This window comes from Periplaneta americana, chromosome 1, assembly GCF_040183065.1.
Source record: "Periplaneta americana isolate PAMFEO1 chromosome 1, P.americana_PAMFEO1_priV1, whole genome shotgun sequence".
NCBI classification, from domain to species: Eukaryota; Metazoa; Arthropoda; class Insecta; order Blattodea; family Blattidae; genus Periplaneta; species Periplaneta americana.
The window spans coordinates 22,307,901-22,379,989 of NC_091117.1; the positions used below are offsets into that span (position 1 = coordinate 22,307,901).

Consider the following 72,089-nt stretch of genomic DNA (forward strand, 5'->3'; position numbering starts at 1 on the left):
CTGTAGGTGAACTCATGACATTCAATAACACTTCATGAAATTGGTACTAAAACTTTGTGTTGTACTAGTAGACTATATCGTAAATCTCGTCTATATATATTTCATCTAGACTGTGACTATAAATTAAGATTTCATAATAGCATTAATTTTTTTGACTTGTTCCATATTCTAGCTGTAAGCATGTGTGAATACCATGGAATGTTAATAAATACAATACAATACAATACAAATCAAAACCTCTAATGAGATTACTGTTGATAAATTATTGAAAAAAAGTAGTTTTGTCATTTAAATGTGCAGAAATTTGATCCGAACAAATGTAACGTAAAATGCCTTTGCAAAATTAAAAGTAATAGTTAGCTATACCTGTTTTAAAAATAATTTTAAATTGAAATGCTCTAGTTTTTCAAATAAAGAACTCTTACTAAATTGTCTGCCGATGTTTGCGTGCCTGCGGTAAGAATCATGAGCTCTGTGAGGTAACAAGGTGAATATGTAATTGGCTTGCTGTAGCTACACGGCTGAAGGAAGTCGTAAAATAAGGTCCGCTGGCCAGGACAATCATCACTGTGCTCAGTTTTGGGTTATGTGGCGTCGTGTGTGCCACAAACCTGTTGTTAATGAAAGTGAACACGCTGTTTATAACTTTCTTGCCAGGATCTCCACATGATCCATTACGCATGCGCTCTCACTGTGAAATCGTGCATCACAGCTGCCGGCTGATGTCTTGGTCATCGTACTTAACGACCAGCCTTCAATTAAGACGCTGAATAAACCGAAATGTAGGCCCGATTGCAGTTTATTAACCCACTTCGCACAATTCGAGCACTCCTGTATAGCGACCGTGAGTAATTCATGGATAATTATCGTAATAGCTGCCCACATAAAGAGCTATGTTTCCAGCTCGAAAGCAGCGGGATGTCGTGACTTCAAAGCCTGGGAGACATTCAGAGTGAAAGAAGAAATCATTGACTCGAGAAATAATTTGTAAATAATCAATTGGACCGGTTAATGAATGAGCAGAGAAAACAGTAAGACATGGATATATATGATATGATATATGATATGATATGACATGATATGATATGATATATGTTATGATATATGATATGATATGATATGATATGATATGATATGACATGATATGATATGATATGATATGATATATGTTATGATATGATATGATATGATATATGATATGATATGATATGATATGATATGATATATGTTATGATATGATATATGATACATGATACATGATATGATATTATATGATATGATATGATATGATATGATATGATATATGATATGATATGATATGATATGATATGATATGATATGATATGATATGATATGATATGATATGATATGATATGATATGATATGATATGATATGATATGATATATGATATATGATATATGCAGGGAACGGATTTATATGGACTAAAAATATATGAAATATGTAAATATATATGTAGTTATTTTTACCAAAATATGGAATTAAATATGGATTTTTACCAAAATATGGAATTAAATATGGACTTAAAATTATAAAAAAATGACTATGTACGTTAAATATTGGTACATTTTAATCAAACTAAACAAAAAATATAATGGACGTACCTTATCTTCCAATGTAGTTTCAACAAAACACAATTTTTATTGTCTGTTACCATAACAATAGGTTACAAACATTTCTTTCAAGTGCTGAAAAGTGAATCTTCTTCTATTGTCTCTGAGGATAGATTTATACTGACTAAAAGAGCGTTCGACGTCACAAGAAGTAACTGGTACATAATTCAATTTCACAATGTCTGCTGGGGATAAGTCCAAGTTAATCTTCACTGTTGATTCACCACTCATCACAGCAACAACCTTTTGTAGTTCTTCATATCCAGGGTTTTTTGAAAGTACAGTGTCCACCTTAGCTCTTACTGCATCTGCAACTTTACCTCTACCACGATTCAGTTGTTCCACAGTACTATTTATAATTTCAAAACTTTCAGATAGTGAAAGGTGCCTATTTTGGAGACTTTTGAGCGTTTTTATGATGCATGAAAATGTATGCTGAATGTGAGCTAAGTCATTCTTCACACTTATGTCACAGGTAACTGTTTTCGCAGTATCAATTGAGACTGCATCTTCAGAGTCCAATGCAAGGAGAACATTGTTAATAGAGTCTATATGTTCGGCATAATATTCAACTGCTTCTAGCCATGTACCCCATCTAGTTAAAATTGGCTTTGGTGGCAATGGAATTTCAGGGTACATTTCTTTCAACACGTTAACTCTACTGGGAGCTTTGAGAAATACTTTTTTCACTGATGAAATCAACAAATCTACTTTAGGGAAATTGTCTCTGACCACTTCTGCCACACGATGAAATGCATGCGCCACACAAGTAAAATGAGTCAATTTAGGATATACAACAGATAATGCTTGTCCAGCTTTGACCATATAAGGGGCAGCATCGCTAATAAAGAATAACACATTATCGTACATAATACCCTTTGGCCACAGGATACCCATAGCTTCGTTGAACAGTTTAACTATAGTTTTGTTATTGCACTTTTCTAGAACATCACAATGTAAAAGAATTCGTTCAGAATATTGTTCACTTAACAAACCGATAACTACATTACCAACAAGTCTACCTTCTTTGTCGGGAGTCTCATCAATGGAAACCCAAATTGAACTATCTTTAATTTCATCTCTTATCTTCTGTATTGTCTCATCGTAGATGGATGGAGCATACGTCTTCCTAAGTGTTGACTCATCCGGGATTGTATGTTGAGTATATTTTTCAAGGAATTCCCTGAAGACCTTATTCTTTAGTTTGTAGAGAGGAATATCAGCAGAGATGAGAGAACGGCACAGGTCGATGTTAAACTCAGATCTTACATTCGATGTTGTTGGTTGTGTTAAAAACAATTGTCTCTGCTTGGAATTTAGTTGTTTGTTGGCCTGATGTTTACTAGTTGTAATGTGTTGTTGCACCAGGAACTTTTGTGTAGATGATACTGCACACTGACACAAATTACAAAATAATATTTTATTGTCAGTTGATAAACCATCTTCTTTAAATTCTGAAATGTAACTTGTTAGTTTTGATTTTAAATTGACTGAATGACGTACTTTTGGCATATTTACCGTCTTTATAGTATGATTTACAAAACTGAACCTATGTGTACTCTGACTGGCATTTAACTGTTGAGCTGCACAACTGAAGTCTGTTAAAAATTTTAAATTAAATTAATACAGTTTTGTAACTTACTTTCCCATTGTTGATAGGACTGCTAATTTTCAAATAACTCTGATGTTAAAGGGATTACTGAACATGTGTTTAAATCTCTATTGTTGAAATGTATTTTTAAAAGTTAATGGAATTTTGTTTTGTTTTATTGTTAAACCTAATATAATATGGACTGTTTTATATGAAATATGGAAAATATATGGAAATTAACGAAAATATGTACTAAACTCTAAAATATGGAAAAATATGGAAAATGAAAGTAGGATTTTTCAACCCTACACATTGTGAAACATAAAGATAATGCAAAATATAAATTATATTAGCTTTATAAGTAAATATGTATTTACATATAAATCCTTTCCCTGGATATATGATATATGATATATGATATGATATGATATGATATGATATGATATGATATGATATGATATGATATGATATGATATGATATGATATGATATGATATGATATGATATATGATATGATATGATATATGATATGATATGATATGATATGATATGATATGATATGATATGATATGATATGATATGATATGACATGACATGACATTATATGATATGATATGATATGTGATAGGATATGTGATATGATATGATATATGATAGATATGATATATGATATGATATGATATATGATATGAGATATGATATGATATATGATATATGATATGATATGATATGATATGATATGATATGATATGATATGATATGATATGATATGATATGATATGATATATATGATATGATATATGATGTGATATGATATATGATATGATATATGATATGATATATGATATGATATGATATATGATATATGACATGATATGATATATATTTCATGTCATCAATTACATCCATATAAATTGGACCTCACAATTTAAGAAATAGATATGTAAGCAAGCAAAGGAATTAAATAATAATGAACGTATTAATTAATTAATTAACAAAGAAAAAACAACAACGAATGGTCAAACGAATTAACAAATAAACTAATGAATGAATAAAAAATTAGACTGATGTCAATGTACTGAGAAGAAAACAAAAATGAATTAATTAATAAACAACTAAATAAATAAACGGATTAAACATGTAATAAAAGAAAACAAATTAAATTAAAGTCATGTGGATGAAATCATTACCACGTGGATGAAAACATTAACATATGGATGAAGTCATTAAAATGTTGTCGCGGTCTAAGACATTCTGCCTAGGATTTTCGTTATGAAATGCGCGTTGGTTCGGGTCTTCATGAGAGAACAAATTTTCTCATGAAATTTCGGCCAGTATATGGGACCGGTGCCCACCCAGTATCGTGATGCGCTTGGGGAGCTACGATAGGTAGCGAAATGCGGTTACGAAAGCCAGCTATAACGGCGGGGGGATGATCGTCAACCTCTGCTTCGGCATGTGGACGAGAGGCCAACAGCCGGCTGGTCGATTATGGTCCTTCATGAACTGTCGTGCTTAGGATTTACTTTTTTACACTCGTTAACAGTGTATGAAGTTATTATCTCTTAGATAAAGTTATTAACACGTAGATAAAGTCATTAACATGGTATAAAGTCATTTACAAGTGTATAAAGTCATTAACAAGTGTATAAAGTCATTAAGAAGTGTATAAAGTCATTAAGAAGTGTATAAAGTCATTAAGAAGTGTATAAAGTCATTAAGAAGTGCATAAAGTCATCATGAAGTGGATGAAGTCATCACGTGGATATAGTCATTAACACGAGGAGTCCACACCTGTGGAGTAACGGTCAGCGCGTCTGGCTGCGAAACCAGGTGGCCCGGGTTCGAATCCCGGTCGGGGCAAGTTACCTGGTTGAGGTTTTTCCGGGGTTTTCCCTCAACCTAATACCAGCAAATGCTGTGTAACTTTCGGTGCTGGACCCCGGACTCATTTCACCGGCATTATCACCTTCATTTCATCCAGACGCTAAATAACCTAGATGTTGATACAGCGTCGTAAAATAACCCAATAAAATAAAAAATAAAAAACACGAGGATAAAGTTATTACCACGTAGGCTATATGAACTCGCTTACTTAGTTCATCTTAATTGCCCAATTTCGTTGGCAGTTCCATTAATTTAAACTATGTTTATATATACATATAGCAGTATATACACAGTAAACCCTAAACCGTAAGTAATGTCATTTATTTCAAGGGGTTATTCTTTGAGATACTTCAAACAAAAAAGTTTAGTACAATTTTCAATAATTTTAAAGTGAAGAATTGGCCCGGGGTTTGGTACGGTTCCTGGATAGCTCAGTACTAGAGCGTTGGCGCGCTTAGCCAAAGGTCCCGGATTCGATAACCGGTCCCGAAACAATTTCCCTCCCCCCTTTAAACTTATTCAAGTCAGGTTTCCAGGAAGCTAAACCCGGAAGCCAGATTTGTTCAGTATAAGTTTTCTCGTTTCTGCTTCCTTATCTAGATAAAAATTCATATATATTATTTTAATGTACCGAAGTACATATGATATTTCCATGCAGATATTCTGCGTCATCCGTTCCATTACTCTTTCATCGTATGATGACCCAGAATATCTGCATGGAAATATCATATGTACTTCGGTACATTAAAATAATATATATGATAGGTATGCGTAAATCACTTCGTGATTTAAGACGGCGCTTATTCCGTCGGATCCCGGCCAACTAGTCACTCATATCGAGTGCACCTCAGCACATGTGTGGACTTCGGTCCTGCGTTCATAGACATCTATGACGTAGTGCAGAGGGCGGCCACTAGAGGGAACCCAAGAGTTGGAGCTTAATCTGAGACGATTCTAACCGGCGTCGGAGTTGTATCCGGTGTGGCTTAGTGGATAAAGCATCAGCACGTAGAGCTGAAAACCCGGGTTCAAATCCCGGCGCCGGAGAGAATTTTTCTCCGTTCCATTACTCTTTCATCGTAGATAAAAATTGTTTTACATGAAACAATTCATTAGTACGTGTTTTGGAAAGCCATTGATTTAATTTCCAATATCCTCAGTCAGTTTAAGAGTGCAGTGTATTGCGTTAATATATTATTTAAATAATTTTAATTTTACCCTTTAAATGTGCAGAAATTTGATCTGAACAAACATAAATTATCGTTTTGAAAAGGAATTTTAAAATGTTACATTTGTTCGGATCAAATTTCTGCAGATTTGAAGGACAAAACTAAAATTCTTTCAGTCATTTATTATCGTAATACGCTGCTCTCTTAAATTGATTGAGCATATCGGGAATTAATCAATGGCTTTCCCAAAACACGTAATGAAATGTTTCATAAAAACAGTTTTATCTCGAAAAGGAAACAAAATGAAGCAAAATTGTATTAAAAATTTTGAAATATCTCCAAAAGTAACTCTTTGAAATTAATGACATTACTGTACAAGGTTATTTGTTACATATATACTGGGTGTTCATTTCAAAGTGTGTCATGACGTCACTGTTGTTGGGTCACCGATTTGAAGCGAGTTTCAGCTTAAATGTTAGAGAAGTTGCCTATTATTTAAGGCGTTCTTCAATCTGAACTTGAGAACGTGTACGGTATAACTTGAACGTCGTAGCAACAGATGGCGGTCTGTACGGTCTGTGTGCTACCATAACCTCTTTCGAACTGTGTTTTGCGCCGGCAAGTCGTACGCAGGGTATTTGTTATCATCGGTTGCGTACGGTAACATTCCACAACACAAATCAAATGCTCCGTGTCCATGTTGACCGTCGAAGTTAATGTAAACAAATACGTAAGTAATCGTCTTAACCCTCTCCCCATATCCCGACAGTACGTATTTCCAAACAGTTCACATTCCCAGTTCACATACTGGCGTTACCGTACGTATCGGCACGTACTCTTCAGAATGAACGCCGTACTTGCTAGCCAACTTCTCTGCCTCTTAGATTATACACCTGAGCTGCGGAAGTGTAGGTAGATTGAATTCTCTAGGCTCATCAGCTAGCCACATGAAGGCATGCAGCGAGCCATGACACATTTTGAACTGAACATCCAGTATATATATATATAAGAAAATTATCTTTTTCTTTTCCTAGTATTTGTGTAGTCTTTCTACCTTACCTTACAAAGACAAGTCAAATGCATGACACCTTATGCTGCAGTAGAGACGGATTTGTGTGTTACCTTCCTTCCACATTCCTTCACATGCTCCCCAAGTTTATCGCTGGTTTGCGAAGAAATGCATTGTAACAAATGTATACACGGCAATCGAACTGTTACGATTCACTGTGCTTCATATCCATTTTATGAAGCCAGATCACAATACAAGGCCTTAGAATATTCGCAACGAAAAGTATAAAATCTGATTCTGCTTGTAATAATTAATTTCTCCGAAACGTGGAAGCCTGAGAACATACTTAGCAGGTAATTTCATTTATTTATTTTATTTCTTGCAAGAAATAAATATAAGAGAAATATCTTTCGAGCCCGTTTGAGATAGATCGTTATAAAGTCGTGTCAGTTCTTTTATTAACATTATTATATTTCATGTGAATCTTTAGAGAAAAAAAAATGGCTGTACACAGACAGACACACAGATAGATGGTATGTTAATACGACTTCTTTAAATAATTGATGTTGAAAAGGCGAATTTACCCTACAACTTCAGACTGTACCTATTGTATCTTCTACATAAAAAACATGGGATAGCAAAATCAGGAAGTCCACACCTGTGGAGTAACGGTTAATGCGTCTGATCGCGAAACCAGGTGGCCTGATTTCGAATCCAGGCTGGGGCAAGTTACCTGGTTGAGGTTTTTTCTGTGGTTTTCCCTCAACCCAATACGACAAATGCTGGGTAACTATCGGTGCTGGACTCCGGACTCATTTCACCGGCAATATCACCTTCATGCCATTCAGACGCCAAATAACCTGAGATGTTGATACAGCTTTGTAAAATAATCCACAAACAAAATGTGGAAGGAATCAAATTGGAAAGGAATATTAGGTATAATAATTTTATTATAAAAACAACAATAACATTACGTGTTTCAACGAAAATATGTACATATGATTCCTAAGATGAAAGTAACTATATTACAACAAACTAATGATTTTGTATGATTTTAGTTGCTTCATTGAAGGAACTCTGTTCCCATTTCTCACTTTATACCAATAAGTTTGTTATTTCACGTTTCTTGTAAATGCTCCAACAAATTTGAGTGAGAGTTTCTTACAGTATGCTTGACTTAAGCACTTACATTACACCTTGAAATGTTTTAACTTTCTTACAGCAAAGTAGAGTACTTAATTATAGATTCATGAATTCGACATATGAGGGGGAAGTCAACAGATATTATAATTGTGAAAAGTATGAGAAATTCATCTACTTCTACAGACACTTGCTTAAATATCTCTTGTAACACAACATAAAAATATTAAATTGCATTTTCTTAGATTATTATTGCAGAGTTTGATGTGCTTCGTACAATAGACAATTCTTATTATTTTCACATATTTCTGTTAGCAGTTTATTTTTGTATCAAAGTATGAATATGTTCAAATTTGTCATCTTTAAATATTAGCATGTTGGTATAAAATTATTTCATACCCTTCATCACTCATCTCTTGCAATGTAATAAATACTTTTAGTGCCACTGAGTTACTGTTTTCATACATAATTGTATTTACAATAAGAATACAGACAAGTTGCGAATGTGTTAATATCGTCAGACATTTAAGAACTGATGTAAGGAAAGAGTGTAAGAAAAACTAACAATAATTTTTGTTAAATATAAAAGAAAATGATCACAGGAAATAAGATTAACAATAATTTTTGTTAAATATAAAAGAAAATGATCACAGGAAATAAGATCAGAAGACATCCTAGAGCACGAAATGGAACTCTTCTGAAAATGTTTCAGATTTGATAGTAAACAATGTTTTAATATCTCGCATAGCCTATGAATAGAAATGCTAGATTGTTATCTCATACACATGCTAGATATGACAGAATTTTTGGAACTTATAGAAAATAAAGTATTAGAGACACCAGAGTACAAGTTTTTACGTTATTAGACTGAATTATAGTTGTCCAAATAGTATGAATTAGGAAAGAAAGTTGCGAAATATTTAATAGCAAGACTTTAAGAATGCAAATTCATAGAAATAAATTTCAATAACTGACAAAGAAAAGGGAATATTTTCTGTAGGTATACTGACCTTCAAATATATCTCACCCCTACTAATCGATAGTGATCGATAATTTGTTCATGTAAGTGTGGCTTCTTTAGTTATTACTTCTATGAATAGATGGCGAAGATAATAATCAGTGTCGTCAAGAATACATAAATATACCCGCATTATAAAATTTAAAATTGCATCCCCCTCTAATGATTGTAAAAAATACTGCATTTAGCGGGAAACCACTGTTACTTTAATTATGAGGCTAATTTATACTTAATCTTCATCAACATTTTCCCGAACACTTTTTACCCGTCCGAATGATAGTGTCACCTATTGAGAACTAGAGGAACTATTTCAAAGTTTGCCAATGTGTGTGTTCAATGTCATCTTTGATTCTGACTTATCCCGTAATTAAAAAGTTCGCTTACACGATCACAAAATCATAGGTCAGATGTCTTTGACGACAGTGTACCAGGGTGAAGAAAATACGGATTTATTCGTGTTGTCACAGGTATGAAAAAGTATGAATTAATATTTGTTAAAAACGTTGTTAAAATGCAGACATTTTAGTAGATTGATAAAAGATGACCATAGTATGTGGCAGGGAGATGAGTAGCACAGAGAGAATATGACGATGAATGAAGAGAAACGAAGCAAGAGGAGATATGGAGGAAAAAAGAGACGAGGAAAACATAAAGAAAGGAGAAAAAAGAAAAGAACTTTAGCAAAAAAAAGGACAAGATAAGAAAATGACATGACGAGAAGAAGAGAAAAAGACAGAATGTTACAAGGCAAAGAGGATGGGAAAAAAGAGGAGGAAATGAAAGAAAAGGAAGATAAAATGAGTAAATAAGGGAAACAAGTAAATGATGAGAGAATGTGTATAAGACAAGGAGAAAAGGGAAAGAAGGTATGGAAAAGGACAAAATAACAGAAGGACATGACAAAAACAAAGATAAGATGATGATGAAGAAATGGAGGAGAAAAGAGAGAAAATAGCAAATTGAAGAGAGAGTAAAAGGAGATTAAGAAAAATGGTAGTAAATGAAGAGAAGATGAGAGGAAAAATAAACAAGGAAGAGAAGGAAGGACAAGAGAAGAGATAAAGAAAACGAAAAAGAATATGAGCAAAAAACAAAAAGGAAAGAAAAACATGAGGAGAAAAAAAGTAAGAGAAGTTGAGGGAGAAATTGAGGACAAAAGAAATAAAAGAGTTAAAGGAAGATATGAAGGTAAAGAAGATAAAAGTGAAAAAATAGAAATGAGCAGAAAAGGAAGAAAAGATGAGAAAGAAAGGAAAGTTGAAGAGAAGCAGATTAAAAAATAAGAAAAACAAAATGCAAGATGAGGGAATTAAAAAGGAAGATGAGGAAAAGAGAAAGAGAGAAAGAAAGAAAGAAAGATAGAAAGAAAGAAAGAAAGAAAGAAAGAAAGAAAGAAAGAAAGAAAGAGGTACATGTAGAAGAGAAAGGAAAAGCAAAATGAATATGATGAGAATTTTGGAAGAAAGGAAAGAAGAATAAGACGAAAAGGGGAATGTAATGTGCAGAGGATGAAGCAATGAAGGACAAAAAGAGAAAACTTATTAAACGATTATACAAAAAAAAAATGGATCGCCACAAAGAAGAAACATCAAATAAAATTAAGAAAAATTAATAATGAAAAGGCTGAAAAAAAGAGTAAAAGGAAGTTGAAAGGAGAATAAAGTTAGGAAAAGCACGGAACGACGAAGAGATGAAGATGAGGAACGTAAGAAATAAAATGGAAATGTATAAGGAGGATGATAAGCATGAGAAAAGACATAAAAAGATAGGGAAAGGTAATATATGCCTTTTGCCTATGTATCCAGACTCTATGGCCACTCTGTAGGTTCAATTAACCCTTAAATTGACAATGTATCCTGTAGGATACAACAGGCTAATAGGCTACATGCTATAATTTTAATAGAACAATAGAAAAAAATTGGTAGCAAAATTAAAATTTCACAATACTATAATATTGTACAACATATAATAGTAAAATATGCAACGAGCCTATAATGGTAGTAATTAAGACGCGAGTATGTTTGTTTATGAAACGAGCGCAAGCGACCATATTTCTAACTTGAAATTATTCAGAAGTATTCATGTTATGGTTATGTAAGTGAGGAGTGAACTGACCTGAATTGTGAGATGTGCGCAGACGCGAAAGTATTGATTTTTTCAGAAACACGAATGTCATTGACCTTGATATGATCTAGAGAATAACATGAAGATTAGGCTTGATATAACCTGGAAATTGATTTAGAATTGAAAAACGAGATGACAAATTGAATTTATTTGAATATTATTTACAATTAACGCTAATTATTATAGTAACAGAACATAACCTTCTGCGACAGTATTGGATTTCCAGCCTCCGTGACTTTTCGCTAATTGTCTTTCGATTGCATATCCGAGAATAATCGATACTTGCGGTTTTATAATGGTACAATCAGCACAAAGGTGATTTTTCATTGGCTAAAAAACTGAATTATAATGAATAGGTGTACTTTAATGAGGTGCATTAAAGGGCTACTACCAGGTGTATAATTACTACATTTCGGCATGGTGGAGCATAAAAATATGGACATTGCGATAGTTGTTTTCTTTATGGTCCGACAAGGTTTAATAAACTAGTGTGAGAAATGAAGAACTAGAAAAAGGTTAGAATTTCAAGGAAAATGAATAAATCCCTCTCTATGATTTGTACGAGTACAAGACTTACACAGAATGAACAAATCTTCGCTATACCGGTACGTGTTAGCTTTTCTGTCAGCATAATCATAACAGAAGTAAATGCACCTGCTCTCTGTTCACTTGACGCGCACTAATTTCGTCTGTCTTGGTTGTAACAGCGCTTCGTTTACATTTTACAAGACCGCCAGGTGTTAGCAATGGTGCAGCGTGGCGGTATAGCGAAGCTGTGCTCACTCAATATTCTAATGTCTAGCCCCCTGGATGTAAAATTAACATAATTTATATTAACACTTTGCTCTCTTTCAATGGCGTCGTTCTCAATGTCTTATTTGTACTCTTCTGAGCTATATTCTCTTCATGAACAAATTCGCAACTCTTACAATAATGCAGCATTAGATTTAATTACAGTCAATTGTGATTTGTGTCATAGTACACAATAACATATTTAACTTAATAACGTGGTAATGTTGCCTTCAAGATATCGTAATGTGTAATGTCGCTTACACATGAAATTAAGTCGAAACTTAGTCCTCAGGGTTGCCAATATTACATTTTAAATAATCGTTACATAAATAATGCGATTATTGTATTTCCTTCATAATAGGCCTAACAATAAGTAAAACTAATTTGCATATTTAGACATAAAACCATTGTTTGTAGGAAATAATTGTGAAAATACACGTTATTAACTACGCTAGACGAGAATGCATAGATTTTATTGATTAAAAAACAAAATAAGTTTTGCCATAGCAACCGAAATTAAACAATTGAAAACAATTAATAATGTGATATCAAATCGTATGCTTCTATGTACAAAGTGGTCTTATATTTGTATAATTCTTACTTTTAACAGCGTTTCAGTCATTTAAAATGCGCAGTATTTAGGAGCGGTTAAAACAACACTAAGTGTACTCTAAACTTAATTGAATAATGTTTGCCTCTTTTACAATAAGGAGAAGCTACAACTTGGAAGATTAAACCTGAGACGAACACGCGCACAAAGGAAGGCCGCTACAGAGAAATGACGTCATTATGGTCTATTACGCATACCTATATCTCGCTCAGATCTTACCTTCCTAGCTGTAGTTGACTAAATAGTCCTTATGTCGTATATAGTTTTAAAAGCAAACTAAAATTTCCTTATAATTTTACTTCTTTCCGTCGTATATATGAAAATATATCTATATTATTAGTTTCATCTTTAATGTTTAAGACCGTTTGACCTCTTTCCGAATCATGAAGGGCTTTCATTGTCCAGCAAATTTATCTTGGTCCGCCAAAATTTCTCTCAAATTGAATTGTAGTTCATTAATGTTTTAAGATACAGACTTTAGACTTACAGCTCTAAATTGTTCATTTCCTCTATAATATTTATACAATTTAATTTAAAAAATTCAGCCTTTTTTTCCATTTTGTTTCCATCTGCGTTTTATATTTTGATATTAATTATGCCAAATTCAAGATATGAAATGAGTGAAATTTCTATTTTCTACATTTTTAGCTAGAATTTTTTTGTATACTGTAAATCATTGTTATTATATCGAAGTCCCGAAGTTTCATTAATATCAGTTTAATATTTTTTGAGTTATTAAATTGTTATTTTAAAAAAGATTAAACCTGAGACGAACACGCGCACAAAGGAAGGCCGCTACAGAGAAATGACGTCATTATGGTCTATTACACATACCTATATCTCGCTCAGATCTTACCTTCCTAGCTGTAGTTGACTAAATAGTCTTTATGTCGTATATAGTTTTAAAAGCAAACTAAAATTTCCTTATAATTTTACTTCTTTCCGTCGTATATATGAAAATATATCTATATTATTAGTTTCATCTTTAATGTTTAAGACCGTTTGACCTCTTTCCGAATCATGAAGGGCTTTCATTGTCCAGCAAATTTATCTTGGTCCGCCAAAATTTCTCTCAAATTGAATTGTAGTTCATTAATGTTTTAAGATACAGACTTTAGACTTACAGCTCTAAATTGTTCATTTCCTCTATAATATTTATACAATTTAATTTAAAAAATTCAGCCTTTTTTTCCATTTTGTTTCCATCTGCGTTTTATATTTTGATATTAATTATGCCAAATTCAAGATATGAAATGAGTGAAATTTCTATTTTCTACATTTTTAGCTAGAATTTTTTTGTATACTGTAAATCATTGTTATTAGTATCGAAGTCCCGAAGTTTCATTAATATCATTTTAATATTTTTTGAGTTATTAAATTGTTATTTAAAAAAAAAATTGACTTTTTAAAAATGTATCTACTCCCACGAAATAGCTTAAAAGTTACAGCCCTAAAAAATGTAAAGCATTTTTGACATGCATATAATTTAACAGCAGAGCCATGATTTTAATTTTGAATTTTGAATAGATGAGTGACCTAAAAAATATTAATCCAGTCAGTTTAAAATTTTTAATAATATTATTGTTCCGATAGTATATTTTATTTTTTGATTTTGGAAATATGTATCTTATCCAAACAAAAAGTCTCAGTAGTTTTGTTAACCATACTTTTCATAACATTCAGTAAAAAATTTGAAATTATTTGCATGAAATTTATTGCAGCCTACAGTATTTGAATATGAGTAAATGCAGCAAAAATAAAAGTGTAGAAAAATAAATTTAAAATGTCCATTTTACGTGACGAAAACTTGTTTGTAATTATGAAATATAATTAAAGCATAAATTTTAAAGACGATTGTGTTGATAATTTTTTTTATTATCCAATTTAATAAACCCTCTTTCACCCTGAGGTATATTAGGGTTATAGTTGGCATCAAAATACATATTTTATAACCAATAAACAATAGTAAAATTGTTGATAAAATTTGGCCAACATATAAATTAAAGATCAATGATTTTTTGGCAAAAAAAAAAGTGTTTTTCTTCAAAAAAGTTTCCAAAATTTCACCCATCTTCTCCATTAAATTAGAAATTGAAAATTAATCATGGCTTGTAACACATTTTGAAATGAACTCGCTGGTCAGAGAGGCCCCTTGTTGTATGTGTCAGAAAATCTCGCTTTAAATGACCAGATTTACCTCGAATATCACGTTCAGATGTCTTAAAATATAAAGAAAATTCATTTAATATTAAGATATTTCTCCTGTTGCCTTCGCTGAAATAAAGAAAAGAGTTTCTGATTGTGAGAGATATATATCTGTCTTCTGTGCCAGACGGCTGCTGATTCAAACTCCTCGGTTGGCAACCCTGTCCGATAACGTCGTTAGTCGTGCGAACATTGTCAGTCGCTTCTGCGTCGCCCCCGCGTCTCACAGTCGTCGCCTCAGCCTAGTTGTCCGCCGTTGTACGTCGCGTAGAAGGAGGGGTGGAACTCCGCTATCACGAACTGTTGCGTGCTGTAAGACCGCCGTGGTCTGGACGGCGCTGGTTCCACCGACTTGACGCTGGAACAGAAATATTCAAATGTAACTAATTAGAAAGCTGTGAGGTCGGCAATTTACAGACTATATTACCACAATCTAGTATATGGGCTATTCCATATGAAATCGATCAGTAAAAAACCTCGCATTTTTTGAATACTCTAATTTTTTCCCTATTTATACAAGGTGCTGAGGACAGTGCTATAGAAAGTCAAACGGTTTTCGTACTATTGAGCGACAAATTTAGCGTATTTTATAAAAACAAGCCTCTTTCAGCCCTCAGAACTCTAGAACCATTTACTGCAGAACATTGAACTGGAGCTCATTTTGAAGCTGACATTTGGGAGAAGTAATCCTTATTTTTTATTGTAGGCTATACAGAGAGACAGATAATCTGATTTTACTTACTTTTAGGCTTTTTGCCCATTTGTAAAAATGTGAAAAAATTGAGAAAAAAAAATTTTTTTTAGACCGGCCAGAGGCCGTTTACCAAAGTTATCTTTTATTTTTCTGTTTTCGTTTTTCATTTGTTTCCTTTTTGTTTTACTTACACTAATACAAACACAACATCCATGCCCGAGGCGGGACTCGAACCCACAACCCTTCGGACCAAGCGAAAGAGACATGACGTGCCCCTACCGCTTGAGCCATACGGGCCGTCAAATGGGTGAAAACTTAGTAGCTCGGCAATAAGTTTCGAGGGTATTAAATAAATTATTTTCACACTCCTGGACTTGAACGGCCCAGTACAGAAAGCACTGGCCGAGAGCTGAAGATAAGCGAGCGTTGGGCGTCATTTTACTCCAGTGTTTATGAAAACTTGTGATAAAGCTAGCCCAGCTATGCGCTACTAGACGAAACATTACGTGTTTGTCTCCTGGCCTTGCTTGTTTCGGCTAGCTCCCGCCTCACAGTCAGCTGGTTAGTTCACGCGCGTACAATTTATTTTCTTTATTTGATATTTTCAATATTTTCTTATCAACGGTGCACCAGTAAAAAATATGTGTTTATTTGTACTTTCAATGCGGAATCTAACCATATATTTTTAAAAAATTTTTCGTGGTCAAAGACACCTCAATGAAGAAAAATATAAATTTCTCCATTTCCATAAAAAGTAAGAAAAACTGTTTACATGTCAATATAAACTTTAATTTCTCAGCATCAAAATAAACCATGATTTTGATCATTGGGTGAAATGGTTTCGGAGCTACAACAGTTTAAAGTTGCTAATTTTATGAAAATACGATAAATTTAAATATTTTTAATTTAAACACTATGAAGTTCTGATGCCTCAAACTTTGCACAAAGCATTGCATCACAGTTGTCAACGGACAGAAAAAGTTTCATTGTATTTAAAAATTGCAAGGTCAATTTTCTCTATATTTCGGTCGATTTGAGATGAAACTCAATACGTAGTAAATATGCATCCGTAGATAGTTGCTAACCACTAGGATCGCTAATATCGCCTCATTACAGGCAATGCGAAACAGTACCGGCATAGTCTATTGTTCCTAGCACCCTCACAACTGAAGCTTCGTGACTGTATATACTAGACTGTGATATTACATTGATCAACGGAATTTATATACAACGGAACCATAATTAATGTTATTAATTTCAAAGGGTTATTCTTTGAGATATTTCAAACAAAAGAGTTTAATACAATTTTGCTCGTTTTTTCCAGAGAAAAAAATTGTTTTATATGAAAAATTTATAGCATATTTTGGAAAAGCTATTTATTTAATTGCTAATATAAGACAATTTAAGAGCGCAGTATATTATGATAATATATGATTCAATGCTGGGTAACTTTCGGTGTTGGACCCCGACTCATTTCACCGGCATTATCATATCATTCAGACGCTAAATAACCTGAGATGTTGATACAGCGTCGTAAAATAACCCAATAAAAAAAATATGATTTAAATTATTTAAATTTTTCCTTTAAATGTCCAGAAATTTGATCCGGAAAACTATAACATTTTAAAATTCCTTTGCAGAACGAAATGTTACTTTAGTACAGATCAAATTTCTGCACATTTAAAGGACAAAACTAAAACTCTTTCAATCATTTATTATCATAATGCATTGCCTTCTTAAATTGACTGAGCTTATTGAGAATTAAATCGATGTCTTTCCCAAAACACGTAATGAAATATTTCATATAAGACAATTCTTATCTCGAAAAGGAAGCAAAAACGAGCAAAATTGTAGGCCTATTAAACTTTTTTTGATTGAAATATCTCAAAGAATAACCCCCTGAAATTAATGGTATTACTTACGATTCATTTCGTTTATTATTTTCTGGTACTACTGGGATAAATTGCGTTATCTTTTCCTAAAATGAGTGAGCTGATGCCAAATCTGAAATCAGTTGTCGACTGGCATGTACGGTTTTTGAATTTGACCTAATCAGTAAGTTTCAGTTTTACAATTCAACGCATTAATACAGCTGAAAATAATGATTTCGGCTGTTTCATGTTATTACTGTTAATTTAACTTCAATGTGTGAAGTAGACAGACAGAATTAGAAATGAAGCTGTGTTGGAAAGAGTGGGTGAAGAAAGAATGATGCTGAAACCGATCAGAAAGAGGAAAAGGAATTGTTTGGGTCACTGGCTGAGAAGAAACTGCCTACTGAAAGAATTACTGGAAAGAATGGTGAACGGGAGAAGAGTTCGGGCAGAAGAAGTTATCAGATGATAGATGACATTAATATATCGATGGCCCAGAACCAGACTGTTCCAAGTCCATTTTACTATTTTTTTTCAGAAGAACTATTTTAAGCTCCTGACATTCAAAGCTTCGTGAAACAATTTGGAATAGCTTCATAGCAACCTTATGTACAGGAATATTTACAATTTTGTTCGATTCAAATAGGCAGACAAGAAGTGGAACACAATGAAACATAGATTTCTTTCTTATAAAAAGTTGGACTTAGAACAGTCTGGTTCTCAGCCATCGATATGTGGATTATATGCGAAGACTAGGAGAAAGGCATAAAAGGGAAAGATTGGATAATGCTGGGTTTGCAGTGAAAGACCTGCTCATGGGCAGAACATGTATGTATGTATATATGTATGTATGTATTTATTTACGTATGTATGTATGTAATTAAACAAGAAAAATTTACCTCAATATTTACGGTACTTGGCTACATTAATAGAATGCCCTATGACTTTTGAAATACTTTATTTTAAGTCTACATTTACTTGTTTAGTCAACTATCCGAAGACAGGTCTGAACTCACAAGTGATCCCAACAAGGCACCACCTATGAGGCAACAAGGCCAGGAGATAATGGGTAGGGTAGCCAGTTTCTTTCCCCCTGAATTGCATACATCGACGATTAGCTACATATTACACTAGTCAGACTTCAGATATATAGAAACAATTATTGTTCTTCTTCTGACATCGTGAAGTGAGATGTACTGCTTGATAGGCTAATAGAGGTACAGTAGTGGCAAAAATACCGGACCGACCCTTGTAGCTGATTTCAGAGCCTTGATCACTCCAGAGCACGATAGACTGGTAACTAAGACTTTCGTGGTTCGAATCCTGCCTGGGAAGGAAACTTTTTTTGTTTTATTCAAATTTATTCCCAATACTTTTCGATTGCTGGTAAAATTCATGTTCTGGGAATAATAAGTTAATTAAGTAGTAAAATATCGCTGCAATCGAAAAGTATTGGGAATAAATTTGAATAAGGAACAAAAAAGTTTCCTTCCCAGGCAGGATTCGAACCACGAAGGTCTTAGTTACCAGTCTACAGTGCTCAGCTACAAGGATCGGTCCGGTTTTTTGGTACTACTGTACATACCAGCCAGAACCTGCAGTTTTATAATTGAAAATACAACAGACCTGTACTTTGGATTTAGTCCTAAAGTTATAGAGTTAATTTAAGCCCAGTATTTTCCTTCCGATGTAAAGTTTTCTTTTTCGTAGTTAGCAGGTTTACACTCTATTACTATATTTTCTCCACTACATTTTCAGAACAGATTTTGAACTATATTTACCTTTTCATATTACAGAATGCTCTTTATTTCAGTTCATGAGAATTCCCTAAATTTTTAGGTACTCATTTTGCTTTAATAACATCCTCAAATCTATGTGACATACTCTCAATCACTTTTGTTGTAATAACCTGTCAAGGCAATTCCTTTTTTACCAGTCTCGATTGGGTTCAAATCCGGAGAATTTCCGGGCCAAAGCGAAAGATTCTTTTAACGGTGTGACAAGGTGCCCTGTCATGCATAACTGTCACGTAGACAAGTTCCTGATCCAGGCCCTTAAATTCTGTATGAGCGTCATAAATCCGACTACGCCAAGACTTCATTCCAGTACAGTCATTGGCCCAGTTTCTTTAACCTTTGTTAAATTATAACAGTGTGTTATTCCATTTTAACTGTAAACTTAACAGTTGAAGCATTTCTTCAACTACTGTTAGTACTAACAGGCTGTTAAAACCTATGTTAATTTAACTGCCCAATTTCATGCAGTTAAATCATTTAATTCTCTGTTAGCATAGAAGTATCCAATATGGCTGGTGCGTTAGATGCTGAACTTATATATCTGGATTATTTAGAAAATGATATCCATGAATACATAAACAGAGCGGATGATTTCTGTGATTTGACAGAACAGAAGTTCATACAAAGGTATAGGCTATTTTCTGCCAAGCCTCACTTTTCGCTTTCAACTTAGATCCGTTTGTTTGTTTATTCCCATTAATTGGTTTATACTGCGAAATAACTTCCAGCAGGAGGTTTCTTTCGAACGAAGAGAAATTAGTCACACTATTTCTTTTTATTCCAGTATTTTCCATTTCATAACAGCAATACCAATACGCCGCTCCACGCTATTGTGATACAGATGAGGAAAGAAGCAGAAATCAAACCTGAGAGAATAGAAAGACTTCTATCCTCTCTGAATCAAACAACGGAAACAAGCGAGAATCGCAGTTGTCAGAGTTCAGAAAACAGAAGAAAGCCTATACTTGGTTATAAGTTATGGTTAAACTCTAGAATATCTGATCATAACAGAGAGTTAACAAACAGAATGTTAAAATGTGAAATGTAAAGTTGAAGAAACGCAATATTTTTAACGGCAGTTCATACATTTAACTTGCAGTTAATTAACGCTATGTTAAGTGCATTGTAACAAAGGTTGAAGAAACTGGGTCTATGTATTATTAACTACCGTAGATAGGCGAGAGAAAAAATTAAGGTGAAGTGGAGTGTGTTGTTGGAATGAAAAGGTAAACAGGACTACCCCGAGAAAAGCCTCTGCAACGTTTGCTTTTCCTGTCACAAACTGCATCCCGTTCAGGTCGAGTATCGCATCCAGGCCGACGACACAGTTATCTAAGAAGAGATGTGGCGCCTCAAGAAGAAGAAGAAGAAGTAGTAGTAGTAGTAGTAGTAGTAAATTATCTATGATAAATTGGAAGTAAAATGGGCTACGATCCATCGGCTGCAATATATCTATATATAAAGTAAGGTTATGGCAAGTTGTACCTAGTATTGAACCCAATTAAAACTAGCAGGCGCTGTTAGCCGAGGGCACGGGGAGGGCCCGAGGATTGGGTGTCGTCTTCGTGATCCTTGCGGTCGCTCGAATCACGAAGACGGTTCCATCTGCAAGAAGAATTCAGTATCATCATATTCACAAAAGCACAACGGAAGATGGATTTTGTTCATATTCAGTATCTACGAGTCAATTCATCAGGGAATGATGTACATGAAATACAATAATTTTAGTACTAGTTTGTGTACAGCGATTTCTACTAAACTATTGGACGGATTTTGTTCATATTCAGTACCTTACGAGTCAATTTATCAGGGAATAATGTACATGAAATATAATAATTTTTATGCTCGACCATGCCGAAATGTAGTAATTATACACCTGGTAGCAGTCCTTTAATGCATGTCATTAAAGTTCAGGTTTTCGATTATTCTCGGATATGCAATCGAAAGACAACGAGGGAAACGTCACGGAGGCTGGAAATCCAATACTGTCGCAGAAGGTTATGTTCTGTTACTATAATAATTAATTGTAAATAATATTCAAATAAATTCAATTTGTCGTCTCGGTTTTCATTTCTAAATCAATTTCCAGGTTATATCAAAATTAGTTCATGTTATTCTCTAGATTACATCAAGGTCAATGACATTATTGTTCCTCGGAAAAAATCAATACTTTCGCGTCTGCGCACATTTCACAATTTACGAGCTATCCACAAGGTCACTTCCGATCTTCAGTCAGATACGAATAAAATGAATACTTCTTTTCAAGTTAGAAATATGGTCGAGCATAAAAAGTCGTATGAAACTTGCCTATAATGGTAATTATGAACCTCGTATGAAAATTACGAAACTTGCTTGCGCTCGTTTCATAAACAAACATACTCGCGTCTTAATTACTATCATTATAGGCTCGTTGAATAATGTACTACAGTACCAGTCTGTCTGTGTACAGCGATTTCTACTAAACTATTGGACGGGTTTTGTTCATATTCAGTATCTACGAGTCGATTTATCAAGGAATAATGTACATGAAATATAATAATTTTAGTACTAGTCTGTCTGTGTACAGCGATTTCTATTAAACTATTGGACGAATTTTGTTCACATTCAGTATCTACGAGTCAATTTATCAGGGGATGATGTACATGAAATATAATAATTTTAGTACTGGTTTGTCTATGTACAGCGATTTCTACTAAACTATTGAACGGATTTTCTTCATATTCAGTATCTACGCATCAATTTATCAAGGAATGATGTACATGAAATATAATAATTTCAGTACTAATCTGTCTGTGTACAGCGATTTCTACTAAACTATTGGACGGATTTTGTTCATATTCAGTATCTACGAATCAATTTATCAGGGGATGATGTACATGAAATATAATAATTTCAGTACTAATCTGTCTGTGTACAGCGATTTCTACTAAACTATTGGACGGATTTTGTTCATATTCAGTATCTACAAATCAATTTATCAGAGGATGATGTACATGAAATATAATAATTTTAGTACTAGTTTGTCTGTGTACAGCGATTTCTATTAAACTATTGGACAGATTTTGTTCATATTCAGTATCACGAATCAATTTATCAGGGGATGATGTACATGAAATATAATAATTTCAGTACTAATCTGTCTGTGTACAGCGATTTCTACTAAAGTATTGGACGGATTTTGTTCATATTCAGTATCTACAAATCAATTTATCAGAGGATGATGTACATGAAATATAATAATTTTAGTACTAGTTTGTCTGTGTACAGCGATTTCTATTAAACTATTGGACAGATTTTGTTCATATTCAGTATCACGAATCAATTTATCAGGGGATGATGTACATGAAATATAATAATTTCAGTACTAATCTGTCTGTGTACAGCGATTTCTACTAAACTATTGGACGGATTTTGTTCATATTCAGTATCTACAAATCAATTTATCAGAGGATGATGTACATGAAATATAATAATTTTAGTACTAGTTTGTCTGTGTACAGCGATTTCTATTAAACTATTGGACAGATTTTGTTCATATTCAGTATCACGAATCAATTTATCAGGGGTTGATGTACATGAAATATAATAGTTTTAGTACTAGTCTGTCTGTGTACAGCGATTTCTACTAAACTTTTGGACGAATTTTGTTCATATTCGGTATCTGCTTTCGATCGTTTCTTAAGAACCGAATAATGCACTTAATAAAATAAACCATAAACGGTTAGTAATATGTAGCTAATTTGTTCTGGGTCAAGGTTTCGTTGTAGCCCTTGGCAACTTACGTGAACTTCAGAAATAGTCTATTATAAGCTTCAACCTCCATTTTCTCTCAAACTACACATATCAAACAGTTATTACAAATTGTTTATTTTCATAAATGAGTGTTTGTGGAAAATGGCCTGACGATAAATTTGTCAGAAAGTGGGGGGGGGGGGAACTTTTTGGGCAAACTTTAAATAACCGTGAATGCTTGGCACTTGTATATTTTTCTACAGTATTAGCAACAGTACATAACAAGTTTTCAATCAAAAAATCAAAATAAAACTTCCCTGGCACTTACATTGTTTTCCACAAACACTCCTCAAATTTGAAAGTTATATTGTTGTTCATGACAGTCTAGATCTCCACTTTATTTGAGGACCATGAAATTCATAACCCGAATAACTTAAAAAGCTATTTTGTTATATAGTACTTCATATTCTGAATTTTAATGATATAGTTCCAAAGTTACAGAAAGTATAAAAAGCTTAAGAGTCTAATACAGTGTTGTTTGTGATTTATTCTCACAAACGTAGGTCGAAAATTTATGCCACTATTTTATATTAATTTATTCCATAATTTATATTTTGTTGTCGTATCCTTAGAATAAAAATACTGTATTAATTTAATTAATGTCAGATTTTGAATAGATCGTGGCTTCTCTTGTGATTCCTGTGAAAACCGACGTGTGGCGCTGTATAAACATGAGAACAGCGGATGGAAACGCGAGTTTCATATGAATAACGGTAGAATGCGCGTCGATCATTAGAAAGTCGGCGAACTGTATTACGACTCGCGACATCTATTGTTCGAATTTAGTAACTGATCAATACTTCTCACGAAATGAAGCTCCGAAAGAGTTTTTTTTTTAATTGGTTAATTTACGACACTTCATCAACTGCTGTGGTTATCTAGCGTTTGAGCGAGATGAAGGTGATAGTGCTAGCGAAATGAGTCCAGGGTCCAGTGCCGAAAGTTACCCAGTTAATGGGTTAAGAGTCGAACCCAGGAAAAATCCGAGGTTTTCCCTCAACCTGGGTAACTTTCGGCGCTGAACCCTGGATTCATTTCGCTGGTATTATAACTAGGGTAAGGATTTTTAGGTTGTTAAAATGTAATTTTAAGTGCCTAAAATAGGCTTAAAAGTGCAGCAGGAAATAGTCTCTAAAAATTGAAAATAGGCTCTAACAAAAATAATGTTTTCTTTAAAAACATGTTCCAATCATCAGGAATTCACTTCTAGAATTTAATAATTTTAAATGCTTATACACCGTTACCACCACTACTACTAAAAGCACAAAAAAAATCCAACTACTTAGCCCTATACATAAACTGACTATTAAATGTGAAAAATAAGTTTTAGACATAAATTCAGTACACAAACAAGTCAAATATAATCAATTTTTACAGAGCCTTGTCCGTTGATATTCATAATTAGCTTCTCAATAAATTACTAATATTTTCTAAATTTTCAAGTAAAAAGCAATGCCGTCTATTACTCAACACAAATTTGTATGCTGAAAATGAACGCTCCACATCCACTGAAGTAACAGGAGCGTATTTCAAATTTGACGCTAGTTGGACAGGAATGTTGCTACATTGTAAATCCGTGTTCTTCCCTGCTAGGATAACTGAAGCAGTACGCAGGTCCTTCAGACCTACATTTCTCTGCAGAACTTGCTCCAGTTTATCCCGTACTTTATTTCCAACAGAACCAGGAACACATTTGGAATTTAAAATATAAATGTTTGAAATAAGAATGGGTGTTTTGGCCTGTTAGAGATAAAACATATTTAATAGGCCAAAATAGGCTTTGTCGTCAAAATAGGCATTTTAGGTGCTATTAAAATACCAATTTTAGGCATAGTTTTGTATGAAACGTGTATTTGCAAGTTTTTATGAACTTATCTTTTAAGGATTAAGGGAAGGCATAGGTGAAATTTTGGCAAAAATGTGACAAAAATTATGCGATTCTCAAAGACTCAAGGACACCAGAATAAAATTATATGACACATTTCCTTATTAAGATGAAATAAATGGCAGGAATTTTTTTTCAACGTACTTTTCTTTAATTTTCGACTTGTGGAACCATTTATATATTAATTAATCAAATTGATTAAAATTACAATATCTCCAAAACCATCAAAGCTAGATAAAAGAGATTTTGCACAATGTAACTGACATATAAAAGTAGCATGTGATAAAAATTTCAGCTCAATAGATTTAAAACTGTAAGATTTAGTAATTTCACCTATGCCTTCCCTTAAAATAGGTTTTTACCTAAAATCCGAAGTCTAATTATAACCTTCATCATATTCAGGCGCTAGATAACCTTAGCAGTTGATAAAGCTTCATAAAATAACTAATAAAAACCTCAAGCAAGTAACTTGTCCCAACCAGGATTTGAATTCGGGCTCACTCATTTCACGAAGAGACATGCTGTTACTCTACAGCGGTGGACCCTGAAAGAGTTATTTTCCAGTATCATATTGAGGATTGCTGTAAGGAATACGTCACTCCCAGAGGGACACATTCGTGGATTTTACGTGAATGCATATCAACAGACCTAGATTAGATCTTTTGTTTGACACTAAAATCAGGGCGCTAGCACATCGGAGTCGCGAGATATAGGCCTATTGCTCGAAAATTTTCGCGCACTCCCAAAATGGCCGCCAGTCGCCGCGAGACCACACCAAGATCATGCTCGCATCGTCGTGTTATACCCAGTCGAAGGAGACCCACATTTATTTCAATCATGTTATTAGTCACGAACTTATGGTGTCTCAATGGATCACCCTGCAAACGTTAAATCGTTATATCATACTGAGTGCCTATCCATAAATAAAGTTTATTTAGCTAGTAGGCAAAGCGAGTACAAATTAAAATTATACAACAAAAATATTTCTAGCCACTACCGTAAGAGCCAGGCTCGTGTACGGTGTGGTCTTAGCCAATAATAAAAAAAATTGCAAAGACAGTTTACTAAATCCAGTAATTAACTTAATTTAAATAACTAACACACAAGAGCACAAAAAAGAAGAAAAAGAGAGAAAAAACATATTTAGGCTAATATAAATTGACAGTGGAACTATAAAAATTGGAGACTTATCCTTCGAAGAGGTGGAAAAATGCAAATATCTTGGAGCAACAGTAAGAAATATAAATGACACTCGGGAGGAAATTAAACGCAGAATAAATACGGGAAATGCCTGCTATTATTCGGTTGAGAAGCTTTTGTCATCTAGTCTGCTGTCAAAAAATCTGAAAGAATAATTTATAAAAACGGTTGTTCTGTATGGTTGTGAAACTTGGACTCTCACTTTGAGAGAGGATTACTTATGGCTTACAGAGATTAAGGGTGTTTTTGAATAAGGTTCTTAGGAAAATATTTGAGGCTAAAAGGGCTGAAAGAAAGTTACACAACGCACAACTGCACGCATTGTATTCTTCACCTGACATAATTAGGAACATTAAATCCAGACGTTTGAGATGGGCGGGGCATGTAGCACGTATGGGCAAATGCAGAAATGCATATAGAGTGTTAGTTGGGAGGCCGGAGGGAATAAGACCTTTGGGAAGGCCGAGACGTAGATGGGAGGACAATATTAAAATGGATTTGAGGGAGGTGGGATATGATGGTAGAGACTGGATTAATCTTGCTCAGGATAGGGACCGATGGCGGGCTTATGTGAGGGCGGCAATGAACCTCAGGGTTCCTTAAAAGCCATAAGTAAGTAAGTAATATAAATTGACAATCAGACAGACTTCAGTAACATTCAATAAAAACATGAATATAGTCGACAGAAATAAAAGGTAAAAAATACATTTGTTAATATTATGAATAATTTTATAAATTTCTTTTTTAAAAGCTTCAATTTTAAAATATTCCAAATTTGGAAAATGATTTGTAATTTTATTATAAAATCTTGGACCGAAACTAGCACCATGTTTAAGAGCTGCACTTACATGACATTTAGGCTCAATCAATGGAAAAGTAGACTTTTGTCTTCGAGTATGATGTTCATGTGGATTAGATTTATGTTTTCTTTGATTTCTGTGGTAGTAAGTTAGTAAACTATATTTATAAATCTCTTCAATAATTAATACTTTTAAATCTGTGTAAATTAAATTTGTTGGGTAATCCATATTTTTGGTCAGACAAATTTGTATTAATTTTTTGTGTAATAAAATTAATGGGTTAAATACAGATTATGCTGCTCCACCCCAATTTATTATACCATATTGTATTAATGATTGTACTACAGCTAAAAATATTATTCTCATTGCGTCCTTAGTGATAGAATTTTGAAGTACTATGAATTTATAAATTGTCTTTCTTATACTTGTACACATGAAATCAATTTGTTTATCCCAACGTAAATTCTGGTCTATAATAATTCCTAAATATTTTACTTGTGTGGAAGGTGTTAGATTATTCATAAGTGGAGATAAACCTTTCGTTGTTAAAGAAAATGGAATACAGTTAGTTTTATTACTATTTAAGGACAGGAGATTAGAGTCAAGCCAATCTTCACTACGTTAATTCCATTATTATCATTTAAATAAGTTTTATTCCAATTTTCCCCATTAAATGTTAGTACAGTATCATCTGCAAAAGAAAATATATTACCACCATATTTCTTTAGATCAATTTTCAACAATTCGGTCTGAATTTAATAATGCATCTTTACCTGACATAATTAGGAACATTAAATCCAGACGTTTGAGATGGACAGGTCATGTAGCACGTATGGAAGAATCCAGAAATGCATATAGAGTGTTAGTTGGGAGACCGGAGGGAAAAAAGACCTTTGGGGAGGCCGAGGCGTAGATGGGAGGATAATATTAAAATGGATTTGAGGGAGGTGGGATATGATGATAGAGACTGGATTAATCTTGCACAGGATAGGGACCGATGACGGGGTTATGTGAGGGCGGCAATGAATCTGCGGGTTCCTTAAAAGCCATTTAGTAAGTAAATAATTAGTATTCACGAAAAAGAAACAACAAAACAAATAAGAAATTGCTCTCTCAAAAATATTTGAGGGGTTTATTTTGTTGAAAATTCTTAATCATGTGTCAAGTAGTCGGGGGGGGGGGGGGGAAGAGTTTTTAGAACTTGGATAAAAACTGCAAATTTTTCTCCCAAGGGTAGATTAGGGGCTTCGGAACCTCAAAAATGACGAAATTTTTAAATTTAATTTTTTTTTGTCTCTGTGTATTGTACAGACTCCAGGGATTACAACGATTTATGACACTTATTGTTTTGAAAATTGGAAAGTCTTTTTTTCATTAAAAAGTAGGCTATATTTTGTAGAAAGGAGGCTGTGACATAACTTTTTGTTCATTCATTATTTGTAACTAATCCAGAAATTAAGTAGAATGACTTTCGATATATGCTACGTGTATATGTGGCCAGAGTGATGCACGTGAATTGAATTCTTAAATATTCCGTGCCTGAAATTTCCAAGTTGGTTAATTTGTCTTTATGTTGGCTGGCTTGTACTCATGAAGCAATGCCATTGGTCAAGTATAAGGTAAAGTACCCAAATAAGAGACACTTTTTTTTTTTTTAACTGCTTATAAGTGAGGATGGGAGTAGACATTTTTAATCTTAATGGGTTCAATACAGACAGCATTTCGTCTATTTTTAGAATTGACAATACAAATTTTAGTCAGTTTTTATTGTTATTTTAAATTATAAAAAGAAATAAAACTGGGAAATAATGATTTTTTAGAAAGAGGTTCCAAATAAGAGATACGTGTGTTATTTAACTTTATTTTTATAACATGGACAAAAAGTATTATCATTGGGTGAAAATTGAAGCAATGTATAACATTGTTAAATCATGTGGATACTTTAATAAATCCAGGAACATTTTAAAATTGAAGGGGTTAGTGCAACAGTGGTCTAACTCCTCTCAACAGCAATTTCGTTGTTCATTGATTTTTATTTGAAGTATGTAGAGAGCATTTCACGAATTACGCACTTATGTTTTGATGTTTAAGTATAGTAAATATTGTCACATTAGCCAATTTTAATTGATTTTAGCTATTGATATTATTGTCATCTCAATGAATAATTAATTGTAGTCATTAATAATGATAACTTAATCATTTAAATTAGTAATTTCTGTAATGAATAATTGAGGACAATGGATAATTAAAAATTGACCTAATTCGTAATTAATTTTAATTAATAGTTCAATTAATCTTTCATTGGTTGTTACGTAGTTTGTGGCAGACAAACTGACACGACTAGCAGCATTACCGCCTTTCGTAAACTCTCAAAAGTGAGCATCATAATAAAACCAAATAAGGGTTCTAAATAAGAGATACTATCTCTTAATAGGACCCCTAGGTATCTCTTATTAGGGAACGGAATAAATAAAAATGAAATAGCTACCCAAGGTCATAAATTATCATCTTTCTTATTAGCAATCTACCTTACTATATGCAACATTTTGCTAGCAATTTTATAAAATTAATAATAAATTTGTTGTACCTTACATTACCTGCCGTTCTCTTCCTCAACAATTAACAGTAAAAAGTTCAAAATGTGAAAAATTGCTTTTCCTGCTCTCAGCTGCGTTGCTTACTTTCAAGTGAGGTTAGACAAAGAACACGATGTCTTAGAAGCACAAGCATTGATTTACCATAGTTGTCGAGATATAACAAATTATACCGGAGAAATTAACAATGTATCTCTTATTAGGAACCTGTCTCTTATTTGGGTACTTTACCTTACACAAATAACATCAGAATGCATAATATCGACTTTACATAGCTTTAATGACATACATACCGATATACATAGCTGTTTTCGTTCTCGGTTTGTTGTGAATAAAAAATATTCACGTTCATGTTCTTCGCTTCCCCTTTTTATTTTTGGTTCTCGTTCCCGGTTTATTGTGTACCAGCCTTTACAGTGTTAGAAAAACATCGATTTCTAGATTTTCGCAGAAATGAACAATTTGAGCCTCACTGGTACGGACAAGTGTAAATTTATCTGATAATTGAAATGAAGAATTTGAGCCTCACTGGTACGGACAAGTGTAAATTTATCTGATAATGGAAATGAAGAATTTCAGCCTCATTGGTTCGGACAAGTGTAAATTTATCTGAAAATGGAAATGAAGAATTTGAGCCTCACTGGTACGGACAAGTGTAAATTTATCTGATAATTGAAATGAAGAATTTGAGCCTCACTGGTACGGACAAGTGTAAATTTATCTGATAATGGAAATGAAGAATTTCAGCCTCATTGGTTCGGACAAGTGTAAATTTATCTGAAAATGGAAATGAAGAATTTGAGCCTCACTGGTACGGACAAGTGTGAATTTATCTGATAATTGAAATGAAGAATTTGAGCCTCACTGGTACGGACAAGTGTAAATTTATCTGATAATGGAAATGAAGAATTTGAGCCTCATTGGTTCGGACAAGTGTAAATTTATCTGATAATAGAAATGAAGAATTTCAGCCTCATTGTTACGGACATGTGTAAATTTATCTGATAATAGAAATGAATAAATTTGAGCATCATTGATACGGACAAGTGTAAATTTATCTGATAATGGAAATGAATTTGAGTCTCACTGGTACGGACGAGCATAAATTTATCTGATAATGGAAATGAAGATTTTGAGCCTCATTGGTACGGACAAGTGTAAATTTATCTGGTATGGAAATGAAGAATTTGAGCTTCACTGGTACGGACAAGTGTAAATTTGTCTTATATGGAAATGAAGAATTTGAGCCTCACTGGTACGGACAAATGTAAATTTATCTGATATGGAAATGAATTTGAGCCTCACTGGTACGGACAAGTGTAAATTTATCTGATAGGGAAATGAAGAATTTGAGCCTCACTGGGACGGACAAGTGTAAATTTGTCTGATATGGAAATGAAGAATTTGAGCCTCACTGGTACGGACAAGTGAAAATTTATCTGATAATGGAAATGAAGAATTTGAGCCTCACTAGTACGGACAAATGTAAATTTATCTGATATGGAAATGAAGAATTTGGGCCTCACTGGTACGGACAAGTGTAAATTTATCTGATATGGAAATGAAGAATTTGAGCCTCACTGGTACGGACAAGTGTAAATTTGTCTGATATGGAAATGAAGAATTTGAGCCTCACTGGTACGGACAAGTGTAAATTTATCTGACATGGAAATGAAGAATTTGAGCCTCGCTGGTACGGACAAGTGTAAATTTATCTGATAATGGAAATGAAGAATTTCAGCCTCATTGGTTCGGACAAGTGTAAATTTATCTGAAAATGGAAATGAAGAATTTGAGCCTCACTGGTACGGACAAGTGTAAATTTATCTGATAATGGAAATGAAGAATTTGAGTCTCACTGGTACGGACAAGTGTAAATTTATCTGATAACGGAAATGAATTTGAGCCTCACTGGAGCGGAGAAGTGTAAATTTATCTGATAATGGAAATGAATTTGAGCCTCACTGGTACGGACAAGTGTAAATTTGTCTGATAAATGGAAATGAAGAATTTGAGCCTCTCTGGTACGGACAAGTGTAAATTTATCTGATAATGGAAATGAAGAATTTGAGCCTCACGGGAGCGGAGAAGTGTAAATTTATCTGATAATGGAAATTTTTTTTGAGCCTCACTGGTACGGACAAGTGTAAATTTGTCTGATAAATGGAAATGAAGAATTTGAGCCTCACTGGTACGGACAAGTGTAAATTTATCTGATAATGGAAATGAAGAATTTGAGCCTCACTGGTACGGACAAATGTAAATTTATCTGATATGGAAATGAAGAATTTGAGCCTCACTGGTACGGACAAGTGTAAATTTATCTGATATGGAAATGAAGAATTTGAGCCTCACTGGTACGGACAAGTGTAAATTTGTCTGATATGGAAGTGAAGAATTTGAGCCTTACTGGTACGGACAAGTGTAAATTTATCTGATATGGAAATGAAGAATTTGAGCCTCGCTGGTACGGACAAGTGTAAATTTATTTGATTGGAAATGAAGAATTTGAGCCTCGCTGGTACGGACAAGTGTAAATTTATCTGATATGGAAATGAAGAATTTGAGCCTCACTGGTACGGACAAGTGTAAATTTATCTGATAATGGAAATGAAGAATTTGAGTCTCACTGGTACGGACAAGTGTAAATTTATCTGATAAAGGAAATGAATTTGAGCCTCACTGGAGCGGAGAAGTGTAAATTTATCCGATAATGGAAATGAAGAATTTTAGCCTCACTGGAGCGGAGAAGTGTAAATTTATCTGATAGTGGAAATGAAGAATTTGAGCCTCACTGGAGCGGAGAAGTGTAAATTTATCTGATAATGGAAATGAATTTGAGCCTCACTGGTACGGACAAGTGTAAATGTGTCTGATAAATGGAAATGAAGAATTTGAGCCTCTCTGGTACGGACAAGTGTAAATTTATCTGATAATGGAAATGAAGAATTTGAGCCTCACTGGAGCGGAGGAGTGTAAATTTATCTGATAATGGAAATGAATTTGAGCCTCACTGGTACGGACAAGTGTAAATTTATCTGATAATGGAAATGAATTTGAGCCTCACTGGTACGGACAAGTGTAAATTTGTCTGATAAATGGAAATGAAGAATTTGAGCCTCATTGGTACGGACAAGTGTAAATTTGTCTGATAAATGGAAATGAAGAATTTGAGCCTCACTGGTACGGACAAGTGTAAATTTATTTGATAATAAATGGAAATTAAGAATTGCCGGTAAATATAATGTTTAATATCTGAATATTGTTTCTTAAAGCAGAGGTAGTGAATATTTACCACACCAATTCCGAATTTAATACACTTTCTGGTTTCTGAGAAACAAATATTTCATTTTGTCCTTATTTATAGTGATCAAAGGTAGATGTGAAGTGCTTCAGAGACTTACGAATTATCTGGCACGAACTATGAACTGTTACGCCATAAGTCAAACGAGTGGTTTTTACTTAACACAGCTCTTACAATCACGCGCATAATGCTAGTGGCTCCCTCGCTATCAGGAAGTAAAGTGTACACGAGGTCGCTACCTATTCACTTTCTCCCAGGAACACGATGTTACGGGCGACAGGTTTCATTGTTCGAGACCCGGTCGCTCGCTCGCTCTCTTCCCCTCCATGAATCAGAACCTTCACCCGTTTTCACCGTTTTCACTGGCAAGGTGACTGCCAAGAAGCAGGAAGCATAGAGCACAGAGCGTGTTAAGTGGGCATGACCAACAAAACAAAACATCTCTTAAAATAATGCCCAAATCAAATTGTCACGGAGGTGATGCGTAACTTTTCATTGTACATGTTACTCTTTTCAAAACAATTTACTTTCTTTAACATGCTTTTATTTTTATTGAAATCCATCACCAACAGAAGCAAGCTTCCAATTATAGGTGGCTTACTTTGATATCTATACAAAATACATAATAAAAAAAAACTGTGACTTTTTTACTATTCCAATGTATAATAATTCACCTCACTGGTTTTTCTTCATTGAAATGACCTATGTGACGGGAAAAGAATGCTGAGGTTAACTTAAGTTTGATTTCTTAACACGTGTGTTCGACTGGAAGGACGTATTTATTGTTCTGTAACTTTTAAGCGGATTTGATCGTTAACAGGGCAAAAGTTGCATTTTTTATTTCCTCGTGTTAAAGAACTTTCTTTTCTGAACGTTTTAACATATAATTTCGGTATATTCCGCGAATATTTATATTCAATAAATGCTCTTATTCAAATCGTGGTACTATGAAGACTAGTGTAGGCTATATTTAACTTTGCTGTTATCCGAAACCTACATTTTCCAAGTTATTAGTACACTTCGTAGAAAAAATATTTGGCCTAGACTTACGAAATTTTCAGGTTAATTTACCAGATGTGTAGTAATGCTACCATACTAGATTTATTCAAATTAATTAAAATGATCCTGACCTTGTGTCAGTATATAGAAGAAAAATAATTCTTTCAATTACTAAAAAACTTAAATACTCCCCAAGACCATAACATTTACAGGAATCCTATTAATTCTAGGAAGAATGCTTTATACAACATATAAGTTCATGTGATTAAGATTTCTTTTGAAATCCGGAGTGTAGGAAAAGAGAAAATTGTACCAATGCATGTGAATGTACTGTAATTATTAACGAAAACTTACATCTGTTGTTATTATTGTTTTCAATAAGTAAAGCAATATATCACTAGTGCATATTTAAAGAGTAGAAAGAGGATATAATAAGTAAAAGAAAGATCATGTAGCTGTATTAGAACCTAAGCTATGACAAAATAAAATGTAGTTATATTTTCACAACTTTCGCATGTTTTAACGAATTCCCCTTAACAGCCCCCCCCCCCCTTTAAGTAAGTTGCAAGAACGTCAACTGTAACTTTTCTGATCTGTTAAACAGTTCTCAGACTAGCCTATATATTTGACTTTGAAGTTTTAAGAAGTTTGTCTATGCGGATGACGTGAATATGTTAGGAGAAAATACACAAACGATTAGGGAAAACACGGAAATTTTACTTTAAGCAAGTAGAGCGATCGGCTTGGAAGTAAATCCCGAAAAGACAAAGTATATGATTATGTCTCGTGACCAGAATATTGTACGAAATGGAAATATAAAAATTGGAGATTTATCCTTCGAAGAGGTAGAAAAATTCAAATATCTTGGAGCAACAGTAACAAATATAAATGACACTCGGGAGGAAATTAAACGCAGAATAAATATGGGAAATGCGTGTTATTATTCGGTTGAGAAGCTCTTATCATCCAGTCTGCTGTCCAAAAATCTGAAAGTTAGAATTTATAAAACAGTTATATTACCGGTTCTTCTGTATGGTTGTGAAACTTGGACTCTCACTCTGAGAGAGGAACATAGGTTCAGAGTGTTTGAGAATAAGGTGCTAAGGAAAATATTTGGGGCTAAGCGGGATGAAGTTACAGGAGAATGGAGAAAGTTACACAACACAGAACTGCACGCATTGTATTCTTCACCTGACATAATTAGGAACATTAAATCCAGACGTTTGAGATGGGCAGGGCATGTAGCACGTATGGGCGAATCCAGAAATGCATATAGAGTGTTAGTTGGGAGACCGGAGGGAAAAAGACCTTTAGGGAGGCCGAGACGTAGATGGGAGGATAATATTAAAATGGATTTGAGGGAGGTGGGGTATGATGATAGAGACTGGATTAATCTTGCACAGGATAGGGACCGCTGGCGGGCTTATGTGAGGGCGGCAATGAACCTTCGGGTTCCTTAAAAGCCATTTGTAAGTAAGTAAGTTTTAAGAAGTTAATATTTCATTACTAAGCTGTAAATAAGCTACTAGCTTCCGAAAGTAAAAAGTAAAGCTCGGATTCCTTGCTTTTGAAGGTCACCTAGGAAACAAATAGGCATCTAAGCGTGATCAAACAAGTTACAATATATCGTAGTCACGGAAATTGCATGTTTAATAAAAAGAAGTTAGGTTATTTACCTTGTTATTAGTATAAAGGTCAATTACCGGCATGCTGTACAGACATCTAGTGACAAAACTGATAATTACATGCTCCAAAACAGTCAGCCATTTTTCAGTACTAAATTGCAAGTTTTCTTAGATCTAAACTGAGAGGAAAAGTTCCGATTTAGGCGCTTGAGTCGGCCCATTGTGCTACCCGTGATGGAAAGATGTACACTCCCTTAGTCCCTCTCGTTCTACAGATTCTCTTGTGGACACTCCCCGAACTCCCCTATGCCTACAGAATCTCTCTACCTTTCCATGTAATTATCATCGTGGTCCTTCAGCTCCGGTTCCTCGAGGTACTTTGAGTCCAGAGGAAAGCCCACAGTACATAGCATTATCACTAGCAACTACAGTGCATGAGGATTAAGTTGGCGTGATTTCTACTGTCCTTGTCTGAGGTCCTTGTCTACCGATTGCCACCAGATGTGACGGGCAAGAGGTTTCCTTTTGTACAATTCTTGGAATTCCCTTTCTCCTCCCTTCTCCCTTCACACTTTTGCAAACCCAATTAGTGGATCTCTCAGTGGCGTCTCGGGGTTGTTTTAGTTCATTAGTTAGTAGTATTTTGTGAATAGTGAAGTGAGTTTGTGTCTTTTTTTTATTGGGTTATTTTACGACGCTGTATCAACAGCTCAGGTTATTTAGCAACTGAATGAAATGAAGGTGATAATACCGGTGAAATGAGTCCGGGGTCCACCACCGAAAGTTATCCAGCATTTGCTCGTTTTGGGTTGAGGGAAAACCTCGGAAAAAACCTCAACCAGGTAACTTTCCCGACCGGGATTCGAACCCGGTCACCTGATTTCGCGGCCAGACGCGCTGACCGTTACTCCACAGGTGTGGACGAGTTTGTATCTTGTTGTACCAATTTAATATAATATAATTCACAAATTAAAATGTTTTCGGAGATGCATGGTTTAACTGTTACCTTAAATATTGTAATGAATGTTGTGCTCCTGTATTTAATAATAATGGTAGGCAATATGGGAAAACGCGGGGAAACCTTGAAGTCGGACGGTATGAACATGGTTATTAAGGCATATAAATTCTTTACTGGAGAATATGAGGCACTGAAATGCGGAAAACAAACAATATCTGTGCCGTGGTGTTAACAGGATTAAAATAGAAAAAAAAAAACAAAACAAAAACAAAAACAAAAAAAAACAAAAGAAAGCGGAAGCGGAATTGGAAGCGTGCTGCGATCTCAGGAAAGAAACCCCCGAATAGGATTCTTAAAAAACGTGTGTAACAGGTTAAAAATGAGCGCACTTGCAAAAGTGACGGAAGAAAATTAGAGGAAGGCCTGTAAACACGTAGAAAAGGTTGAAAAATTTTATTGGGCGAAGGATGGACTTGTAGATGGAAATTTATTATTCGTTCGTAATCAATTTGGACGACACGGACATGGACGAACTTTCTGGCGGAGTGGAGTCAGAATTTGAAGAGGAAGAGAATGCCGCCACTGGTAACTCGTGGTCGTTTGAAGGAGTGTCGACCATCATAAATGAGGGTAGAGAGAGATGGTGAGCATTCTCTCTCTTTCTAAAAGGGACTAGACAAGTAAATCATCATGGACTGTAATGACCACATACCAGGGGTTCAATTTCAGTGTCGACCCGCAATGGACTCTGCATCGGTTGCAAACCGAAAATGGAGGAAATAAACAAAAAAGATAATGAAAGATAGGAAGTGTAAAGAAAATGGAGAGTTTTAGTGGAATAATAAGGGGAAAACGGAAGTGTCCAGAGAAAACCTTTTGCAAACTCTGTTTTGTTCATCACAAATTTCATCACGACCTGGCAGGGAATCGAACCTGGGTCACCTGCATTCGTTATATAACGATAGAATGATATTTATTTATTCGTTTCTTTTCTTACAACCCATCTTCCAAGGACTCTGGGAAGTATGCTCTTAAGAAGTGTATGTGAACCCTTCTATCATTTCGATAAACTAGAAATGAAACTTCACGTGTATAAAACAGTAGTTTATTTACCTTATCGAAGAGTTGAAACCCCTCGCTCTTTTTACCCAGGAACGCGTACAAGGATTTTTTTTATAAAATCAATGCACCACAAATAATAATACTAATGTCTATTTTATTACAAAATATTTACGGTAGAAATTTAGGCTTCTAATATCATACTTGAAAGTATATTAATATCTATTTTATTACAAAATAATTATGAAAAAACGTAAAATAATGATTTTACAGTTAGCTAAATGTGAAAGTCAAGAGAACTACTGTATAATTGTATGTATGTATTTATTTACACTGCAAGTGGGCAAGCACCCGGTGGCAGTGGTATACACAGTATAAACAATAAAGAATAAAATTACAATACACAATGCAATTATATAATACACAATACAATTATATACACAATACAATAATCAATTTAACACAATAATTACTATTAATAATAATACATAAAATAACCTAATTAATAAGTGAACCTAATTTCACAATACAACCTACAATATGTATAGGCCTTACATAAGTTTCACATTGGTACTGATAATAGTCTTTCATTTTACTCTCATCTCACTCACTGTAGTGGCACTATGACGCATTTCACTGACACTTTAGGACACATTTCACTGACACTATAGAACACATTTCATTTACTATCGGAACTATTCACTGCACTGTAAAAACCATAACTTCACTGGTAATATAAAACACAGCTAATATTTCCTGCACGAATTAATACGATTTGGCGATTTAGAATGAAGGCAAAACATGTAGGAGGTGTGTATATTTATGTTATAATTAATCATTTCGTCGTAACATGTCAACCAAAGACATTTAAGGGAAATACAGTGAGTTACACATCGCCTCAGAGACTGCTGGAAAGCAAATTTAGCATGGGATTTTATACATTTTCAATTAATAATGATTATGAGTTGGCTTTTCCATTAACAAATTATTTCTGCATATTTCTTGAAAACTTTCTCACTATTTCAACCTGCGCAACAAATAAACATTAAAATAACACATTGCTATATCGCATGTAACAACTATTTTATTAGGTTTTTTTTTCCGGGGTTTTCCCTCAACCCAATACGAACAAATGCTGCGTAACTTTCGGTGCTGGACCCCGAACTCATTTCACCGGCATTATCACCTTCATTTCATTCAGACGCTAAATAACCTAGATGTTGACACAGCGTCGTAAAATAACACACTAAAATAAAAAAAAACTATTTTATTAACATAAGCCATTTTTAACAATCCTGTTTAAACTCTTACCCATAGGTTAAGTTTATGTTCGCCAAAATCCTTCTTATGTTCAAGATCGAAGTGCCGTCTAATGTTATATTTTATATAAATCTCAACTAAACAGTTGAGGAATTGAATTTTGCCTTCATTCATAATAATAAAATAGTCTTATTCCCATGTTCGTTGGAAATTAAAACGAAACCTACCATTTATTCGCAATATTCCACCATTTTACACACTCCTGATTAGAACGCTGTGGTACCGAGTTCAACCTCTGCTTACTGTATCTACAGTAGTGGCAAAAAAAAAACGGATCGACTCTTGTAGCTGATTTCAGAGCCTTGTTCACACCAGAGCACGATAGACTGGCAACTAAGATTTTCGTGGTTCAAATCCTGCCTGGGAAGGAAATTTTTTTTGGTTCCTTATTCAAATTTATTACCAATACTTTTCGACTGCAGCGATATTTTACTACTTACGAGTAATTAAATTATTATTTCCAGAACATGAATTTTACCAGTAAGCGAAAAGTTGGGAATAAATTTGAATAAGGAACAAAAAAAAAAGTTTCCTTCCCAGGCAGGATTCGAACCACGAAAGTCTTAGTTACCAGTCTATCGTGCTCTGGAGTGAACAAGGCTCTGAAATCAGCTACAAGGGTACGTCCGATTTTTTTTGCCACTAGTGTACACGTAGACAGGTAGAATATTTCTGGAGATAGAAATGAAGGGGTGGTGTATACAGGGCCCGCGCGGGAACATTTTGCCCATCCCTATTCTAGTATTAAGTCCAGTTTTCCAGCGTAAAAAGCCTGATGCTGTAGCTCTAGCTATATGAATATCGATGTCCTGAACAAAAAAAAAATATCGTGTTATAATTTTAGTGGCAGTTAGGGGGCTTTGACATGAAAAATGACTACATCTCGTTCTTTTGTAATCATTTAAGAGTTTAGTTACCAACAAACTTTATTTCGAAGAGGATTTTTTTTTTTTCCGTTGTGTTATAAACCTGTTCCGTGTAACCATGATAGTATGTTCCTGTCTCATGGTGATCAAGCTTTCTAGTGAAAGTAAAAGTGAATATTTCAAGATTGCTTGCTCAGACATGCTGAATCATTAAACTCTTTTACGACCGGAAGCATTGCTAAGCTTCAAGTAAGTTTACGTGGAACAAGTTCTTGCGGTGGGTTTATCAGCCTGTCACAAAGCTTTCCGGGTTGGATTCCCGACCAGGCTGTGGTTTTTTAATTGAAAACTTTGTAGTGAATATAATGACGGACAGTTGGGTTTTTTTTGGAAAGTTAGGGTTGCCAGATTCTCAAATTGAAAATGAGGAACAAACCTGAAGACTACTGTGGACTAGGGCTAGAGAATAGAGTAAGTGGTTGCAGGCAGTGGAGTCCGATAGGAAAATGTATTATTTCCCTTAAATAAGATCGCAATAAAATTTATTACTTAAGGCAGTAATGTCAAAGCAAGCGCATTTTTCTCACCTTGACGTCGTGCGCGGACAGGAAGCGCTAAGTATGGAAAGAGGAAGGTTTGTGTATATGAATAAGCAACCTGTTGGATTAAGAAAACAGTGGTGCACAAACTTCAAACGAAACGTGAAATTTTATGTCGTTATTTTTATATGGCTTCTTTCTGTTTAATATTACCTATATTGTCTGTAAAACAAAAGTACTAACACTGATTTCTTAATATTGCACTTGTGTTTTAAATCTTAATAACATAATAGAGAGTTAACAAGGAATATTCACTTAAATTCCATAGTAGTATAATATTATACTGTATTAAGTGGATGAAACACATCTTTCATAAAGAAAGTGATATTCCAAAGAAAGAGATTGAGTATGACATGATAAGTTGGAATTTATATTGATGGTATCTTTAGCTTTACAAAAGTAATCAGTAAGCTAATCAAAACAATATTACAGTACAAAGCAAAGTTACCTAGGTACTGTATCTGTTTGAAGTGTAACTAATATTACATAACAAAACTCTTATCGCATTATGCTTTTAAGGTGATATTTGTGAGCAACTTCCTATCATCAGAATATTAAGTTATTTTCTCGAAATGTGCTGAAGCTATAGAGCTGACATTTTTACAACACATGGGCACGTATCTTTTGCTTATGATGTAACAGTAGTTGCGTTGTTAATTCATTTCCTTACAAAAAATTTCCATTCGAATATTTTCCAAATTTTCAATACACTATCTTCAGTATATACGGTATATTAGATTTACGAAAACATTCTGTAAGGATACTAAATAAATAGGCCTATACATGAAAATTTCACTTTTCTATACGAAAAGTTGAGAAAATATTTCTTTTGAATAAAAAAATCAAACTTGTGAAAATGAGCATTAAAATTAAAACTTACATTCTTATAATGCACTTATACTTCTCAGACAAATCTAAAAATTAACATGGATACAGTTTTAATAAGTTCTCTTCCCTTTATCTATTGAATCAGTGCTGGCCATCCTTGAATATAGCTGGACCAAGCGGCATATACCACCTCTTTCGTCTGTCTCTTTCCTTTCCGCTGTAAAGCGCTCAGGCTCTCCGGGCTCTAAAGCGCGCGCTTGCTCCTGTGGGCATCAATTTACATGCCTGACTTAAGGTACTTATCTGCCCTTAATGTTTAATTTTCCTTCAATCCTTTGATTTTTTATTTTTATTTTTATGTCATCTGAAATCTTGGACACTCTAGTTTTCAAAAATATATTAGTTTTGTCTCTATGATGTTTGCTTAATTAATTAGCTGAGTTTTTATTGACCGGAAACATCCTTTCTTTAAACCGGAAGTGCAATTCTGCATGCGTTAATCCATCGCATTCTGTCAATTTTATATATTTTTCGTGTAATAACAATTCGAATTTGGCGCTAGAGTTTACTGTATAATTTTTATGGTCATGAACTAGTGTGTTTGGTTTTACAATTTTTCATAGCCTCAGGATGTAGATTATTTTTCTCCATTTTCAGTTTTATAGAATTTTACAACACTAATGTTAACACAAAGTGCACTTAGAATTGAGATATTTTCATCATTCTTACATCAAAATGAACCCGATTACTGTAGCTAAGTGCCAAACTACAAACATTGTCCTACTGCTTAAGAAAGTTAATTTAAAACTCCAAGATCTTAAATTTTTATTTTTATGTTTGACATTTTCAAAAAAGAATTAACATTTTTCCTTATTTCAATAAAATTGAGAAAAAATGTTTTCACAGCATATTGTGTATCCTTTCAAAAATAAGACAGTAAAAGAAATTTTGTTCTAACATAGAAACTGTAGTCCAAGGACTAAAACAAACAAATTTCAGTTTTCGCTTTAAAAATTGTCACCCCTTCACCTCCCCCCCCAAATATTTGGGGCAGGGCATAGTTGCGCCCCACGGTCAGGTAAGATGCAGCAGATAAAAAAGGGTCCCTGTTTTGTGGACATAGTTGCGCCCCGTTCCCATCAGGTAGAGAAAGGGGCATGGCATAGTTGCGCTCCGATGAAATAGGTAGAGTAAAATATATTACGGGAACTTGAGCCTCGTAATCAACCAATATTATTGATTTCTTATTCGATTTAATATTTATTAAAATGAACACAATAAATTGGCAGTACTTTATTAACTGTTTTTCTACTGTTTATGCAGTGATTATCGATATCCTACCGTTAAAATGAACACCATGAAGTTGGCAGTACTTTATTAACTCACATAATATTATTCAAATGAGTGAGCCGTTGGAATATGGGACCTTAGCAGTCTTGACATTTTATTAGTGATTTTCACACCGTCTGTGCCATAGTGAATGTTAAGTTTAGTGAAAAGGGTAAAGAGTTAATAATTCACAATGGTTCTAAGTTTCAATTTTCGAAACCCTGTACCGTTAAGAAATCGATGTAGAAACAAAAAAATGCAGTTCATTTATTGTGTGTGATCAATAAAAAAGTGTTATTTTAAATAGCAAAATTGATCATATGCTAGGCCTACCTGATTTTAATGCAGCTATCACTGTAATATTTTTAAGTACTATATTTATTTTATGACAATCACTTTCGTGTGTACTATGCCCATCAGGGCGCAACTTGCCATGTCCATCCTGCTACCTGATTTCTTTGGGGCGCAAATATGCCATGTCCCTTCTACTACCTGTTTTCTTCGGGGCGCAATTATGCCATGCCTAGGTCTCCCAATTGACCGTGGGGCGAATCTATACCATACCGAATATTTGAGGGGTTTATTTTATATGAAAATATTTAATTTTGTGTCAAGTAATCAGGAAAATAAAGCTTTTAAAAACTGCATTAAAATTGCAAATTTTTCTCTAAAGAGAAGATAAGTAGCTACCTTAAACCAAACTTGTATTACTTAGGCCCGATTGTATAAACCATTTAATCTTAGATCAGAGGTTAAATTGATCCTTGTTTCAGCTGAACTTGGAATTTTGTGTTGTATAACGTCTAATTTGAGATTAATTTGTCTCAAACTAAAGTCAACTTTGACTGAAGAAATTTCTCCGATTAAGTTAGATGATCCAAGTTCAGTTATTTCTTTTCTGTTTGAAATATACGAGTGACAGATTGTGCAAATAAAATATCCATTATTAATAATATTAATAGATATGATAGGTACATTTATATATATTTCTTTCAATTTCTTGCCTTAATACACAATCTTATATTTTATAAGGCTCTATCGTGTTCAGCAGTATCAAATAACATAACCTATAATTAAATTATGTTTATAACAACCATTAATTATTAATGGATATGATAGGTACATTCATAAATGTTCAATTAACTGTATTACTAAACGAAAATTGTCGTTTTATAAAGCTTTATTATGTTTAGCAGTATCAAACACCATAACATGATAACAACTCAGAGAACAGTCAACCTTCTTCTTATTGTCCGCCATTATTTACATTGCACAAAAAAACAGTGTCTCCAACAGAGTGTACGGAAAGTCGCCAAAAAGTAGTTGTAAAGTCGCTAGATTTCTCATTATCAACAAAGAAAGATTAAATTTTGTCACTATGGGGTGCTAAAAAGGTCACTAAATCCATATTTAAGCAATATAAAAGTTAAAAGAATGTTGTTGCAAAAGAGTTAAAGTCGCTAGATTGGCAACACTAAACAAACCTGTCCGCGCATCACGTATTTCACCTGTTTATGCGATGTTGCCAAATCCTTTTCACGTGAACTTAGATTGCATTTGAACCAAGGTAATTTGATCGCAGAAAAGTTTTATACAATAGAAGAAGTGTCTGAACTCGGTTCACTTTTCGATCTTCGATCAAAGTTGATCTTTAGTCAGGGAGTTTTATACAATTGGGCCTTAATGGAATTGAATTTCTGGAGGGGAACTACCCAGCACTGAGATCTTTCAAGATCTATTTCGCTAACCCTCAAGCTAGGCACATTTCCAAACCCACAACAGCCCACCGACTCCCCTACATTACCAGAAATTACTATATTTATTCTACACTTCATGTCATTATACGAAAATCTGTGGTCTCTGCCTACCCGTCTCCTTCGCTGACAATGACTCTACTCAAGCGAAAGTAACAAACCCGTAGCCTACCTACAGGCCTGGTAAGGTAACAGTAAATCTGTTTCATCGAGCAACAAGTTTCGCTGCTTGCTGATAAAATACATTTTCTTCTTTCCTAATGAAGTGATTGCTACCAAAATTCTTCTATTAGAGCATTAATCTCCAAGCGCCTCGCTTTGTACAGTCACGAAGCTTGAGTTTTGAGGGTGCTGGAAACAATAGACTGTGCCGGTACTATTTCGCATTGTCTGTAATGAGGCGATATTAGCGATCCTAGTGGTGAGCAACTAGCTAATGTTTGCATATTAACTACGTATTGAGCTTCGTGACTGTATATACTAGACTGTGCCGAATTGTGTATCGTAGGGTTCAGTGCACCATACGGGCTATTCCATAAGAAATCGATCATTAAAAAACCTCGCATTCTTTTTATACTCTAATTTTTTCCCTATTTATACAAGGTGCTGAGGAGAGTGCATTTGCAAAAATATACTATTGAAAGTCAAACGGTTTTCGTACTGTTGAGCGACAAATTTAGCGTATTTTAGAAAAACAAGCCTCTTTCAGCGCTCAGAACTCTGGAACTATTTACTGCAGAACATTGAACGAGAGCTCATTTTGAAGCTGACATTTGGTAGGTTATGTTAAGAAGTAATCCTTATTTTTATTGTATACAGACAGACAGATAATCTGATTTTACTTACTTTTAGGCTTTTGCCAATTTGTAAAAATATAAAAAAATATTGTGAAATAACCTTGCATTATTAAGAGGGATTCGGCATTGTTTGCTTAGTGTCACGGCAATAAATTTCGGGGGTATTAAATACATTATATTCACACGCCTAGACTTGAAAGGCGCAACACAGCAAGCACTGGCCGAGAGATGAAGATAAGCGAACTTTGGGCGTCATTTTACTCCTGTGTTTATGAAAACCTATGATAAAGCTAGCCCAGCTATGCGCTACTAGACGAAACATCAAGTGTTTATGTCTCCTAGCCTTGCTTGCCTAGGCTAGCTTCCGCCTCACAGTCAGCTGGTTAGCTCACGCGCGTACTATTTATTTTCTTTATTTGATTTTTCAATACTTTCTTATCAACGGTGCACCAGTAAAAAATACATGTTTATTTGTACTTTCAATGCGGAATCTAACCATATATTTTTAAAATATTTTTTCTTGGGCAAAGGTGTCTTAATTAAGAAAAATCTAAATTTCTCCACTTCCATAAAAAGTAAGAAAACTGTTTACATGTCAATATAAACTTTAACTTTTCAGCATCAAAATAAACCATGATTTTGATCATTGGGTGAAAGGGTTTCGGAGCCACAACAGTTTAAAGTTGCTAATTTTATGAAAATACGATAAATTTAAATATTTTAGATTTAAATACTATGAAGTTCTGATGTCTCAAACTTTGCACAAAGCATTGTATCACAGTTGTCTACGGACAGAAAAATTTTCATTGTATTTAAAAATTGCAAGGTCAATTTTCTCTATATTTCGGTCGATTTGAGATGGAATAGCCCATATGCATCTACACTGTTGCGGGATGCTTGATGACTCAAGTAACCAAACGCAGGACTCTGGTGATAACAGAGGTTAGGTTACATGTTTAAAAGTCAACCACATAAAAACATTTCTTTTTAAGAATAACGACATTTCCTTGTTGTTTTCGCATAAGGCACAGTGTGAATGTTATATTGTCAAGGACAGTATTAATGTTGTATTCGTGTTGAGTGACAAAGGCGCCTGTCATTTGTTTGTTTGTTTCGTTGTGCTGGCAACTCGCTCGCTTTCCATTCTGTCACCCCACGAGTGCTTTACGAGAAGTCACGTAACAGAAATGCTGATTCAAGGAAACCCGGAGCGTCACTTTCCCTGCGGAGATGTTTTCACTTTCTCAGACTAGGATCGCGTCTGTTTACCCGATCACCTGGAGCCGGTAAAGCTAGCTCCTATGACGGCATTGCGGAAATGAACTCTGTTACGCGTGAAACTGGTTATCCTTGATTGCGGTTCTTTCTTCAGAGACCCCTTTCAACTACAGACACAGTTTAGAGAATAAAAATCGGTGTTTATGGAGCAACTGCGTATAAAAACGGCGGAAGGACCGGAAGTTATTATAAAAACTGTTTCTTAAATCCTATTTCTGCTACAAATATAACAGGATTGGTCGATGTAGAATTTCAGTCATGCATGAGAAGTTTCCAAAGTTCGTTCAATTAGAATCAAATTAGAATCAGTTTACTTACAACCTCTTCGCGAACATCGGGAAGATTTTTCCCTCGGCGTATCGGGCGAGAAGACAAATGAAGAACACAAGGGCGAGCTGTAAATAGAAGAAAGCTTACATTAATATTTTGATATGTAAAGTGAAAGATCTTATTGAATTTGTAACATAATACTGTAGTGACATGTAGAAAAAACAAATAAAATAATATTATGTACATCGGTAAAATTTGAGAACGTGGATTATGCAAGTTTTGTGATAGTTAGTGGGGTTTAAAAAGGGAGCATCAGCTACTATGGCTAATTGCGCCCTTATCTAAAATCTTTTACTAAACACAAATACAATATAATAACCAGAATACAGTACTTAAAAGAACTAAAAAGCATTGTCACTGTTAAAACTAGGCAAACAAATGCAGTTTCAACAAGGTGATGCATAAAGTTTTGTGATATAACAGTAAATATTACGATCACAGGAATATAATGTAAGATAAATTACAGTACATGGTTATTAATAAACTAACAGTATAACTTATGAAAATCAAAACCGAAAATTTAACAAAAGAATAAGAAAAGAAATACTAATCTTTTTCAATTTCACCATAAACATTAAATTGAAATTACTGTAACACTGAAAGTGATCATAAATTTAGTTCACTTATGTACAATTTTCAAAATTATAAGTGATTCATCTGAAAAGCTACCAAACTTATAACATCACATGTGATAAAATTGTTGTAATTGGAAACTTTGAGCCTAAATGGCGTAACGGGTAACCCTATTGTTGGTTGAAGAAGACGAGTTTTGAAAAAAATTATCGATTATTATTATTATTATTATTATTATTATTATTATTATTATTATTATTATTATTATATTTATTTATTTATTTATTTATTTATTTAGATTCCCGGTCGGGGCAAGTTATCTGGTTGAGGTTTTTTCCGGGGTTTTCCCTCAACCCAATATGAGCAAATGCTGGGTAAGTTTAGGTGTTGGACCCCGGACTCATTTCACCGGCATTATCACCTTCATCTCATTCAGACGCTAAATAACCTAAGCTGTTGATAAAGCGTCGTAAAATAACCTACTAAAATAAACATCTATTTATTTATTTATGATTTTTGTTGTTAACTTTAGAGGAAAACAATGTGACGCTGAAACTAGTGTTAAGATTACTGCCCAGCAACAGTTCTGATATAACTTTTATTATTTATATTATTATTATTTATATTATTATTATTATTATTATTATTATTATTAATTTAATTTAAACGGTAAATTGCCATAGCGCTCAACTTTAGGATCTCTTCTTTTTATTGTCGTCACAGATAACTGTGCAAGAATATTGTAAGTTCTGACTGTTTGCCATTCGCTAACGATTTAAAAATCTCCCCAACGTGACACTCACGCAATTGCAAAGTGGTCTGAAGACAATGGCATGAAAATCAATGTTTCATGACTAATACCATAACTTTTCCAAGAATTCTATTCACCGTAAATTCAACTATGACTTACTGTAAGAAGGTGGTGAAGCTAACATAACGTCATGTGTTAAACACTTTGGGATATTCTTTGACAATGTATCTCTCACACAAAATTGAGGGGCGATAAACTAGTCGCTAGTACATGCCATTTAGTCATCATGGAAAGGTGGAACGGTGCACAACGTGCTTTTGCAATTAAAAGCTTTTAGAAGAACGATAGTTTTGAGGCTACTAGGCGTGAATTGCGTCACTTTAATTTATGTCGCCATGATCCCGTCCCATCTGCTCATACGACTTACATTTTCATCCATACAAAATTCAGGTGGCACATCAATTAAAACATCGCGATATTCTCAACCGAAGGGAGTTTTGCGAGGAGATTTTAAATAGCATGGATGAAGATGAAGATTTTCACATTTTGTGGATGTCTGACGAAGCACATTTCCACCTCGGTGGTAGTCACTTAAAGGATATACTTTTCAAGAAATAAATGGCACACTATGTGTTTTGTAATCGCCCGTATGTCATTTTGAATATATATATATATATATATATATATATATATATATATATATATATGTATTCCGTAGTCAATAACCAACCGTTCATAATCGCTATTTCCTCTAACGAACTCTTTATAATGCAATTAGAATATCGATGGTGTTGAACAGCAACCTCATATGTCAAAAAGAATGAACAAAATGAGATTACACTTTGAATAATTTCAAGGGAAAAATTGTTCCGGGGCCGGGTGTCGATCCCGGGACCTCTGGTTGAACGTACCAGCGCTCTACCACTGAGCTACCCGGGAACTCCACCCGGCACCGTCTCAACTTTTCCCTTTATATCCACACAACTCGCGTGGGCTGACGAAACGCCAGAGACCCACAACGAGTGCACACAATCTCTGTGTGACTTGGAATTGTGGTTTTCTGTTAACGTACACAGTAACGTATATATTATGCAAATCTAGTCTTTCAGGTGAAGCTCCCTGTAAAGCAAATTTGAATAATTTCAAGGGAAAAATTGTTCCGGGGCCGGGTATCGAGATTACACTTTATTCCTATAAAAAAAAAAGTATTTCCGAATCTTCTGCAAACACATCTTATGTTCATACAGGGATACAAACTTTAAAAGAAGATATTTAAATACCCTCTTATGCGAGATATTTGTTCGTTATCAAGACATTAAAATGTTTTTTCGTTCTTCTGTAAAATTGAATTTTTTTACATACGACGTTGCTGTTCAACACCATCGATATGATGTCTCACATAAGAACAATTCTTATAAAAAAATAAATACCAGCCATCATCGGAGAAATCATACAGAATCTTAACACCGATAACATCACGAGAATTATATCACCTTAACATACAACAGGGGATGTAAACCTGGAGGAATAAGACAGGGAGCTAGATTAAGTCCGTTCCTCTTCAATCTTGCCATGGACCAAGTCACACAAGAAATCGCGTCACTTGATGTGGGATATACAATTGATAACAAATCATCAGTATGATATACTGGGCAGCTGTTGTTACAGAGATCTAAATTGACTTGATTTGAAGTTCTACCAAACGTGCCAACAATGTAACTTGAATACAGGGAGTCCGAGAATGAATAGTGAGTTTGATATGAAGTACGTATTATGTATAATGGATTGGGAGTGGTTTTATTTAATTCAGTAACTTAAACAGATTGCGTCCATGAGAATTTATTTTCTGTTATTTTTGTTGTCATAATAAAGCCAATGTCTTTAGAATTATCATTTTTCTCCTTAATTCAAGTACAGGTAATTCAATTCGCCTAGATTGGTTCACCAAGAGAGCATCCTTGAACCACTCCTGTATAAGGGGATCCTACCGACAGCACAGGAGGCCTTTGCCCAACATGGAACACCACGACTACAGAGGGTTGTTTCCGATCTCTGATAACGAATTTGAATGACGTCATGTGCGTCAGGAATCACACCGACAGCTGAATTGAGGCGAGAGGTGACAGACCAGTAGTGAGTGATTTCATAATCAGAGTGCACGGTGTATCACAGTAGCAATGCCCAAGAAAATCGAGCCTTTTTGGGAGGGGCACACAATAACTCTTTCCGATGCCAAGTACAGTTACGTGAAAATCATAGGAGCCTGCAAAAACCGTGGTTTCGTTACTTCCAAGAAAGGTACAGTAACTTGTGTATACCTTATAAGACTGGCAAAATTCGGATAGGATTAATTCCAGAGTGGAAAAAGCAAGTAAATCCATCACAAGTCGCCGCACCCCATGAGATGATACAAATTAATTCCATTCGAGCTTTACCAATCTTATTAAGTACACAGAAGATGCCTTTCTTTGAATTAACGAAACCTCGTTTATTGCAGGTTTCTTTTATTTTCACTTAACTGTACTTGGCATTGGAAAGAGTCGCAATGGACCCCTCCCAAATAAGGCTCGATTTTCTTGGGAATTTCTGCTGTGAGTCGCCGTGCACTCTGACTATGAGATCACGCACTACTGGTCTGTCACCTCGCGCCACAGTTCAGCTGTCGTGTGACTCCTGACGCACATAACGTCATTCAAATTCGTTATAAGAGATCGGAAACAACCCAGTATATCATTTATTCAACTCAAAAAGATTGCGTTCATGAATTTTTCATTTTCTGCCGTTGTTGAGACTCTGGAAATCCACACGTCACACAAGAACACATTCGAGATTCTTCTAAGATCAACTTTTACTGCGGCCTAATGCACAGCCAGATTTTTTGGTCCATTTTCTTTGCTGAAATCAATATGTTTTTTTGTTTTTTTTATTTAACGACGCTCGCAACTGCAGAGGTTATATCAGCGTCGCCGGATGTGCCGGAATTTTGTCCCGCAGGAGTTCTTTTACATGCCAGTAAATCTACTGACATGAGCCTGTCGCATTTAAGCACACTTAAATGCTATCGACCTGGCCCGGGATCGAACCCGCAACTTGGGCATAGCGCTATACCAACTTGCCAACCAGATCGACCTGAAATCAACATCAAACACATTGAGTATACGGACATGCTAGAGAACTGTTCCTCAAATGGAGCAAATAGAAGGTACTCGGTTTCAAATCATGTTAGAACACCGTCCCACTTTCCAAATCATGTGCGAGAAGAATAGAATAGTCGATCTTCAGGGCGGCAGATTTGTAGAAGTGCACCCATCCCGTGGCCCGCAAGAAGTCCTGATCTCACCACATTAGATTTCTTCCTCTGGAATTGTCAAAATAAGATTTACAGTGAAAACATTCTGAATCTTTTCGTCCTCAAGGAAAGAATCAGACAAGCAGCTGGAAGCTTTAGTCCAGACGTTCTTGCAGATTGTGTACTGAAATTTAATAGGTTCGTTCCAACAAGCGGTTCATGGATCAGTTCATGTACGGTTCCTGTACCATCTTATGCGCATGCGCTAGTTGAGCATCTGCTATGGGATTGAAACTGGACTGGACGCTGTTGGAACGCTTTCGCGGATCGTTTTGTACTAAACTCAGAGATGCTATAACTGTGATCATCTTTGCTAAGAACGGGATGCTTATTATTATTATTATTATTATTATTATTATTATTATTATTATTATTATTATTATTATCGTTTTGCAGCTAATTCTAATTGCAGAAAATAGAATTTCGATCATTTTCTATAAAAAGATGACAAATAATATGAAAGGCAAGAATTCCGCTAATTCAATGTCGTGTACTGGGGTACTCTCATCTAAAAAATAGTTCTTTTTTTTTAATTATTAATGTATGTACGTTATTTATTATACTTTTAATCAAAGCTGCATGTTGAAATTGTAATTAACTATTTCAATACCCAAATAATTTCCATTCTCTTTCTTTTTGGCGAAAATTTAAATTAAATCTCTAGTTTTATTATTCGTCTGAACTGTCACTTTTCATCTTAACCTCATTGATGTGAACAGTCGAGCATGTCTTTCTTCAGTATCAAGGAGACGTTGGTGAGCTTATGCGCATGCGCGTCTCACGTACTCTTCCGTACATGCTTCAATCCACGGACTATTTCTGACCGTTCCGAACCCGTGTCAAAAGCTTGTTGGAACGCCCGACTGCAGTACATGTTTCCGGTTCAGGACTGGTTCGGATTCTGTTGGAACGCTTTTTCTGTACTGCGCATGCTCACGATGGTTACGGACGGTTCCTGACTGTTGTTGGAACGAACCTAATATTGTTGTCGCGCTGTTAATGGAGCACGTATTGAAGCTTGATAGTGGTATTCGGAATCTTTTTGGCTTTCTGAATTAAATAAAAGCACATTTAATCTATTATACATAATACACACTTTACAGCAGGGGCGGGACACGTATTGTAAACAGAGAAGTTAGCATGAGTACCTACGTAACAGCAACTATACCGGGAGAAGCTAAGCTCTCTGATAGAAGCTGTTTTCCATCCCTGCTTTACAGCAACATCACATTCTAGTATATACAGTCACGAAGCTCAATACGTAGTAAATATGCATCCGTAGATAGTTGCTAATCACTAGGATCGCTAATATTACTGACAATGCGAAATAGTACCGGCACAGTCCATTGTTCCTAGCACCCTCACAACTCGAGCTTCGTGACTGTACACACTAGACTGTGGTAACATCACAGTCTACTATAGACAGTCGCGAAGCTTGAGGTGATTTTTTGCAAATCTCGTGATAAGGCGCTTCAAGCGGTTAGCAACTAGAAACAATAGACTGTCCACGGTCGACTTTGGACTGTGTCGTATTTCCATCGAGTGCTAACTCGTTGCGTATTTCATATTGATGCTTGTGAAATGTTCGTTATTGGTTATAATGAAAATGTTAGTGGCTAAAATACAATAATTGGAATAATAATATTTTACTAGAGACGTAGAAAAATTAAGTTTGTTTTAATGAAATTTATTGATCACGTTTTATTTTCAATTCTGGTGGGATTATTATTGCTTAGGCCTACTTTTTTTTTATCAAAGGATATGTTTTTAATTATAGCTGTTAATTTTGTTGTTATTTTTATTTCTTACTTTACTAGAGACGAAGAAAAAGTCTGTTACAATAAAATTTATTGATCACGTTTTATTTCCAATTCTGGTGTGATTATTATTGCTTAACCTCATCCCATTTTGTTAACTACGTAAGCCTACACTACAAGTACCGGTGCACGTAAGTTATTCCATTAATTCATATTTCCATTATTATTGTTGTAAAGGAAAATCCAAATTAATATTTATTGGTTTCATAGTTAATTATCGCTATAATCTTGAATGATTGAAGCGATTATAGTAAATTTCAGTTCGTTTTGCACAAACAAAAATAATATTAACCTATTTCTTGCAGGTATCTTCGAGTTTATGGTGGAATTTAATATACTTCATTAAAATAATAAATTAACTTTATGCATTTAATATTTCAATAATGGAAGGAAGGTGTTAATTTTTCCAAAAGAACAGAACGAAAGTGTAACATATTTTCTCGTCTGCTAGGAGAGAGATCTGCGATGATGAGGCGATAGTAGCGATCCTAGTGGTGGGCAACTACACATGTTTGCATTTTTACTACATATTGAGCTTCGCGACTGTATATAGTAGACTGTGGTAACATCATGAAACTCTATCATGTAATGTCGAAGACCGTGCATGTCTGTAGTTAAAACTAAATACATAGTATGACTTGGACCCAAAATATGGTATATAATCCATTTAATTAGAAGGAACCCTGAGCTAAGGACACTTGATACATATTTAAGAAACAAATTAAATTAATTATTTAACTGTTTCATTTCTTAAACTAATTGATTTGCCTGCTGATCCGGAGTTGCGATTGGGCGTAGGTTCGATTCTCCTTGGGCTGATTATCTGGTTCGGTTTTATCCGAGATTTTCTCCAATCATAAGGTGAATGTCAGGTAATCTATAGCGAATCCTCGGCCTCATCTCGCCAAATACCATTTCGCTATCACCAATTCCATCGACGCTAAATAACGCAGTAGTTGATGCAGGGTCGTTAAGCAACCAAATAAAAAGTACAGTAAACGTTTAAATTTGAAGTTTAATACGCGATTATTTTCTATTACTTTTTGTATAGATGATTACATGCTATCTATGTTTTACACTGTATTAATGTTATTGTACTGGACGAACACTCTTGAATTTTGTAAAATATTTTATGCTCGACCATGCCGAAATGTAGTAATTATACACTTGGTAGCAGTCCTTTAATGCATGTCATTAAAGTACACCTATTCATTAGAGTTCAGGTTTTCGATTATTCTCGGATATGCAATCGAAAGACAACGAGGGAAACGTCACGGAGGCTGGAAATCCAATACTGTCGCAGAAGGTTATGTTCTGTTACTATAATAATTAGCGTTAATTGTAAATAATACTCAAATAAATTCAATTTGTCATCTCGTTTTTCAATTCTAAATCAATTTCCAGGTTATATCAAAATTAGTTCATGTTATTCTCTAAATTATATCAAGGTCAATGACATTATTGTTCCTCGGAAAAAATCAATACTTTCGCGTCTGCGCACATCTCACAGTTCACGAGCTATGCACAAGGTCACTTCCGATCTTCAGTCAGATGCGAATAAAATGAATACTTCTGAATAATTTCAAGTTATAAATATGGTCGAGCATAAAAAGTCGTATGAAACTTGCCTATAATGGTAATTAATTAAGACGCTCGTACGAAAATTATGAAACTCGCTTGCGCTCGTTTCATAAACAAACATACTCGCGTCTTAATTACTATCGTTATAGGCTCGTTGCATAATGTACTATATATAAAAAAATGTATATGTAGTATATAACAGTGTTGTTGGTGCAGTTCTATTTTTCAAATAAAACGCTAATTTATCTTATAAAAATATATAATTTAATTTATTCTCATATGGATGTTCCTCCCTATGTCCATGCCGGATGATTTTTTGCTTCTCCAGAAAATTTATGTTTTTGGACTACGGTTGTTTTTCCAAAAAGAAAGATCCTTCAATTACTATTATTATCACTATTGTAGTAACATATTATTAACCAATTCTTCATGACTAACATATAAATAAGTAAATAAATAAATAAATAAATAAATGTAGACTACAGAAAAACTAAAATATGAATCACCATTTATCACTTATAAACATTCAAATGACAGGAAACAAGTATTGTGATTGAATGAAATGGAATTTAACTGAGGGGGGGGGCACGGATACCAGCTATAATCCGGGGCAAAGAAGTTGTAACAAAAAACCAAAACAGTGATCTTGAATCAATGCGTGGAAAACATTAAACAAAATATTTATTAAAATATCAGACTTGAATTATTTAGCACGGAAGGAAAGCAACATAATTTGAAACTTGAAGCCTTATTGATGTGATACTTTGCTCGTTCAAAAATGGGGTCCCAGGAAAAACGATTCTTTGATGTAAGAAAGTAATAATAATAATAATAATAATAATAATAATAATAATAATAATAATAATAATAATAACGGGAAATTTTGATAAATGTGTAAGTTTAACACCTAACTTCTTGAAACATTATTTTCAACATTATAAACACGATATTTGAACATTAAGATAAATGGCAATAATAATAATAATAATAATAATAATAATAATAATAATAATAATAATAATAATAACGGGAACTTAAAGAATTTTGACAAATGTATAATCTCAACACCTAACTTCTTGAAACATTATTTTCACCATTACTTATAAACATAATGATATTTGAACATTAAAATGAATGGCCATAATAATTAATAATAATAATGTAACTATGACCAGAGATTCACGCTAAATACAGTACAGTATATCGTCTTTATCATTAAAAAGCCAGGCAATTGAATTATAATTCCATTTCCTGATTCAGAAACAATTATTAGCGGTATTATTTCAATTATTACTTATTACTAACAATTTTGCTTTAGTAATTTGTAAAATTATCTTCAAATTAATGACCACTGGATTAAACATTTATTGAAGCTGTCTTTAGTATACTCAGGATAATTACAACTTTCAACATTCCTTTTAATCTGAAACAATATTTGACGTTATTTTTGTTGCTATTGGATGTATATAGCAGCCTTATTACGTCTTTTCTTGATAAAACTTTGCTGAAGGCTATGTTACAAGAGCTGTACTTTACATCCAAGACATTAATAGTTTTCGGATATATAGTATAAACATAAATATTATGATTTTCTTATTCTACTGTTATGAATTTATTTTTATCAAAATATAGCTAAAAACATTTGAATTAGGCCTATGTCAGAAGCTTATAATGTTGTTGTTTGAAGGTGACAAATGACAATCGAAGACATATTTTTTCCTAATTTCAAAGAAAACGTAAATGAAATACCGAGCGAGTGGGCTCAGTGGTAACGCACTAGACTCGCATTCGGACGTCTCAGGTTCAAACCCCTTGCGAGGCCAACCTGATTAAGGGTTTTCATGGTTTTCCTCAGTCACAAAGATAAATTCCGGATTGTAAATTTTGCATACCATGTTCATCTCCGTCTTAATCACTATTATCACAATCGTGTAAAACTGAAATCAATTAAAAACGAATACACGACACATTACAACACACGACAATAGAAACAAAATCACAACTAGTAGAATATAGTATTTTTACTGATTATTGTTTTTTTTTCAGTGGTTCAAATAGGTAAAATGTATAAAAAATAAACAGTTTTATGTCTCTCCTGAAAATTTTGGAAAAATCACATACTGGTATTAGATCTAGGCCATCGGTATGTGATCTTGCGTTTAAATATAATTTCGATTTGTTGCAACAATTAAATAAATTGTAAAGAACAAAGAATAATCTAAAGTAAGTGAACAATAAGCCATTCAATTCAACTTTCTTTGAAGATTCAGCGGTAAAATTTATGTATGGCTATCTTAAACCTTGTGGTAGATATTGTCAAAAGTGTTACTGTATGTTTTGCCGAGTTCATAGCCCACTGCCCTTAAATGAGAGCCTTTTAATTGCAATCTGTTCCAAAATTATGTTCAAGAAGTGTATCACTGCAGAATTATCAATAGCACAAGTATTTCCGGTCACGTGATTGTCACTGAACTGTCCCGGAAGCAAAACTCGCTGTAGCTGGAAGTGCACTTACCAGGCAGTCAATTTTCATGGTTACGCAGTGTGAGTGAGGTCTTGCTGGAGCAAGAGGACGCGGTGAGCGCTGTGATGTGATGTGTGGTGTGAGTGGCGCAGCCCACCTGTATTTATAGACGCTGCAGCAGTTCCGGTGGAGGGGTCCGCCATGCCACACCGGCCACTCTCACCACGACGAAAGCGAAATTGAACGCCAGCCAGGCTGTTTCCATTGTTACGACGCATTGTTCAAACGGCAGGCGTCTTCACAGATAAGACCGACTCTTACTGCCAAAGGTGCTGCAGAAGAGTCGTAGAGCAACGCCTTGCCCGGCAGGCATACGTCGAAGATACACAAGTTACAGCACGCACCAGGTAGTAGAGTCGTCACACATTTTAAAACCACAAAAACAGAAAAATACTCGCCTTATTCACTATCAAGTTTTTCTTTACACTTGTAATAAGCGCCAATCTTAATCTTCTTTTCTTTACCATCATCATCATCGTCATCATAACATCTTTATCACTTTTTAAAAACCACTTCATCATACTTATCACCACGATCACGCTTCTTGTTAAAAACCACTTCATTACCATCTCCGTCATCACGCTTTTATCTCTTGTTAAAAACCACATCATCATCTTCATCACCATCATTACGTCTTTATATCTTTTTAAAAACCACTTCATCGTCTTCATCACCATCATTACGCTCTTATATCTTTTTAAAAACCACTTTATCGTCTTCATCACCATCATCACGCTCTTATTTCTTTTAAAAAAACAACTTCATCGTCTTCATCACCATCATTACGCTCTTATTTCATTTTAAAAACCACTTCATCGTCTTCATCACCATCATCACGCTCTTATTTCTTTTTAGAAACCACTTCATCGTCTTCATCACCATCATCACGCTCTTATTTCTTTTTAAAAACCACTTCATCGTCTTCATCACTATCATTACGCTCTTATTTCTTTTTAAAAACCACTTTATCGTCTTCATCACCATCATCACGCTCTTATTTCTTTTTAAAAACCACTTCATCGTCTTCATCACTATCATCACGCCTTTATTTCTTTTTAAAAACCACATCATCATCTTCATCACCATCATTGCGCCTTTATATCTTTTTAAAAACCACTTCATCGTCTTCATCACCATCATCACGTTCTTATTTCTTTTTAAAAACCACTTTATCGTCTTCATCACCATCATCACGCTCTTATTTCTTTTTAAAAATCACTTCATCGTCTTCATCACCATCATTACGCTCTTATTTCTTTTTAAAAACCACTTCATCGTCTTCATCACCATCATCACGCTCTTATTTCTTTTTAAAAACCACTTCATCGTCTTCATCACCATCATTACGCTTTATTTCTTTTTAAAAACCACTTCATCGTCTTCATCACTATCATTACGCTCTTATTTATTTTTAAAAACCACTTCATCGTCTTCATCAGCATCATTACGCTTTATTTCTTTTTAAAAACCACTTCATCGTCTTCATCACCATCACGCTCTTATTTCTTTTTAAAAACAACTTCATCGTCTTCATCACCATCATCACGCTCTTATTTCTTTTTGAAAACCACTTCATCGTCTTCATCACCATCATCACGTTCTTATTTCTTTTTAAAAACCACTTCATTGTCTTCATCACCATCATTACGCTCTTATTTCTTTTTAAAAACCACTTCATCGTCTTCATCACCATCATCACGTTCTTATTCCGTTTTATAAACCACTTTATCGTCTTCATCACTATCATTACGCTCTTATTTCTTTTTAAAAACCACATCATCATCTTCATCACCATCATTACGCATTTATATCTTTTTAAAAACCACTTCATCGTCTTCATCACCATCATCACGCTCTCATTTCTTTTTAAAAATCACTTCATCATTTTCATTACGCCTTTATATCTTTTTAAAAACCACTTCATCGTCTTCATCACCATCTTCACTATTTCTTTAAAAAAATCTTAATTTAACTCTTTATCATCATCACGCCCTTATTTGTTTTTAAAAACCACTTCATCATATTCACCATCATCATCATCATCATCATCATCATCATCACGCCGTTATTTCTTTTTAAAAACCACTCCATTATTTTCATCACCATCATCACGCCCTTATTTCTCTAAAAAAACGCTGCATCATCATCATCATCATCCCCCTGTATCTCTTTTTAAAAATAACTTCATTAACTTCAACATCATAACGCCCTTATATTTTTTAAACCACTTCATCATCTTCATCACGCCAACATTTCTTTTTGAGAATCACTTTATAATCTTCGTCACCATCATCACGCCCTTATTTTTTAAACCACTTCATCATTTTCATCATTACCACGCCTAGGCCTATATTTCTATTTAAAAATCACTTCATCTTCATCGCCATCATCAAATTTTTCTCTCTTTTTAAAAACGACTTCATTATCGCTATCATCATACCATTGTCTCTTTTTAAATACCACTTTATCATCACACACTTACTTCTTTAAAAAAACCACTTCATCATAACCACGCTTTTATTAAAAAAAAACCACTTCATTATCATCATAGTCAACAGGCTTTTATCTCTATTTAAAAATCACTTCATCTTCATCGTCATCATCAAATCTTCATCTCTTTTTAAAAAGACTTCATCATCATCATTATCATCATGCTCTTGTCTCTTTTTAAATACCACTTTATCGTCATCACACGTTTATCTCTTTTTAAAAACCACTTCACCATCATCATAATCATCACGCTTTTATTTCTTTTTTAAAAACTACTTCTTCATCATCATCATCATCATCATCATCGTCACCAAGCTTTTATCTTTTTTTAAAAACCATTTCATCACCATAATCATCACGTTTTATCTCTCTTTAAACACCACTTCATCATCATAATCATCAGGATTTTATCTGTTTTTGCTTGAGGCAGAGACCTGTGTTTTACACTTTTGTTAATAACATAAAAAGTGAGTTCACAAATCTTGTAACATCCGTGACGGAACCTTTTCTTTGTTTTCTGAAATAATAATACAGTTTGTTAAAGAACTTTTTTTTTCTGTAAAATGACACTGATCTTCTAAATTGATTCTAATAATAAAAGTTGATAAAAGTCATTTCATTTTCAATATGCAGAGTTTGAAAATAACAAAAATGTAACATCCGTGAACACTGGAATAGCTGAAACTTGTTACGCTTGAGTGGACCTCTAATGAAACGTATTAAGAATCTCTCTAGTGAGCTTCATTATAAACTACTAGTGAATGTGTAAACAAACGAAACTCCCGCATTTAAGCAGCAGACACCTGTACAAGTTCATCCAAGATCTCTTCATATCGACGGTGTGTGATTAGGGCTCGTCTTGTTTGTCACTTTCCATAGCTGTCACAGGGAATAGTGAACGTCTTAGCTGTGCGATGGAAACATTTCTTCCGTCATTGTAGGATGAGAAAAACACTGAGGAGTTACAGTTCCAAATCATGTGATGTTGCAGAGTGATAATATTACCTGAATTCTTAGATTGCTAGATATCTCAGCTTGTAATTATTTTCTGTGGGAATTTCTCAAGGACAGGATTTGTATAAATAAAGTAAGAATAATTGCTGCTCCCAAGGAGAACATTTTGCTTTAGGCCTACAATTCGTGTCTCCCACGAGAAACGTTGGAGAAGAAAACGCAATAATTCGAATTCGTCAGTGTCGGGATATGAATGTTGGTCATCTGTGAAAAATAATTTTTCATAAATGTCCAAAATGTAGGTTTCTAATAAATGTTACAATTTATGTTGTAACTCACGAAGATATCTAGTAATCAATAATACAGGTTTACTAATTTTTGAAAACTTGTATTAAGAAGGTAAATACCAATGAGCACTAGTTATTCAGTTAAAAGTATACATCTATACAGGGTGTATCTAAATTGGTGCCAAATATTTCGGGGATGTGTTCGTAACACAGAAACATTACAAAAGGTTCATATGAACATTGGTCTCAAAATAATTTATTTCAGAGTTACAAGACAAAATTTAATGTTACAAAAATTGCTCGAAGTGGCTTCCTCCTGATTCGATGTATCCCCTAAACCTGCGTTACATGCTCTGGCGTACTCTGTTGAAAATTCCTGGAGTGTTTCGTATTTCGATACGCTCTCAGAATATCAACATTAAGTACAGGAGTCGCATAAACCAGGGACTTTGAATGTCCCCAGACGAAGAAATCCATTGGATTCAAATCAGGCGATCGAGCAGGCCATGCAATAAATCCCCTTCGACCAATACATCTTTGGGGAAATCGATCATTAAAAAAATTACGAACTATCAGACTGAAATGAGCTGGAGCAGCATCGTGTTAAAACACATTCGTTGGATGACGTCCAGAAGCACATAATCAATTAAATGATGCAAATCATTTCATTCTGTTCACTCACAGAATATATTTTCTTCTGATTTCTTCGCTCTACAAAGTACAAACAAACAAAAAACCATCAAACAATCAGCGGTCAATGAAGGGACAAATCCTTTAATAACTCCTTAACGAATGGTTTTCAGACCCATGTTCTTGTTAACTTTTTTAATTGTTTTGATGTTAAGAACACGTCCCCAATTTAGATACACCCTGTACAGTAGTGTAATAACACGAATAACCAATCAAACACTCATCAGAATTATCTCGACATGCTACGGCGGACAGATTATTCACCAGGAGGTATAAATAAGTTTTTAGCTTCAATGGAAAAAGTCACTCTATTTTTAATTTGTTTTATTTATTCAACATAATAACCCCTAAATTCTATACACTTAGCATGGCGATCATAAAGTAATACTAATGGTTATGAAGATGATGATGATGATGATGATATACGTACTGGTAATTGTAATGATAAATGAATTATTAAGAAATTAAGAAGATATAAATTACGTCAATTGATAATTATATACCTAAATGCTATTTTACTTTAGATTAATTTTTAAATTATATTATTTTGGTTAAGTCCCTTAAGCAATGAACACTTATTAATCTCTCTCTGTAAACATTTACTGTTCTGGGCACCTGAGCAGGGTTACTAGAAGAGATTTCACGGTGGAACGTCAACAACGGAATGAAATCTTCAATTTCTCCATTATTTCGAACAAGACTAGAGGACATAGAAATCCATTGCTTTGGAGAAATCGTGCTGGAGATGGGTTTGCATTTGATTAGATTATAAGTTTTATTCTGTACCCAACTTATAACTTTCGGCTCCACTGACCAAGGCTTTCCTCTTGCCAGCCGGGGGCGGATAAGAGCTATCGTTATGTCGTTAAGTGATTGAATGGCTGAAGTCCCTGCTATTCAATGTATTCTACATACGGATTGTTGAAACGAGGTTGTCGAAACGAAGCCTGATAGACATCAGATAGACTACGGAACTTAAGTTGGTTACGAGTACTCAGTAACAACAAAAATGACAACAATAATAATAATAATAATAATAATAATAATAATAATAATAAATTACATTATATGTTGTGACATACGATACACGTGTAATTATATCATAGATTGTGAGATCATTATGTGATATGATGCCATTTATGAACATACAAATTCGCGAGTTTAAATTTAAATTAATATCATAATTACAATTAATACATAAATAGACAAATCATTATTTACAGTAAAATCGTAAACAAATTAATATATAATTATATATACCATAATAATAAAGAGGATATGAAAGTGAAAAGAAGCAATATTAGATTATAAAATTCCTCTTTAACTCCATATTTATGAATTTCTATAACTTTATTGTAGTGTTCCTAGATTTGCTATTATATCATATCATATATCATATCATATCATATCATATCATATCATATCATATATCATATCATATCTCATATCATATCATATCATATATATCATATTATATCATATATCATATCATATCATATTATATTATACTGTATTATATTATATTGTATTGTATTGTATTGTATTGTATTGTATTATATTATATTATATTATATTATATTATATTATATTATATTATATTATATTATATTATATTATATTATATTATATTATTATATTTATTCAGTATACTCCATTGCAGTAATGCAATACTACACACATTTTTTGCTACACTATTTTTACATTCCGTCTGCACTTTTAAAAACTAATAGTAAACTATTTGTAACAATAGTAGTGCTTTGACTATTTACAATATTTACAAGGATGTGAAGTCAGCTGAAGGAATAGAGTTTATGAATTACTTATAATTATTTTAATATATCTGACTTGAATACTAATACTAATCTTAACCAGAGTAGTATTTTCACTATTTACAATAATTACCCTGCAGTGAAGTCTATTTTCTGAATAAAATTAATGAATTCCTTATAATTATTTTAACATATCTGACTTGAATACTAATGCTAGTAGTAATACTAATACTAATTTCAACTAGAGCAGTATTTTCCTTATTTACAATAATTACACTGCTATGAAGCCTATTGTCTGAATAAAGTTAATGAATTCCTTATAATTATTTTAACATATTTGACTTGAATATTAACAGTCGTACTAATAAACCGTGTATAGTTTTTATACGAGACTTATGCAGAGTTGAGACAGAAAACGTTACTAATAAACTGTGAATAAGCTATGGACGTATAAACAGGCTGTAACTATACAATGGGAATTGCTTTGCAGTAGTTATATACACGAAACCCCTTATTTAAGCGTTGTATATAGGGGAAAAAATGGCCACCCCTCTAACAGCTGTTCGTATCGACTGTCATTTTATGATGATGGTTACCTTGCAACCACAGAAGAACAAACCAAAGATCATAGAATTATTAGAATAATATTGCTGTAGCTTGTACTCCTTGACCAAAATGTAGTGTGGTAATCGATTAGAGCCAGTTGTACTGTCGATATTTAACACGCCACACTAGAGCGCTCTAACGGATGCAATAGAGAACCTCAGATATTCTATTACCTTTCGTAACGAAGTAATGACGAAACTATGACGTAGCTGTGTAACAGTTATACTGTTATACACGACGTATGTAGTGATTATTAGTAAGGAATTTACACATGACTTATAAACGAGCTACTCATTGTATAAGTATAAGACAGTTAAACGTCTGTATACAGAGTTTTTATTAGTAAGACCGTAATACTAGTAATTTCAACTAGAGCAGTATTTTCCTTATTTACAATAATTACACTGCTATGAAACCTATTGACTGAATAAAGTTTATAAATTGCATATAATTATTATTTTAACATGTCCGACTTGAATACTAATACTAGTAGTAATACTAATACTAATTTTAACTAGAGTAGTATTTTCACTATTTATAATAATTACACTGCTGTGAAGTCTATTGATTTAATAAAGTTGATGAATTGCTTATAATTATTTTAACATATATTATCTAACGTGAATACTAATTTTAACTAGAGTAGTATTTTCACTATTTACAATATTTATACTGCTGTGAAATCTATTGACTGAACGAAGTTTCTGAATTCCTTATAGTGTTTTAACGAAAGTTTCTCATGTGACACTGGCTATCTTGATTATATTATATTATATTATATTATATTATATTATATTATATTATATTATATTATATTATATTATATTATATTATATTATATTATATTATATTATATATTATTTCAGTTCAATTCAATTCCATTCAATTCTATTCTATTCTATTCTATTCTATTCTATTATTTTATATTATTTTATTTTATCTTATTATACCACACTGAAACGAGAGAACTGACAGTTTTTGCTTCGTAATTCCAAATTTTGTCTTCATACTATGCGAACGAATCAAGCAGAGCATTTTAATAGAAATCAGTTCTGTACGACCTAGAGGCAAATCAATAGGATATCATACCACTGAATCACAACAGCGAAACTTAGAATCATCAATCACAAAGCGGTTACTGTCAAAACATCGCGACTGGAATCTGGAGCACAAGCAAAAGGAAAAAGCTCCTCGAGATCACATGTCTCCTCTCTCATCTCTGAGGCTATTACTTTGGGCACGGCTCGGCGGACGAGGATTTCACATGCAAGTGATTTAATTATTAATAGAGCTTTAGTTAGCCCGTCATTTAAATAGAAACCTAGACTAAACCTCTTCTGAGTAACGAGCTGTGAAAGTTGAGTTAATTATATATTAATCATAATACAAAGAGGTTCGAGAAATGTCAACTGCGAAATGCTACGCAAATCAGCATGATCATCATAGCCTAATCATTAACTGCTGAGATTAGACCAGGCACTTATTCCGATCACGAAAATGTTTTGTAATTTTGAGGCTATCATTCTATTGTATTCACGGGCGTCCTATTTTCCTCCTCCCTTTGTTTGTGTAATTGAATAATATACAGAGTGTTAAGGCAAAAGCAACAGGGTTTGTTTGCTGAAAATAATTGTATCAATATTTATTGCTGTATGTATTGGAAGGGTATTAAATAGAGGGACCTATTGGGAGATGAAACAGGGCAGTGAGTTAAACATGGAAGTATATTATCATTGCGATATTATGTGGACGATTTATGAGAAAAGTAGGATTTTAGATAAGCTTTGGAATGGTTACCATTATCTAGGAAAACAGAAGGCATTGAAGAGGCAAAGTTAGGAGATTTTGTATAGTAAATACTAATACTTACTTACTTACTTAACTTACTTACTGGCTTTTAAGGAACCCGGAGGTTCATTGCCGCACTCACATAAGCCCGCCATTGGTCCCTATCCTGAGCAAGATTAATCCAGTCTCTATCATCATATCCCACCTCCCTCAAATCCATTTTAATACTATCTTTCCATCTACGTCTCGGCCTCCCCAAAGGTATTTTTTCCTCCGGCCTCCCAACTAACACTCTATATGCATTTCTGGATTCGCCCATACGTGCTACATGCCCTGCCCATCTCAAACGTCTGGATTTAATGTTCCTAATTATGTCAGGTGAAGAATACAATGCGTGTAGTTCTGTGTTGTGTAACTTTCTCCATTCTCCTGTAACTTCATCCCTCTTAGCCCCAAATATTTTCCTAAGCACCTTATTCTCAAACACCCTTAATCTATGTTCCTCTCTCAAAGTGTGAGTCCAAGTTTCACAACCATACAGAACAACCTGTATTATAACTCTTTTATAAATTCTAACTTTCAGAATGCTGGGTAACTTTCGGTGTTGGACCCCGGACTCATTTCACCGGCATTATCACCTTCATATCATTCAGACGCTAAATAACCTTAGATGTTGATAAAGCGTCGTAAAATAACCTACTAAAATAAAAAAAATAAAAACTAACTTTCAGATTTATTGACAGCAGACTGGATGATAAAAGCTTCTCAACCGAATAATAACAGGCATTTTCCATATTTATTCTGTGTTTAATTTCCTCCCGAGTATCATTTATATTTGTTACTGTTGCTCCTAGGTATTTGAATTTTTCCACCTCTTCAAAGGATAAATTTCCAATTTTTATATTTCCATTTCGTACAATATTGTTGTCACGAGACATAATCATATACTTTGTCTTTTCGGGATTTACTTCCAAAGCTATTTCTTCACTTGCTTCAAGTAAAATTCCCGTGTTTTCCCTAATCGTTTGTGTATTTTCTCCTAACATATTCACGTCATCCGCATAGACAAGCAGCTGATGGAACCCGTTCAATTCCAAATCCTCTCTGTTATCCTGGACTTTCCTAATGGCATACTCTAGAGCGAAGTTAAAAAGTAAAGGTGATATTTGATGAAAATTAATTTTTATGTGTTTTTATGTGAGTATTTGAAAATAAGTATTTGTATTTTAAAAATTCAGAATATGTGTTTTTGTGTCAAATACAATTTAAAATATCTGCTCAGGTGACCTTGTCCGAAACTTAAAACACAATTACGAGTTTCTATTACAGTGCAAATAAAATATTTATTTAACCTAAGAATCCTAGCTCTCGTTATTACTTCTTTGAATAGATATCGAAGATAATAGTCAGTGTTGCGAATCGTACATAAATATACCCGCATCATAGAATTCAATTAAGTGTGCTTAAATGCGACAGGCTCATGTCAGTAGATTTACTGGCATGTAAAAGAACTCCTGCGGGACAAAATTCCGGCACATCCGGCGACGCTGATATAACCTCTGTTGTTGCGAGCGTCGTTAAATAAAACATAACATTAACATTAACATTAGAATTCAATATTTCATCCTCCTCTGCTGATTGGAAAACAGCACTGGGTTTAGCTGGAAACTGCTGATATTGTCAGTTAATATGAGAATAATTTATGCTTAATCTACGTCATCATTTTCCTCGACACTTTTAAATCGCTCCAATAATAGTGTCACCTATTGAGAACCAGCGGAATTATTTCAAAGTTTGTCAATTTGTTATATCTTTGTTTCTGATTTATCTCGTGGTTAAAAAGTTTGCTTACACGATCATAAAATCGTAGGTCAGATATCTTTGAATGTCAGTGTACCCCAAAGCCAGCGCGATTGGACTGAGTCACAGTGATAGTCGCGGTTCACATCTGCTGATAGCGACAGATTTTGGAGGGTAATAAAATGTTTAGCATGGTTTACTCCAGTGATGTCAAAGCAAGCGCATTTTTCTGACCTTGACGTCGTGCGCGGGCATCAAGCGCTAGGTATGCTAGGAGGAATAAGCAGCCTGTTGGATTAAGAAAACAGTGGTGCACAAACTTCAAACGGAATGTGAAATGTTATGTCGTTATTTTTATATGGCTTCTTTCTGTTTGTTATTTTCCATATTGTCTGTAAAACAAAAGTACTAACACCTATTTCTTAATATTGCAATTGTGTTTTAAATGTTAATAACGTGATAAAGGATAAAGAAGGAATATTCGCACAAATTTCATAATAACTACAACTATACTGTACTAAGTGAATTAAACACATCATTCATAAAGAAAGTGTTATCCCAAAGAAAGGCACTGAATATGACATGATAAGTTGAAATTGATATTGATGGTGTCTTTAAACTTATAAAAGTAATCAAAACGATATTATAGCACAAAGCAAAGTTGTCTAAGTATATGTTTTAACTGTAAATAATATTACATAATAAAATTCTTATCGCATTATGCTTTTAGGTGATATTGGTGCGCAACTTTCTGTTATCAGAATATTAAATTATCTCGAAATCTGTTGAAGCTATAGAGCTGACGTTTTATAAAATACTAACATATATGCACATATACTTTGTTTGTGATGTAACAGTATTTGCTTTGTTAATTCATTTCCTTACAAACATTTTCCATGCGAATATTTTCAAACATTTTAATACACTATCTTCAGTAATACGTATTTACGATATATTAGATTTACAAAACATTGTTTTAGTACCTGTAAGGGTACTAAACAAACATATCTGACAATTTCACTTTTCTGTAAAAAGTTGAGAAAATATTCCTTTTGAATAAAAAAGCAAACTTGTGAAAAATCAGCATTAAAATTAAAACTTACATTCTTATAATACACTTATACCTCTCAGAGAAATCTAAAAATGAACATGGATACAGTTTTAATAAGTTATCTTCCCTTCATCCATTGAATCAGTGCTGGCCATCCCTGAATATATCTCGACCAAGCGGCATATATTACCTCTTTCGTCTGTCTCTTTCCTTTCCGCTGTAAAGTGCTCAGGCTCTCCTGGACTTAAAGCGCGCGTTTGCTCCTATGGGCATCAGTTGACATCACTGGTTTACTCAAGAGACAAGTACTGTACATTCTTTTAAGCATTTGTGGATCCCATGTTTATGATTTATACGTAAAAGAACCTTATCTTTAACAGAGGACTTCAGGCTAATTTCGTCGGCTATTTCTGCCCACATTGAATTTCGACGATAAATAACCTTTGTAGTTGAAGGCGTCATTACATAAAATACTACTACCGTCACCACTGCCTTTAACCCCTTTCCCTTAAGCGTTGGCTGATGGCCCATTCTTCTAATGTTTATTGACCATACCGAATCCCCTATTCATGGCGACGGAGGGAAAGCAAAACTCATGTTAATGTCACTACCAAGTGCGTAGGAACAGGTTAGGCGAACGAATGATTGCTGATGGAAAATTTGCAGCAATAAATATTATTACCTTTGAAGCAAAGTCTCTGTAAACGTCCGTCTCCAGCTGAGAGAAACATCAGCATATGCGCAGGAATATGAATTATAATCTAAACCTCAATAAATTTCATGCTACTTCTAATTTTGGAATGATATGTATTCCAAGATACTCTTGTTAAAGTAGGTCAGTTACTATTCACAGAAGTAGCTCAATCATTTTAGTGAAGACTTCACACCGAAAAACTGGGGTTCGTTTTCTAATTATTATAGATAAAGCTGATAAAGAGAAAATATGAAAACAAATAATTCGGTTTCCAGAATAGGCCTATAAGTATTTTAGTTCTAATATTACCTCGATATTAGACCTCGGATTTTTAGGTACTTAAAAATAACTTTTGAGCTCCTAAATAGGCCCTGAATTTATCAAACCAGACACTAAAAACATAGATTTAGACACCTAAAAATTAGTGTTGTGGGATTTAATCGATTAATATAATCGATTAATCGATCAATTTCTGTTGTAAGATTAATCGATCAAAAATATGTATCCGAATAATCGAGTCGATTAAAATTAATCGGTTCTAGTTGATATTAATTATTACTTTGTTACCGTAATACAAACTCATACTAAAAATTCCGACAATATTTCTCTCTCGGAAATTGCTTACTTAAAAGCACAATAGTACTGTTATTTTCTAACTGTAAGCTAGGTAGCGTAGAGAAAATCTTTACACAACATTTCAGAAAGAGATGGAGATATGAGGACAGTGACCTAGTTTATCTCTATTGGAAGTTGAAACACAATGCGTAACCCTTATTAATTTTTATGGTTTTCCAAGAAAACTTCCACCTTCTTGTCGGCTCATCTTCCTAGCATATGAAATAGAAACTTTTCTGGGATTCGTCCCCCTCATTCCTTATAAAATAGCTATGTCTACACTGTGTGCAAGTGAGAGCGTAACTATCCTCTTCTTTTTCTAAAATATGGTAATTCGGATTACAATAGGGGCCAGTCTTCTGTTTCGACCGCTGTACTTTTGCAGGTGCTTGCAGTTTCTGCACTGAGTTTGTATATGACGTTTGTGTGTTTAGTTTGATAAAGAGAATAATATCAGTTTTCTGTGGTTTGTGAAAAGTGTAAACTCCATTATGTCATATGATAATTTGAGAGGTAAATTCGGTGAAACGTTTGGATTTAAATTGAACGATCGTGGAGAAGTGCTTGACAGAAAAAAAATGTTCGTGTTTAGTGATGCAGGAAACATTGTTACTAAACGTAAAGCGGCACTCAATTCGGAGCATGTGAATGCACTCACATGTTTAAAATCATGGATGAAGCAGTATTAACTAGGTGAGTCATCATACTTTTTGTTATTTATCTTTGTCTCAAAAATTCCCGGAGAAATTGACACAATAAATTATAAGCCTCATAATAAATATGTTAGTAAGTAATTTTAAAATAGTTGTTTTTTAATATAACGATACAATTTATACAGATATACAACATTTAATACTTATGCTTATCACCGAACACAAGTTAAATTTAACAATAGTTGTGTATTACAGTGTATTTAAACATTTTTTCAACTCGATCAAAACTCGATTAATATATCGATTAATCGATTAAATTCAAATAGTTAATCGATTAAATATTTTGATCGATCGACAGCACTACTAAAAATACAATTTCAAGTAGCTAAAAATAGTATCTTACGCAGCAGAAATGTAATTTCTATTCACACAAGACTACATTAATTATAAAAATTAACTATAAAAATGCAATTAATTAGTGAGTACTCATTTCAACTGCGTTGTGTGTTAGTTACTTTGCAATAACCCTATCTGGAATAATCATGAAGGTAGATTGTTTGCTTATTCTCATAAACTGTGCTCATAAAGAAGGCTCCTGCTTGCACACGTTCGCATTTATAGACGTTCAGAGCATTCAGCACATTTCTATTCGCACGAAAAGCCAATAACTGACGGAAAAGCTCGATCCATTTGATGAACATTATACGTAATGATTGCAATGAAATCCAAAGGTATCCGTTTCATTTAGTCGTGTAGGAGCGCGGCGTTATGTTTTGTAAAATCAAGTCACGTTTTCTGAATCGCTGTTGTAATTATTGTAGATGGACCTTCAATAAAAGATTGCCTTATTTACTTACTTACTTACTGGCTGGCTTTTAAGGAATCCGGAGGTTCATTGCCGCCCGCCATTGGTCCCTATCCTGAGCAAGATTAATCCATTCTCTATCATCATATCCTACCTCCCTCAAATCCATTTTAATATTATCCTCCCATCTACGTCTCGGTCTCCCTAAAGGTCTTTTTTCCTCCGGCCTCCCAACTAACACTCTATATGCATTTCTGCATTCGCCCATACGTGCTACATGCCCTGCCCATCTCAAACGTCTGGATTAATGTTCGTAATTATGTCAGGTGAAGAATACAATGCGTGCAGTTCTGTGTTGTGTAACTTTCTCCATTCTCCTGTACCTTCATCCCTCTTAGCCCCAAATATTTCCCTAAGCACCTTATTCTCAAACAC

General features: G+C 34.1%; 1 long non-coding RNA gene across 1 annotated transcript; it reads right to left on the minus strand.

Annotated features, from left to right (window-relative positions):
* Positions 1-14,851: 14,851 nt before the first annotated feature.
* Positions 14,852-57,799, minus strand: LOC138708959 (uncharacterized). The gene is made up of 3 exons (XR_011334798.1): positions 57,444-57,799; positions 46,846-46,922; positions 14,852-15,534 (listed from the first exon to the last, which is right to left on the minus strand). It is a non-coding gene; the product is annotated as an uncharacterized lncRNA (long non-coding RNA).
* Between the last annotated feature and the right edge of the window lie 14,290 nt (positions 57,800-72,089).